At 38.8% G+C, this 72,089-nt stretch overlaps 3 protein-coding genes across 4 annotated transcripts in view; all 3 read left to right on the top strand.

Moving 5' to 3' along the window:
• Positions 1 to 22,106: 22,106 nt before the first annotated feature.
• On the top strand, positions 22,107 to 33,430 carry LOC111586172 (cytochrome P450 26C1). Of its 2 annotated transcripts, none has more exons than XM_023295863.3 (7): positions 22,107 to 22,387; positions 23,178 to 23,524; positions 25,138 to 25,362; positions 25,552 to 25,827; positions 25,941 to 26,099; positions 27,706 to 28,101; positions 31,409 to 33,430. In XM_023295863.3, exons 2-7 carry the CDS (start codon positions 23,318 to 23,320, stop codon positions 31,751 to 31,753), a joined length of 1,608 nt encoding a protein of 535 aa, XP_023151631.2. In that variant the 5' UTR covers positions 22,107 to 22,387; positions 23,178 to 23,317; the 3' UTR covers positions 31,754 to 33,430. The 2 variants fall into 2 exon arrangements, with proteins under 2 accessions (XP_023151631.2, XP_054874944.1); XM_055018969.1 differs by lacking the exon at positions 22,107 to 22,387 and adding an exon at positions 22,726 to 22,859.
• A 15,955-nt stretch (positions 33,431 to 49,385) lies between these two features.
• LOC129350848 (C-type lectin domain family 4 member M-like) lies at positions 49,386 to 50,873 on the top strand. The gene is made up of 5 exons (XM_055018792.1): positions 49,386 to 49,404; positions 49,756 to 50,127; positions 50,221 to 50,384; positions 50,557 to 50,669; positions 50,744 to 50,873. Exons 1-5 carry the CDS (start codon positions 49,386 to 49,388, stop codon positions 50,871 to 50,873), a joined length of 798 nt encoding a protein of 265 aa, XP_054874767.1.
• Positions 50,874 to 71,913: 21,040 nt separating this feature from the next.
• Positions 71,914 to 72,089, top strand: part of LOC129350792 (D(1)-like dopamine receptor) — a 5,315-nt gene continuing 5,139 nt past the window's right edge. The window contains exon 1 of the mRNA XM_055018347.1: positions 71,914 to 72,089. This exon is cut by the window's right edge and continues 5,139 nt beyond it. The gene's annotated coding sequence lies outside the window, so the exon portion shown is untranslated.

Raw genomic sequence — 72,089 nt, 5'->3', positions numbered from 1 at the left:
TCTTAGAAATTGACATTTTCATACAAAAATGTCCCTTTTTTTTAATATTCCCAATGCTAACAGTCCTTCCTAAATGTTTCTGAAAAGTGTTCCATTAATCCTCCGAACCCTAAAACCAGCTGTTATATTGCTATCTTTAAAAACCTATTAAAATGGCACCATTTATTAGAGCCAGAAAGCCTAAAATCAGAAAGAATCATCAGTTTTTATAGATCCTATTCAACTTCATTCACATGTGATGTGACATTCTGTTGGGAAAATTAGCCAAAACTAAGCTTAAAATCAGGATATACCATCAAAATCACTTGCTTGTCTCATTTATACATTTTGGACAGTGATATTTTAAAAAAACTAAAAATTCTGTGCAACTCTGCAGTTTTCAGTGACTCATATGCAGAATTTTAGCACACAATCTGCAAAATATATTCACAGAGATCTAAAATTTTAATGTTCACCTGCAGCTAGAAGATCCTCGGTTTGCGTCCCGGCCTTCCCGGGATCTTTCTGCATGGAGTTCTGCATGTTTTCCCTGTGCATGAGTGGGTTTTCTAGGGGTACTCCGGTTTCCTCCCACAGTCCAAAAACATGCTGAGGTTAATTGGTGATTCTAAACTGTCTGTAGGTGTGAATGCCTGTGTGATTGTTTGTCTCTATGTGTATCCCTGTGACAGAATGTTACCTGTCCAGGTGTCTCCTGCCTTCACCCTCAGTCAGCTGGGACAGACTCCAGCACCTCTACGACCCTAATGAGGATTAACAGGTGTGTAGATAATGGATGGATGGATGGATGGATTGTAATGAGCATCTCAGCCTCAGGGGCAGCAGAGAGTCTTTAAAAAAGTCCAGCAGTTAAAACATTCCTGCCGTGTGAGGATGATGATGTGTCTCTGAAATATGTTAAAAGCATGCGGGATGACGTGTCGACCGCTGCAGAGGTGTTGCGCTACAGTTACAGGTGTGTGATCGACAGGCAGAGCTGAACATTCACAGCGTTTAACCAGAACACAGACCAGTTTCAAAGGCAGCAAATGAGGCGGAGCTGACTAATGTGTCGCTATGCAGAGGTGTCCACTTACACAGCAGCACACTCAGGACAGGTGGTTCTGGGCCAGACGGGATAATTACAGCTCCCAGCTTTAACCTCCAGAGCAGAGCGACAGGATGGGATGGGATGGTTAGCACGCATTCACACACTTCAAAATATCAGTGCAAAAGAAATAAAGACACCGTGTGATGTTACAGGTAGATTCTAGAAGATCAAATAAAGTCTGAAGGTTTATCAGATGTAAAACGCTGCAAGACTTCAAGTAATCTGCAGAGAGCGTGGGCTTTAATTCATATAAATGGCACTTTATTCTGTACATTTGCTTGTTGCAACAAAAGTTAAGCAGATTTTTCGCAGATGACCCAAAATCCATTTCCGTCAAAAAAAAAAAAGTCTGGGTATCACTTTGAATATCCCCCCTTTCCCTTCTTAAGTGTTACGTTCCATCTTCCCCACTGTGTTGCATGAAAAACACAGGTTTTTACTGTCGTTTAATTCAATCTTGTGTCTGTCCACTGACTCATGAGTCCTCAAAGTCATATTTACTTCACATAAATATCAGCTGCAAAAGTAAAACCATCAGCCAAATACTGCCCAAGTCCACCTTCATGCTGCTGAAATGGAACGGACTGAAGACGTTGGCAGCAGAAGCTGTAAGTTCTGGAGGCTGTATGGTTGGGTTCCTAAGGCTAGATGCACAGATGTTTGATCAGATTGAAATCTGGGGAATTCAGAGGCCATTTTAACACCTCTAACACTCTCAGGTTCCTTAAACCATCCCTGATCAACGTCTGCAGTGTGGCTGGGAGCATCATCCTGCTACAAGGAGTTCAATCATATACTGTCTTACTTCCTGATACTGACGACTTCCTGTCACTCTTAAAGTGCCCTCAGTGAAATACAAAGGCATGTGTCAGATTGTTTTTGCTCAGACAGTCTGTTCTGTAGTACATAATATATCATTCTGCTATAAGGGAAAACAGGTTCTGGGTCATTCATGTGTCTTTAACCCTCATGTCGTCCTGCAGGTCAAAACTGACCTGCTTTAAAGTTTAAAAATGTGGGAAAAAAATATTTTCACAGTGAAACTTCTGATGTCCATATTTTCAACATTTTTTGGTGAAAAAAAAGAAATGTTAAAAATGTTTCATAAGAACATTCACATAAAAATCAACCAAAATCCAGCGAATTTCACTGGATTTTGGCTGATTTTTATGTGAATGTTCTTAAAGAAAATATTAGAAGTTTTACTGATATATATGGAATCACTTTAGATATTTTTAGGATTTTTTTTAGAAGATTTTTACTCATTTTTTGAAAATATTTACAAGAATTTTCTTGCCAAATTTGTTTTTTTTTTAAATTAAACTTTTAAGGGAAACTTTTAAGGAATTATTGGAATTTTCTTCATGAAGGTTTTGCAAATTTTCAGAAGTTTGGGGAATTTTTTTGCAGAATTTATGGATTTTTTTCAGACAAGGAAACAATATTTTTTGGTGCCAGTAAATGAGGACAACAGGAGGATTAAACCTCCCACAGTCATCTTAGCAAAGGCTGCAGTTCAGTGTTCCCTCTAAATAGCGATGGATGGGAAACACTTGTTTGCAGGGAAGCCAGAACTGTCATTAAAATGGGTAATTAAGGGAAAAACACTAGCAAGGCTGCCTTTCTCCTTGATCAAAGTCCTCTGCAAAAGTTGCAGTTCAAAAACAGTAACACATAAAAGATGGAGGAAAGCTGTATGAAGTGGGTGGCTAGAGGCAGGTTTATACCTGCAGCCGACATCCGGTGAGTCACACGACATCCACATGAATGCAGGACGATACGTTTTCCAGCATCACGCCGCCTCTCCCAGCTTTCTTCTTCCCATAATGCACCCTGCTGCCATCTCTTCCTCAGATTAGCTGCCAGTCATCCACATGAAAACACTGAGCTGCTTGCAGTAACCGGATTCTGTAGACAATAAAAGATTCAGTGCAAATGTCAAACTAATGGCTCAGGTGCAACCTACAAAGACGTCACAGGAATTCAGGGACTTTTTAGCTGAACTGATAGGAGAAAAGTATGGAAACAAATTAAAAGCACAAGCAGTGAAGTATCTGTAGTTTGTAGTCACCTTGTTTTCCAGTGCTGGCCACACCTGCGAGCACTTGTTGTACAGACTCATTCCAGTTTATTCAATTTTGTAGAGTAAATAAAGAAATTCAATGCTGCTTTTATGGCATTCTAACTTTGTTACAGACAACATTTTTGAGTTCTCTCTACTTCTAGCTGTAGTTGCCTTTTCCATAGAGGTTTGAGACTTTATATTGGAGTGAAAAATGAGCCCACAGATAATGAAAACATAACAGGAGCAGGAAATGCTTCGAGTTCAGAGGGTTAAACTGGATTCTTGAGGAATAACCTGATAATCAAGAGGTCGGGGTGCCACAGTAGTCCTGATACCTTTGAGCAGCGAGTCCAGTTCTGTAGGAGCTTTCAGTGGAGGATCACACACTGAATGTGATGACACAGTGTGAAACGTTCTCACCAATTTGTGCTGCAGTAGTTCTTCTGTGAAATCGAACCACTCGGGCCTCCCCTGAGCTCCAAACTTGCCCCAGTGAGTCTTTGGCAGCTCTGAAAAAACTCCCGCGTGGGTCTCAACGCCAACGCTCGGTTAAACTTGGAGAGGACATCAAGTGCCATTTTTTCTGCTCTGTCTTGACGTCCTCATCCAGAAACAGTCTCCTCATCTCAAACGTTGACAATCGCTACAACAAACCTCCATTGTCCTGTTTCATTTGTGCACGTAGAACTGAAGCTGCATCCAGTACCTTCTGGACGTCGTTGTTCTGGTGCAGTCAGAGTTGTTGGACTCTACACAAAAAGACCAGGCCGGTCAGACAGAAAACAACAAAAACAAAGCAAAATATTACAAAAATGAGGCACAAAATAACAAAATGAGACAAATGACATGAAACAGAACAAAAAGAGATAAAAAATTAGACAAAACAGTTACAGAGTGACAAAAACAAGACAAATAATTACACAAATGATACAAACGAGACCAAAAACAACAAAAGCGAGAAACAAAACAACTAAAAAATAGACAAGCAACACAAGCAAGACAAAAAAAATACAAAATGACAGAAACGATACAGAAAACAGCAAATAAAGCAAGACACAAAATGACAAAAATAAGACAAAAAACACAAGAGAGACAAAAAGGAAACACAAAACAACAAAAGTGAGAAAGAAACTGACAAAAAATGAGACACATGACACAAAACAAAAGAGATGAAAAAATAGACAAAAAAGTTACAAAGCAACAAAAAGATGGACAAACGACGAAAACGAGAAAAAATGACAAAAGGGAGAAGCAAAATGACAAAAAAGGAAAGGAGACAAACAGCACAAGTGAGACAAAAAAATACAAAACGACAAAAATGATACACACAACATGGAATAAAGCGAAACACAAAACGACAAAAAACAAACAGATGACAAAAGTCCGACAAAAAAATAACAAAAACAAGACAAAATATTACAAAAATGAGATGCAAAACAACAAAAACGAGACAAAAAATGAGACAAACGACGCAAAACAAAAAAAGACAAAATGACACAAATGATACACAAAACAATGAAAAAAGCAGAACAAAAAAGACAAAAAACACAGGCCAGACAAAAAGGAACACAAAATGACAAAAACATGAGACAAATGAGTTTATACAGTTTATAGTTTTACAAATTTACCATTTGCAGTTAATATCTTCTCTGGAATTTTTACTCTTTACAAAGTCGTCCTACGGGCCGGATTGGACCTTCTGGAGGGCCGGTATTGGCCCGCGGGCCGCATGTTTGACACCGCTGATGTAAACGTTCCAGCCATTAAACTTCCTGCTGTGGAAAACTACAACACCTGATTCTTCACCTGCTACACAAATCATCACGATGTTTTCTGAAGACACTAAGTTGTCGTCTTAACTTCACTCCGACTCAAACCCCGACCGCAGCTAGAGAGGATGTTTGGGGAGTTTTGTTCAGATGGATACAAACAGGAATCTTCTAAATGTGGCCTCTAACATGGACCTCTCAGTCGTCCCTCCCAGCAGCGAGTCCTCCTCCCTCTCCTCCCACATCCATCTATCATGTACAGTAGGAAGCAGCCTGCCAGCAGTGAGTTATCTGTGCTCCACCCCTGACCAGCTCAGACACTCAGCTCAGCTCCATCCCATCCAAACTGCACCTCAAACACCCTGTAAACGGCAAAAAGTTCCTACTTTCTGTTGTTGTTAAGAACCTTCACTTCTGCTAAAGTCACTTTAACCACAGGCTGCTGCTATGGACACTTGAAACAGAGACAATTTCTATTTCAGTTTCATTTTAACTGCATTTTATGTTCTTTTTTTATTTATTGGACGCCCTATCATTTTGCCTGCATTACAGTTAGTTGTATGTATAGCTAAATGACCATTTGATTTGATTTTTGATTGAATTCAACCCTCTAAACCCCAAAACTCACTAGCATCTTTAGACAGCTGCACAAATGACTCCAACTTTCAGCTTTTTCTCTGACCTTACTACTGATTCTAAGCTTAAAATTGTGACATTTCATTTTTAAAAAGTCCACTCCTGCAGCTCCAAATAAGAGAGAAACTGTTTCTCAAAAAACAAAAACAAGACAAAATATTATTTAAAAAAATGAGACAAACGACATGAAGCAAAACAACAGAGACAAAAAATTAGGCAAAAAAGTTACAAAGCGACAAAAAATGGACAAACGACGAAAACAAGACAAAAAATGACACAAGGGAAAAACAAAACGACAAAAAAGTAGACAAACAACAAGAGCGAAACAAAAAAGTCACAAAATGACAAACGATACACAAAACAACAAATAAAGCAAAACACAAAATGACAAAAATAAGACAAAAACACAAGCGAGACAAAAAGGAAACACAAAATGACAAAAATGAGAAATGAAACAACAAAAAGTCAGACAAAAAAACAACAAAAACAAGACAAAATATTACAAAAAGGAGATGCAAAATGACCAAAATGAGACACAAAATGACAAAAGAACAATGAACAATCTAGTATTTTACTTTATGATCTAAACAACTTGTCATGGTCTAGAAATGATTTTAAATTTATAGTTTTACTAATTTACAATCTGCAGTTAATGTCTTCTCTGGAATTTTTACACTTTACAAAGTCGTCCTGTGGGCCGGATTGGACCCTCTGGAGGGCCGGTTTTGGCCCATGGGCCACATGTTGGACACATTTTTACATCCAGATAGAAGGTGATGTTTCCAACTTTCCATCCGAACACACTGGATGCTCAGCTGTCCTACTTCCTGTGTGGTCTGTCCTTTCTGTTTTGACTCGTGTCCAACAGGAGATGGGACATTTGTGCCACTTCCAGCGTCACCGAGCCTCTCCGTGGCCTCGGGCCTGACATACCTGACGGAGGGAAATGACCACTCCACTGCCCACCTGACTGTGCTCGCAGGTCGCTGTCTTTGTTTACTCCCTCATCAGAGTAAACAAAGGAGAGAGGAAGCGTCCGTCCAGCCCTGCAGTCAAACGCAGCACGACCACCTGCTGCACCAACACACATCACCCTGACTGTCCTCGGGCTACGATTCCTCTAATCAGCGCCGAGCTGGATCAGCTAAGGTGTGTTTGTGGGGTTTACGAGCCCAGATGACGTCGGCAGGGAACCACAAGGTAAGTGTTTTCCCCTGCGGTTTGAGTTTGGGTGGGAACGTGATTGAAGTGTGTCCATGTGAAGACAGAAACACAGCGGCGCTAAAAGTAACACAACGAGTCGAGGCTGTAGTTTAGTTACAAAACAGCGATTTAATATCAAAAACACTGAACGTTTGAACAGTTTGAAGAATGATGAGGAGGTAAAAGCAGCACTAATACAGGACTGTGGAGAATGGTCTGACTACACGAGACCACCTAACATTCTCACACTGCTACCACCAAACATTTTTACAAGTTGTTCTACCATTAAGAAGAACAATCTGGGAACTAAAAGAACATTCCCTGCTGAAAACATTATCAGAACCTTCTCAGAATGTTTATGGATCTAAAAGATTCCAGCTGGGCAACCAGGGTGGGTTTTCTAATGTCTTCTGGGACATTAGAAGTTCACCGTCTTGACAAGTCAACTGTCCAAGAAGTTCTTGAAAGGACTGAAAACAATCTAAAACAGGTGTCCAACATGCGGCCCGTGGGCCAAAACCGGCCTTCCAGAGGGTCCAATCTGGCCCGACTTTGTAAAGTGTAAAAATTACAGAGGAGACATTAACTGCAGATTGTAAATTAATAAAACTCTAAATTTGAAATAATTTCTGGACAAGCTGTTTTGATCATAAAGTAAAATATGTTGCTCATTGTTCCTTTATCGCTTTGTGTCTCATTTTTGTAATATTTTGTCTTCTTTTTGTTGTTTTTTGTCTGACTTTAGTTGATTGTCTCATGTTTTTGTTTCTGGTTTTTGTCGTTTTGTGTTTCCTTTTTGTCTTCCTTGTGTTTTTTGTCTTATTTTAGTCATTTTGTGTTTCGCTTTTTTTGTGTATCGTTTTTGTCTTTTATGTCTCACTTGTGTTGTTTGTCTATTTTGTTATTGTTTTTTTTCTCACTTTGTCACTTTTGGTCTCATTTGTGTCATTTGTGTGATTTTTTGTCTTGTTTTTGTCCATTTTTTGTCACTTTGTAACTTTTTGTCAAATTTTTTCTCTTTTTGTTTTATTTTATGTCAGTTGTCTCATTTTTTTACAATTTGTTTCTCACTTTTGTGATTTTCTGTCTCATTTTTGTGATATTTTGTCTTGCTTTTGTCTTTTTTTGTCGTTTGTCTCATGTTTTTGTCATTTTGTTTCCTTTTTGTCACGCTTGTATTTTTGGTCTAATTTTTCCTCATTTTGTGTTTCGCTTTATTCATTGTTTTGTGTTTTTTTTGTCTTACTTGTGTCGTTTGTGTAATTTTTTGTCTTATTTTTGTTGTTTGTCCATTTTTTTGACGCTTTGTAACGTTTTTGCCACATTTTTCTCTCTTTTCTGTTTTATTTCGTGTCATCTGTCTCATTTTTTGTCATTTTCTTTTTGTTGTTGTAATTTTGTGTCTCATTTTTGTAATATTTTGTCTTGTTTTTTGTTGTTTTTGTCTTTTCTTGTCCAGTTGTTGCTGTTTTGATCATGACTAACTGTTGTGTTACTTTGTAGGCACACTGTGATCTGGAAGTTGTAATGTGTACATGATAAACTGAGGCATGTTGTTGCTGAAAGTGAATTTATTTTTCTGAAGAAACTTCAGGTTATTCATAATATTTTGTTCATTAAATGTGAACATTTGAAGAACTTACTTTTTTGCATGAAAACAAAGGAGAAAATTGGACTTTTATGGGTTAATAAGCTGTGATTTTACTGGTCTGGCCGACTGAATGTAAAATTGGGCTGCATGTGGCTCCTGAACTAAAATAGTTCGACACCCCTGATCTAAAAACTGATGGAATGATTTGTTTAGTGATGAGTATTTTTAGTAAATCTGTAAAGTATGATGGCGACCAGGTCATCTCTGGGTTTTCTGCTCACTTTTCTGTGTCTGATTTGCACGTTTTTATCAGGTTCTCCTTTCTGACCTCACGTTATTCCATGAAGACTTTCCCTGTGAATGAAACGTTGGACTCCTCTCTGAAAACAGGCGTCTCTTCTTAAAGCTCGAGTGGAGCAGAACAGTAGCCCTTGTTTCCCGCTGAGGTCGCGACCCCTCGCCCCGGCCCGAACCCGATACCCCGGCCTGCCGGCTCGGCGGGGCGCTCCATCTGAAAGATAAGGAAGTGGACCACCGGTAGTCCTGGTGTCGCCCCTCACCCCGATCTGCCCCGGGGGTCAAACCCAGTGCGACTCACCTTACTCACCTTCTGCCTCAAAATCTGCTTCTACCTCACATTTATTGTTCAGTCGTCCAACGTTGATGTTTATGGTTTTCTGATGTTTGCACCAATTTAAACTGCTTGGGAATTCCTTGTTCCAGTATTTTACAGCTGTTTAAATGTAGAAGCACATCAGAAACGGCTCAAAGTCATCACACTTCCACATAAAAACACTGATCAGGTGTTTTTAGTCAGCAGATTCACAGAGACTCAGGTGGAAATCGGGTCTTTGCAGATTATTTCTGAGCCCTCACGAATAAAAATCATGTTCCTGCACAACTAAACTGCATTCTCAGTTGTGTTTTGAGGGAATGGTATTTTCTCCTGGATTGCATTTGTTGTTGTGTTACTAATGAACATATCTTCCCAAACAAGACATGAGCACCGTTTGTTCTGGGTGACCATTGGACTTATGAACCACAAGAAATGTCCTTTTTTTTGAAAGAAAAACTGTTCTTTTTCAATGAAGATAACAATAAATTAATCAGAAATCCAGTCCCCAGACCCCAAACTTTTGAACAGTAGTGTGTGTGTACATAGTAACAGATATTGCACTTATGAACATGCTAACAGATGCTACAGTATAACTGCAGTTTAATTGTAAGTAAAGAACCTCAGAAGTTCCTCCAGGAAATGTGAATACATTCAGATTAAAGTGCAACACCTAAAACCTCCCAACTAAGATTCAGAGGGCTACACACACACACACACACACACACACACACACACACACACACACACACACACACACACACACACACACACACACACACACACACACACACACACACACACACACACACACACACACACACACACACACACACACTCCTTCCCTGGAGGAAGCAGCCGATGACAGGCAGCGACTCAGACGAGGAGAAAGGATGAAAAAATCAAAGAGACGAGAAGAAGAAGAAGAAGTGAACTGAGCCTGAGGGGTCGGACTAACGGTTGTGTGTTTGGAAGTGTGTGTGTGTACAGGTGAGTGTGGATTCAAAACAGTTTTATGAATAAAGCTTGAAAAGGTAGGTTACAGAAGGAAAATGTGTGTTTAACTACTTACGTACAATAATAGATAGTGTATGTGTAAAAGAGGCTGATTAAAGTGTGAAGTTACAGTGACTCAAAGTTTACTGCAAATACAGTAATTAACAAGAAAAGCACTCAGAGAGCGCAGTACTCCGCCAAGGCTGCTCAGTCGTATGATTTCTGACAAATGAAATCTTTAAAACATTTGTGGTCCGCAGACATACAGACATACAGACAGACAGACAGACAGACAGACAGACAGACAGACATACAGACATACAGACATACAGACAGACAGACAGACAGACATACAGACAGACAGACATACAGACATACAGACATACAGACAGACAGACAGACAGACAGACAGACAGACAGACATACAGACATACAGACATACAGACATACAGACATACAGACAGACAGACAGACAGACAGACAGACAGACAGACAGACAGACAGACAGACAGACAGACATACAGACAGACAGACATACAGACAGACAGACATACAGACATACAGACATACAGACATACAGACAGACAGACAGACAGACAGACAGACAGACAGACATACAGACATACAGACAGACAGACAGACAGACAGACAGACAGACAGACAGACAGTCAGTCATCATCTCAGACATATTGACAAAATACCTGAACTTTGAATGACACAGAAACAGTTTTACACGCTTTTATTTCATTATGATTGGATTATTGTGCCGGCTTTGTTTACCTGCCTGAACCAGAAAGGTGTTGATGCACTCCATGAACACAACCATACAGTTGCAAGAAAAAGTATGCGAACCCTTTGGGATTACTTGGGACACATTTTATGACCAATTTATGCAGAAGTCCAAGTAATCCCAAAGCGTTCACATACTTTTCCTTGCAACTGTATGACTCCTGTTTGGCCTCTTTATTCTGGCTCTCAGTGTGTTTCAGGATAGAGTTTAACATTTTACTGATTAGCTTTAAGGTTCTTCATGGCCTCTCTTCCAGTTACATCTCGGACCTTTTAGTACCACATGCACCAATATGAGATCTTCAGTGTTTTCCAGGAGGCCAGCTAAACGGGAACTGAGCATTTGCAGTTGGGGCCCTATGGTCCGTCTTTTCATCATCACACATTTTATTTGTTTGGTTTTCATTTTGAAAGCCTGATTTATCATCCAACTAGATGTTAATTGCAGAATTTTGTCAAATTTTTCTTTTTTGTCTTCATCTTCTTGCTTTGATTTCACAGATGTCCTCATTTGTCAGATTTTTTCTCATGCATCTTGGAAAAATGACATAAAATGACTCGTTTAAAGGCCGATACTGTAAAGTTCTTCCTCCAGATGTGTTTGATGGCTGGTTCATTTCTTTTCTAGAATCACGGCTACGTTTGCACTTCTTTAAAAAACAAACCTGTGTGATGACAGATGAATAAAATCAAACATCTTGCATCCCTTCGATGACCCACGTTACCTCGTTATCACCTCTGTCAGGCGCTTTCTTCCCTCCTCCTTCATTCATCTTCTAACGTCTCCGGGGGTCGAGGGAAAACTTTCGCTCTCCTCCCTCCTGCTGCTCGGCTGCTCGTTGGAGTTTTGGGTTTCCAGGAAGGACGGTGTAAAATATCCCACCGCGGCTTCCGTTGTAAAGTAACGGCCGCTCGCTGACTGGCAGGACAGGAAGTTGGCGTCCGCCAGGCTGCTGCTGCAGGTCACAACCAGAACGCTTTGAAATCTCAGTTCACGCTCAGAGTTTCTGGATTTCTACTGACTGGTGATCTTGTGCAAAGCATTCAGGCCAATAAAAGGAAATATTTTCACACTCCCTTCTCTGTCATAAACCTTTTCTCCATTATCCATCTTCACTAGGCTCCTGATGTTGGCTAAAGCATGATCAACAAGAAAAGCACTGAGAGAGCCCAGTACTCCACCAGTCGTTGTTCTTACTGTAGCTAAGTGTCATTTCCCTTCCTGCTTCCACAGCTAATTATGTTCCAGTATTTCATTAGATGAAACAGGGAGGGAAGCAGACGCTCATAATGTTTAGTGTTTTTGTGCCAAACCAATCAAAAGTCCTAATTAAAAGTGAAAACTGAAACTGTTGATGTCTTCGTCGCTTCACGCTGCAGGATACGTTTCTGTAACGTTTAATCCTTATTATCTCAGAGTGATTTGATGTTTAATTGCAGCATGAACACTGGATTGGAACTTATGTGTATTTAGCACACAGTAATTTATATTTAAAGTAGGTGTTACTGCATGTCTCTGACCTCCGTTTGGAAATAAAGAAGTTTAACTGGATGTTAATAACATTTTTGTGCATCTTGAGGAGTTACATAAGCCTACCGAATTTCATAGCTGTAGGTGACACATCCTGGCCATAGTTCCTGTTTGAAATTATCCAGGTGGCGCTATGGAACCATTTTACCACAAACAAACAATATTTGACACAATAAGTAAAGTTTTTCAATTCCAATACATTTTGGTTGACAGTTGAATCAATGAATAGACATACATGTTTATAATTTTCAATTTATAAAATAAATACATTTTTAAAATGGGACATATTTTTTAGGAATATAAATTTTTATTCATAAACAAAAATATTTTTTCATAAACTATAAGTTTATAATTAAGTTATTAAAAGACAGACATTATCATGGTTTAAGTTATTACTCTGCCTCCTTGGTAGAATAATAACTTTAACCAGAAAAATGTTTGTTTCATTTCTATTTATCTGCATTTTTCATCTGTCTGCTACATTCACAGATTACTGCAAAGTCAAAATGCAATTATAGCGATTTTATTCAACATTTTAAGACTTTTGTAAACTCAAGCACTTTCATGTCTTCTAAAGTGGTCTATTATGGGATGGCTACACCATTAGCTATTACCAGGACTGTTGTAGCTAATGTTAGCTCTGCTGCTAACAGCAACATGTTTTACACTGAGGTGATCAGAAAACTCTTTGTTGAACAATTTGCAGACAACCAGGCTTTAATCCAAGCTGCCATCAGAAGATTTTTAAAAGGAAACTTTCTGCCCAACAATCTCAATGCATCTCGTCTTCCTTCAATGTTCACCAAACTTTCTTGTGTGCTGACGTCACTCCTGTGCTTCTTCTTCATGGCTGGAAAACAGACTTTAAGTTCATTACCGCCACCTACTGGGCTGGAATATGCATCAGTGTCACCGGTGGGCCAGAAATTCAGAAACTGAGAAAGGTGCTATTAAATGCATGATTTTTTTAACATGTTATTTTTTCTGTGATTAATTAATCGAAATTAAGGCGTTAAAGTCCCAGCCTGAATTCATAGACCTCAAAATCAATCAGAATTGGGAAAGTTATAAACTCATATTGTATCAGACTTCTAGTCTGGGATGACCACATGCTTTTCTTTATTTACAATTATTATTTTGTGTTTGAAACTAATTTATTACACAGTTAAAGTTTGCTGAGTGTTTGTATCCATTAATTACCTGAAAAAATGAACATTTTTCCAACAAAAGTTGGATTAAATAACTTATTTTTTGTTTATTTTCATGAAGAATCATAAATTAATGCTAATTAAATGATTAAATTAATGATACAAGTGTCTCATTGAGTTGAAATTATAAAAAGATAATTCTGGTTTATTTCTGCCTGCTGGATTCCCTTTTAATGTGTCTATTGTTTCTCTATGGGTCATGCTAACTTTACACTCTCAGCCTCTGTTGTAGAGATTGAGGGAAATGCCAACATGACAGGATTTATCCTGGAAAACAGAGCAGCTTTCCAGAATCCCTGATTTTCACATGAATCATTCTATGTTTGTTTTCAGTCTGACTGAGAGGAAACACAGAAATTAGTCGCCTTGTACGGACATTTTGCTAACAGCATTCTTCTGCATGGCCCTCCAAGCCTCTTCCACTGTCACTTTCTGAATGTGCCTCTGATGAAGTTGCCTGGCAACAGGGTTCCACCCATTACAATACATTTATGAAATGAAATGTGAAAATATAGTGTGCAAAAATGTAAAAACAAAAAAAGCTAATGTAAAAATGTACAGTATGCAAGATACCGTGTGTGGGCATGAGGGTGTGTGTGTGTGTGTGTGTGTGTGTGTGTGTGTGTGTGTGTGTGTGTGTGTGTGATCCTCTCAGCTTCAGGTAGCATGAAGTGAAGCTGAAGCAGATTTTAGCACCTGTCAGACTCTGTTGGCATCAAACCTGAGGAGACACTGCTGACCCTGACAGGCACGCAGCTACGCTAATTACACACACACACACACACACACACACACACACACACACACACACACACACACACACACATGCAAGAAGCAAAAAAACTTGACATCAACTCAACACACATTTACATTCGAACGCACACGTTTGTACTTGCACATATATCTTTGTACACACACACACACACACACACACACACACACAGACACAGACACAGACACACACACACACACACACACACACGCTCTGTTCAGCAGCAGTCAGATCAAAGTGAAGCCTTCAGACTGTCAGTGCAGCGATGCCTCAGGCCGACAGCAGCCACAGTTCATCCAGTGTTTACATTACAGCACTTTCTACTCTCTGTGCTACACACACACACACACACACACACACACACACACACACACACACACACGCTACCGACTGATCTGCAGCCTGATAATATGGCCAACGTCTTCACACACTTGAACTTTTAACTTTTAAAAGACTACAAGCCTTTTTTTCTTAATGGATGTGACTTTTTACTGAGTTGAGTGTAAATGTTTTAAAAAAACAACCAAAAAAAATGAATGCATCTAAGCTACAATGAGCAGGAGGTCAAAGGTCACGAGGTTCAGACAGTAGATTTCTGTTTTTAGGAAGAGCTTCACTCGACAGTAAATTCTTCTTCTCAACATCCACCATCTTAGCTGAATATCAACCAGAATTTTTTATTTAATTTTACTGAAAACCAGCAATAAATGCAACAAATGTGAATATGTTCCTGGATTTTAAAAAATTACTGACCTTTTTTTCCGATCAGGAAGTCCCGCTGAGAGTAGAAATCTCATTTACAAGGCAGACCTGGTCAAAGTAGCAGCTATACAGAATTTAAAAGTTAAATAAATGCATGATAGACAATAAACAATAAAAGTGATCCACAGCTATTCAGGGACAGTGACATTCCTCCATTCTTTCTGAAGCTTTAAAACTCATTAATAGATATGAATGTTTCTAGTTTTTTTTGAAGATTTTTCTATCTACCTGTGTTTGCAGCATGCTACAACACGCCTCCTCTGTTTCATCCTCCGTCTGTCTGCATCGCTGTTAAAAGTAATAGCAGGAAATGAAAGAGGAACATCAACACGAGAACATCTCAACCAGAACCAGGAACCTTAGAAAAAACTATTACATAATAACACACTTTGACCTGAACCCAGATAGTTCAGACTAAAATTAAACACACATGTAGCTCAACTGACTGTACGATGAGGAAGTTATAATAAATATCGCAGTGATTTCAAAAGAAACACAACTCTATAAAAACTGGGGAAGAATTTGAAAGTTACACCGTCTTCTTCTCATTTAATTAAAAATCCAGAATCTTGCAGAAGTTAAAATGCAGCCTCACAAAATCCTGCGGGTACACTGAATTATTAAACCGAGATTTGACATTGGACCGAACTCTTCTTCAGATGTGAGCTAAACATCTGAACCTCGATGGAGGATCAGTGGAGGATCATTCTGAGGTTTAAGCTCAGGATTAACTCATCAACTCATCAGCCCTGAGGCCTGAACAAACACAAACTTCTGTCCCCAAGATCTGTTTCCAGAAAGATTAGAGCAAAAGCAGCATAATGGATGCAGAATCAGGGTGAACGCTTAATAAAATGAAAGGAACGGCCAAGTAGAACATAGAAATTGCAAGATTGACTGCAGTTTAAAAAAAAAAAAGTAAAATATATGAGAATGTTACAAAAAGAACTCTATAGATCTGTTTGTTTGGTGCAGCAAAAATCACATCTTCATTTTATACATTTCAGTGGAAAAGAAAAACAAAAACAATGATTCTAGCTGAATCCATGAGTCACATGTTGATGGAAACGTCTCTTAAAATAAGCGCAGCATGATTTATTCTGCAAATTGTTCAGCCAAAATGTTAAAGATGTTGTAAAATATGGGAAAAATACAATAATTCAGCAAGTGTGTAGAACTGGAACCTGTTGGAATGCATCTATCTATCTATCTATCTATCTATCTATCTATCTATCTATCTATCTATCTATCTATCTATCTATCTATCTATCTATCTATCTATCTATCTATCTATCTATCTATCTATCTATCTATCTATCTAATATCTATCTATCTATCTATCTATCTATCTAATATCTATCTAATATCTATCTATCTATCTATCTATCTATCTAATATCTATCTATCTATCTATCTAATATCTATCTAATATCTATCTATCTATCTATCTATCTATCTATCTATCTATCTATCTATCTATCTAATATCTATCTATCTAATATCTATCTATCTAATATCTATCTATCTATCTATCTATCTATCTATCTATCTATCTATCTATCTATCTATCTAATATCTATCTATCTATCTATCTATCTATCTATCTATCTATCTAATATCTATCTATCTATCTATCTAATATCTATCTATCTATCTATCTATCTATCTATCTATCTATCTATCTATCTATCTATCTATCTATCTATCTATCTATCTATCTAATATCTATCTATCTATCTATCTAATATCTATCTATCTATCTATCTATCTAATATCTATCTATCTATCTATCTATCTATCTATCTATCTATCTATCTATCTATCTAATATTGGAATTATGAAGGGATAAGGACCAGTTCTGTTCCCTGATGCGTCTGTCTTGAGGTAAAATGAATCCGATCAGATTTATTTGGTTGGGTATCATCGTCCTGAGGTTGAAAGTGGAGCTGTGATTTGGTGGACGAAGCTGCCCGGGGCGCCGCAGGAGGAAGATCTCCATTACAGAAGCTTTTAAAGGCTCAGGGTTGGGATTAGTGGGACGGTCCTTCAAGTGTCCGGAGCTTCTCCTCACGGTGTGACGGGACAACAGGACAGGAAATGCTTCTCAGCAAGTGTGTTGGAGTCTCCAGAGAGGAACACGATGAGGTCTTTTTTAAGCCAAACGCAACCATTTCTGAGAAGTTCAAAAGCTCCATCCATCCATTATCTATGCACCACTTCATCCTCATTAGGGTCATGGGGGGCTGGAGTCTATCCAGCTGGCTGAGGGTGAAGGCAGGAGACACCTGGACAGGTAACAGTCTATCACAGAGATACATATAGAGACAAACAATCACACTCACATTCACACCTATGGATAATTTAGAATCACCAGTTAACCTCAGCATGTTTTTGGACTGTGGGAGGAAGCTGGAGAACCTGGATCCCGGGAAGCCGGGACGTGAACCAGGAACCTTCTAGCTGCAAGGCCAAAGTGCCACCCTTTATTACCTACTATTGATGAATATGGAGCAGAAAATTTTAAAAGGTTGATTTTTCAAAAATGTTGAAGCCCAAATGTCCTCCAATTCTGGAACGACCCTCCAGACTTTGCTCTTTTATTTTGAGACAGATTTCGTGCCTGTTACTCTGTCATGTGTTGTTTTATTTCTAATATATTTTAACAGTTTTAATGCCTTAACCCTCGTGTCGTCCTGCGGGTCAAAATTGACCTGTTTTAAAGTTTGAAAATGTGGAAAAAAAAATATTTTCAAACTTTAAAACGGGTCAATTTTGAAACAACAGTGAAACTTCTGATGTCCACATTTTCGGGAAATTTTTGAACATTTTTTTGGTGGAGAAAAAGAAATGTTAAAAATGTTTCTTAAGAACATTCACAAAAAAATCAACCAAAATCCAGAAAATGTGCTGGATTTTGGTTGATTTTTAGGTGAATGTTCTTAAAGAGAATATTAGAAGTTTTACTGATATATACAGAATCACTTTAGATATTGTTAGGATTGTTTGGAAGCTTTTTACTAATTTTTTGAAAATATTTAGAAGATTTTTTTCACCAAATTTGGGGGATTTTGTTTTTTTTAAAAATAACTTTTAAGGGAAATTTTTAAGGAATTACTGGAATTTTCTTCCTGAAGGTTTTGAAAATTTTCAGAAATTTGGAGAAATTTTCTGCTGAATTTTTGGATTTTTTTCAGACAAAGAAACAATATTTTTTGTGCTCGTAAATGAGGACAACAGGAGGGTTAAGTAGACACCATTATGTTTTGAACATGCCACAGTTCATCTCCTAAAAAAAAAAAGAAGCATGATTTATCTTCACACCAAAGTTACAGCTTCAAGCCTTCCTTTTTCCTTTCTCCACACACAATACAATCAAGGCATTGGTGATTGCTAGAATATTCAACATTATGTATTTTACACACACATATTTTAACACTACTCATGAATTCAAAAGCATTTGCCAAGATTATATCAACTTTTACTTTTAGCACATCATACCCAAAAAATATTACACTACAATGGATGGATGGATGGATGGATGGATGGATGGATGGAAAAGATGACTCAAGGACAGAAGAACCAAGAATAAATTTACCTCTGTGAGTGCATTTTTTTCTCAACTTGTGATTCATTAGATGCATTATTTTGTGGGTTTTTTTGGCACATAATCGCATAATCCACAAACACTGTAGCTGCATTTAACCCTATAGGATATTTTTTCTCCTTTTATCAAATCTCCTACTGTATTAACACTTGTAAAGCAAAAGCAAGTAATATAATAAATACGTGTTTTACAATATATTTTATCCATATAAATAGTAACTGGAAAGGCCATAACTGTGCAATATAGGCAACAATAAAAAAAACTAATATTTTTGCTACAGATACATTTTCAAAATGCAGAATCTGTGGAATAACAATTAAGAGATGTACATAGAACATTACATTTTTTGTAAATAATAGTGAAAAATACCATCATTTTAAAGAGGAAATTAAATGAATTGATGCACTTAAATCAGAGGCGTCAAACTCTTCTTAGTTTAGGTTCCACATTCAGCCCAATTTGATCTCCAGTGACCAGTAAAATCACAGCATAATAACCTAAAAAAAAAAAACACAACTACAATTTTTTCCCTTTGTTTTAGTGCAAAAAAGTACATTCTGAAAATGTTCACATTGAAGGAATTATATTTTTACAAAACATCATGAACAACCTGAAATTTCTGAAGAAAAATAAATTCAATTTCAACAACATTCAGCCTCAGTTTATCATTTACACATTACAACTTCCAGATCACAGAGTTTCTACAGAGGAACACAACATTTAGTCACAGCTATCTGGAACTGAATGATGTAGGATTTTACTTTGTGATCAAAATGACAAAAGTCAGACAAAAAAGACAAAAAACAACAAGAATGACAAAATGTGACAAAAATGAGATGCAAAATGACAAAAACGAGACACAAAACAACAAAAAATTAGACAAAACTAAACTAAAAAGAGACCAAAAATTAATTACAAAGCGACAAAAACTACACAAACGCAAATGAGACAAAAAAATTACAAAAGTGAGAAAACAACAAAAAAGTAGACAAACAACACAAGTGAGACAAAAAAAACCCCACAAACGACAAAAACCATACACAAATCGACTAACAAAGCGAAACAAAATGACAAAAATGTGACAAAAAACACAAGTGAGACAAAAACGAAACACAAAACAACAAAAACATGAGACAAATGAAAAGTCAGACAAAAAACAACAAAAACAAGACAAAATATTTCTTTATTTTAAATTTGTAGGTTTACAAATTTACAATTTACAGTTAATTGTAATTTTTACACTTTGAGGGCCGGATTGGACCCTCTGAAGGGCCGGTTTTGGCCTGCAAGCCGCATGTTTGACACCCCTGACTTAAAGCTTTTAAAATAGCTGTTATAGAATTCTTATGGCACTCCAGTTTTTTTTTTTTGTTTTTTTTTTTTTAAAAAAAACGAACTAAACCAAAACACACACACACACACACACACACACACACACACACACACACACACACACACACACACACACACACACACACACACAAAACCAACAACTGCATTTATTTCAGTAGGTTTGGTTTCTTGGGTTATTGCACTTTTTCACCTTAATTTGAAACCAAAAACAAAAGGGACACATTAACTGTACTACAAAAATGGCTGCTCTGTGTAGCTTGTATGTACATGTAATTAGGTTAATATGTTTTAAACACAATCATTTCTATATCCTTATCTCTGCATGCAGCTCAACTACAAAGAAATTATAATTAAATGCAGAAAAATCTAAAACCTGACATGACTTAAGACAACCAGCTCACAAAAACAGAGACTTTCTGCCAATAATAATATTATTAATGATGATAATAATATAATTAGATGGAAAACACACTCAATCATCTTCTGAGATTCTGTTCTGACACTAATTTCCTTCCATCCTTAAAAGAGAGAATCTCTGTGAATGAAAGCTTCTTCAAACGACTGACAGCTGATATTAACAGCTTCATTTTGATGCGGTAATGTGAGATTTGTGTTTCTTTGGTGGGGAGATTCCCCAGGACACAGAGATTTGTCTTGAGATTGTGGATAAAATGTGGAGCTTTTTAAGTAGCGCACATGAAGGTACAAAGAAAAGCAGGGAAAATATGACGTCCACGTCTCGTTTTTAAAAAACAAAAACGTCCGTAAAATGGCAAAAAACGGAGAAAAAAACGTGTTGAAAGTATCCAATAATTTACAGGTGTTTTTCTGGGAGCACTACAGGGCTCTGGAGTGAGTTTAAATCATTAAAATGTGTCATTTTTAAGATTTTTCACACCTGGAAGTGGCGTAAAATGTATTTATTACGCACATAGACGCAGTGGTCCTCTCCGTAGAATACCTAAGGTGAGCAATGTTCTGGATGTTTGGATTCCAGGATCACAGCGGTTTGAATTAACGCAGAAACCGTCCCGTTAATTAAAGGTGTGAAAACCAGCAGCGCGGCCGCGTCTCCGTCAGTCCGCCCGGTCAGAGCTCTTTCACCTCTGGAGCGTCAGTTTGGACAAACCGCCCGCAGCCAAAAGCAACCAACAAACAAATCAAACAGCAGTCAAATGCAAACGGAGCGCACTGAGAAAAACAACAGCGGGGACGTGAAGAAATGTTGATTTATGTGATGGGAAAATTTTCCCAGTTTTCATTCAGATGAGGATTTACAAGAATATTAATTGACTGAGCTGCTTTGGTAGCTATTTTTGAACTGAAACGCTTCTAAATATGAGGGAAAAACACACAAAACCATATCCCCCCCGTCAGTATATATATGTATATATATATATCTATATCTATATATATATATATATATATATATATATATATATATATATATATATATATATATATATATATATATATATATATATATATATATATATATATATACTTTGTCATATGCAGCTGGATTTAAATCGAGGCCACAGAGTCTTTTTACGCATCTAATCCAAATCTGTTTTTACGCACAGACGCACATTACGCGCACACATCTTAAATCTATTTTTCCTGATATATATTTCGGTTTAACATCCATCTCGTTTAGTTCAGGCCTTTTTTTTAGAGTTGAAATATAAAGAATTTGCTCCTTGAGGTGTGTGGCTGCAAGAAGTTAATTTAAAAATAATGCAGAAACCAGGAAAAATCGTAAATATTTCTGAGTTTTTGAGGCGACAATTTACACAAATTGTTGGAAAAAGTCTCTTTTGCCACACAACATAGTTTCATTTAGGAAAAATACCTATTTTTGAATCTACATTCTATTTCCACTTTTCTCTACCGTATCCCTGCTCATGTTCCTCTGAACATAAAACCAGGCTACAGAGCTACAAATACCGAACTCGCTCTCAAACCTGCGCCAAAACTCTGAACGGATCCCAGTTGATTGGTTACCTGCGAGTTTCCTCCATTCGCTGCCATCTGATCCTCTGCGCACACACATACACACGCACACACACGCACACACACCCTCTCCTGTGCTCAGTCTCTCTCTCAGGACGCACCGCTGCGCCGCCGCTCTGATCTCCGAACGCTTTCCTTTCCTTTCCTTTTTTTTTTTTTAATTCCCACTCCTCCGCTCCGCTCCGCGCTGCGCTGTGAATGAACGAGCCTCTTAACATATCAGACCAACGTCATCAGCTGAAGGTGGATCACGCCGCGCGGCCGTTTCTATAAAGCCCCCCGCAGCCCGCTCACTGTGGAGGAAACGGACACCGGTTTGGCAGAAACGAGGCGAAAGAGAAAGAAGCAACTTTTCCTTCAACCCAAACAGATTTTCTGGAAGCCGGCTGGAGGTAAGAAACCAGTTTGAATCTTTTTACGCGGGGAATAAGAGAAGTAATTTGGGGGTTTTTTTTGTTTGTTTTTTTGCTCTTCCTCACATCTCACCTCTAGTTTACTTTAGCACGCCTGTTAATCCGCTCCACACTGTAGCCTACTGTATTCAAACCCCTCTTTCTTCTCTTGCCCCCTTTTTTATCCTGATTTATTGCCATTGCTCTATAAACCTCGGGCCGCCCGGGGGGTGACTGAGCCCCCTGAACTGTACCTATAAAGGCGCATAACCTAATAGACAAGCCGGCGCACGCAAACCTGTAAAACTATTTGGAATACTTGACAGCTACTCCTCATTTTGAAGGAGCAGCGACAGCGGAATGAAGGGGAGTTTCCTCGCTGCAGAGAAGCACGTTTCTCATGTAGTTCATCCGCAGTCAGTCTGTGCAGGCGCATCCATCCGATCTGATGACTGTTTTATTCCCTTTGGAGGTGCGTCTGATTTTTAGTAAGAATTACAGACTGAAAGTGACTAATCGTGTCTTTGTTTTTAATATAAAACTGCAAAAATGTGAGAAATTGTTTGGTTTAGAGCGTCAGGAAAAAGAAAAATGTTAGAAAGAAGAAAAATGCATCAATTAATGTTATAACATTAATTGCTGCATATTTGTGGACGAATCTGGAGGCTCTTTTAAAGCTGCAGAGAAAAGTTCAAAAAGTTTAGATTCACTCTCTCCTCCAGTTTTTTTTCTTCCCTCTGAGGGTAAGTCCACAGAATGAGCAAACACGCCTTTATTTTTATTTGGACAGATTTTACAGGGGACCCGGAGAAAAAGGAGGCGGAGAAGCAGAGAGCCGGACGGGGCAGAAGCTTTACGCACCGCCGCCGGACAGAGATTCAAACGCACAGGACGCAGGTGGATGCTGGGAAGCGGACCAGCTCGGAGGAGATGTTCCCCCTGGCCCAGTTCGGGGTGCTGTCGGCTCTGGCCACCGCGCTCACCTCGGTCCTGTCCGCGCTCCTGCTGCTGGCGCTGACCCGGCAGCTGTGGAGCCTCCGCTGGAGCGTGACCCGGGACAAAGAGAGCAGCCTGCCGCTCCCGAAGGGCTCCATGGGCTGGCCGCTGGTCGGAGAGACCTTCCACTGGCTGTTCCAGGTGAGCTCTTCTCGGTTTTTCTTGTTTTTACAAGCTTTTTAAAACAGGCCACAGGTAGTTGTCTTCTTACGCGCTGGTTGCTGCATAGATTCTAATTTACGCACATCTGTTCTGAAGTACTTTACTGCTATAAAAGAGGGAACCACTGCAACAATCAGATTATTGATAAAGTATCTGGAAACGCGGGAAGCTTCGAGAAGCTGCAGCGGATTCTTGTGCAGGCTGAGTTCTGTTGTTAATGCAACATGTGCGGACTTGATGCTCCGTGCGTAATTCCTTCTTGGGGAGCAAAAACAGACGTTTTCTGTTCAATTCTTCCACCTCTCTCTCTCTCCCTCTCCGTCTCTCCCACTGTGAGGAATGCACTCTCGTCCCTTCATCTCTCTCTCCCTCCTTCCAACCAGCTTCCATCCTTTGAGCTCAGACAGACCAGCTTTTTGCAGCACGTGCAGCTTTTTCACCTTCTTTTAACCTCCCACGTTTCCTATTTCACCTATAGGCCTACATTTCTATTAATGGATAATACTAAGAAGCTATTATTTTTCCTAAATACATCTGCTGCTGTCGAGGTACTTGAAAAGGAATCATACTAAGACTGCAGAATCCTGTAAACCAGGGGTGTAAAACTCATATAGTTCAGGTTCCACATTCCGCCTAATTTGATCTCTAGTGATCCGGATCAGTAAAATCACAGCATTATAACCTATAAATGACCACAACTCCAAATATTTCTTTTGTTTTAGTGAAAAAAAAGTACATTCTGAAAATATTGACATTTAAGGAATTATCTTTTTACAAAAGATAATGAACAAAATAAAATTTCTTAAGAAAAATAAATTTAATTTCAAAAAATATTCAGCCTCAGTTTATCATTTCCACATTACAACTTACAGATCACAGAGTTTCTACAAAGACACAAAACATTTAGTCACAGCTATCTGGAACTGAATGATGTAGGATTTTACTTTATGATCAAAATGACAAAAGTCAGACAAAAACAAGTCAAAAAAAAATCAAGAACAAGACAAAATATTACAAAAATGAGACACAAAATGACAAAAGAAAAATGAACAACCAAAAATTTTACTTTATGATCAAAACAACTTGTCATGGTCTGGAAATTATTTTAAATTTATAGTTTTACAAATTTTTAATTTGCAGTTACTGTCCCCTGTAATTTTTACAAAGTCGTCCAGCGGGCCGGATTTGACCCTGTGGAGGACCAGTTTTGGCCCACCGGCCACATGTTTGACACTCCTGCTGTAAATGATTCTTTTTTTTTTTAGATGCATTATGAAATATTTTGATTCTGCATCTAAACAATCAGAATAAACAAACAATTTTGGAAATAATTTGACATTTAAATGGATAAAACTTGCACAAGTCACTCACAATATGAAAAAATCATAAAAGTCCTAAAACATAAAAACTTTTCACCAAGTGTCACTAAAATCTATTGATTTAAAAAAAAATAAAAAATCCTTCTCGGGTGGATTTTGAACTGCAAATACATGCAAACACACTTTCAAATTTCTCTTAATTTTTGGAATAATTGATGATTTTTCTAGCAGGACCGGTTGTTAATGATTTGTGGTGACAAACCTGATCTCCAGGGTTCAAACTTCCACATCTCGAGAAGAGAGCGTCATGGCAACGTGTTCAAGACCCACCTCCTGGGGAAACCGGTCATCCGGGTGACGGGCGCCGAAAACATCCGCAAGATCCTGCTGGGGGAGCACAGCCTGGTGTGCACCCAGTGGCCCCAGAGCACCCGCATCATCCTGGGGCCCAACACCCTGGTCAACTCCATCGGAGACCTGCACAAGAGGAAGAGAAAGGTGCTTTTTGCTGATCATATTCAGCTGGTTTTAGAGCATTTTGTTCACAACTATACTCTGTACCCGTCTCCCGTCTCGCCCCGCCCTCGTCTCCTCTTTAGCGAGTATTTACTGAAAGGTGTTGACTGCCGTGTACCAGGTAATAACTTTTTATGACTCCTCGCTCTTTGTTTCCTTAACCCTTTCAAGATCCTGGCCAAAGTGTTTAGCCGGGGGGCTCTGGAGTCCTACCTGCCCCGGCTGCAGGACGTTGTCAAGTCTGAAATCGCCAAGTGGTGCTCGGAGCCGGGCGCCATCGACGTGTACGGTGCTGCCAAGTCGCTGACGTTCCGCATCGCCGTCCGGGTGCTGCTGGGACTGCAGCTGGAGGAGGAGCGCATCGTTTACCTGGCGAGGATCTTCGAGCAGCTGATGAACAACCTGTTCTCGCTGCCCATCGACGCGCCGCTCAGCGGCCTGCGAAAGGTGAGAGAACACTCGAGTTAACTCATCTTTAGAGTCACCTTGGTGTCCAGCTTTTACCTGCTGACGCTCACCTGGACGTGTTGGATGTTAAGTTAATGTTCGTTCATGTCCAGGGCATCAAAGCCAGAGAAATCCTGCACGCCAACATGGAGAAAATCATCGAGGAGAAGATGGAGCGGCAGCAGGCGGATGACGAATATCACGACGCCTTCGACTACATGCTGTCTAGCGCCAAAGAGCATGGTCAACAGCTCAGCATCCAGGAGCTCAAGGTACCGGAGCAGGAAAATCTGAGCTGGAAAGTTACGACAGGTTCAGATACAGAAATATAGGACTTCATGTTGAATCCAGACCAAATTTAACTTGTGGTTTCCATGGCTGGGCAGAAGACAGACCTCAGGAACAACCACTGTGTGCAAGACATTATAGAAAACAAACTGGTCTGACTCACTGGATGTAGATTGTGGGTAAAAGCCTTTTTCTTCCACTTTACAACACCAAACAACCACCTCCTGCCTAGCAACACACCACAACAAAAGTTTAAAGTTCTGCAGACTGGTTTGGATCATGCAGACAGGCAGCCCTGATGGTACATTTTTCAGTAAATTAGCTATTTTAATGACCTTCCTGCATGCAAATATGCCACCAAAACAATTCTCTATTTTGCAGGAATGCTGTTGCTGCATCCTTAAATTAGACTGGTTTAAAGAAACAGAAACAAACCAGTGTTGTTTCAAGCAGAATTATAATGAGGTGCAGCCACATCAATCTGTGCTGCAGAATGGTCTGACTATACAAGACAACTGTCAGCATAACCAGGATTAGTGTTTGAGTTGCCGCCTTGCGCAACGTACGATTTTATTTATAATTTTTCTTCTAAACACTGAAGTTTGTCAGATCAAGCAGTTGTTTGGCTGATTTCCTGATCTGATGTAATCATGTTAGAGATGTTTTTAGAGGGCTATGCTCAGTAAAAAGTGTTTTTATGGCTTTAATGTTTTGATGAACTACTAAGACTAGATAACAACTAGACGAACATACACTACTGTTCAAAAGTTTGGGATCTCTTAGAAATGTCCTTATTGTTGAAATGCATTTTTTTTCAATGAAGATAACATTAAATGAATGATAAATCCAGTCTAGACATTGCTAATGTGGTAAATGACTATTTTAGCTGCAAACGGCTGATTTTTAATGGAATATCTCCATAGAGGTACAGAGGAACATTTCCAGCAACCATCACTCCTGTGTTCTAAACGGAGAACCCAGAGAGAACCCACGCATGCACAGGGAGAACATGCAAACTCCATGCAGAAAGATCCCATGAACCAGGGATCTTCTAGCTGCAAGGCAACAGTGCTAACCACCTAGCCACTGTGCAGCCCCAGGTTGTTAATATGAGCAAAAACCAACACAATCCAGCCTCTTGAACCTTTAAAAGACCTGTTCTGCATGTTAGATTAGCGGTGAAGCCTTGAAACTCAACCAACCAAGCTGCTCCTTTAAAACGCAGGAAGTTCTATCCACTTATGTTTTTTACAGTTTGTAGCTTCAAGGAAGGTTAAGGACATCAAAAATCAGCATTCAATGGGAAATCAGAAGCAAACTCAACGTCAGGATAGTCTATTTATCTGCAGCAGCTTTTGAACATCTCAGAAACGCTTAGGTTTGGCTGAACGGGCTTAAAAAAAGATCTCATCTCAAAGCCCTGCATCAACACAAGGACGCTGAATTTTCACTTTTTGTGCAGAATATTCTTCACATCTGACCACAGCTCTTCAGAGGCATCTTCATCATGACTGCACTTTTCAGGCGCATTGAAACAAGCCAGTAAACTGACATGAAATTAACCCGATGCATCCACCTCCCTTGTTGCAGGAAACAGCAGTAGAGCTGATCTTTGCAGCTCACTCCACCACAGCCAGCGCCTCCACGTCTCTGGTTCTGCAGCTCCTTCGTCACCCGGCGGTGGTGGAACGAGCCAGAGCCGAGCTGGAGGCCGAAGACCTCGGCTACGAATCTCACAGCAGCCCATCCGGCGTCAACGTGGAGAAAGACGACGGTTCTGCCGACACGGAGACGACCTGCCTGCTGGACGGAGGCCGGCAGAGGGATGAAGCTGGTTTTCCACAGTCCCGGTCTCATTTACCGGATCTGAGCCTGGACAAGCTGAGTCAGCTCCGATACGTCGACTGTGTCGTCAAGGAGGTGCTTCGCTTCCTGCCGCCGGTCTCTGGAGGTTACCGGACGGCCCTGCAGACGTTCGAACTGGACGTAAGTTCAAGTCTCTGGTGGGAAGATTTCTTCTGGTAGTTTTGGAAAATCACAACATATGAAGGGTTTGGAAGCAGAGTGGTTTGACCCACTGTCTGTAGTTTCTGAGAAAAATGGGTTCAAAGTTTTGTGTTTTCAAGAGTGGTCGAACATTCCACTGTAACGCAATATTTGGTTTGTGGGTTACCACTAAAATCTAGACCATAAAATATTACAGAAATGATATAAACTCAGTTTGGATTTCTTTTGGGTTAGACCACTCTGCTTCTACTCCCCTCATGTCATTCTGCAAGTTTTCAGTCATTTCTAATCATTTTCAGCACATTCTGAATAGATTTAAGTAATTTTGGTCAATTTTTGGGAAGATTTTTGTCATTTCTGACAACTTTTATGTAATTCTGGGAATTTTCTGCAATTTTGGATCATTTTCAAGTCATTTTAGACAAATTCCAAGTCATTTTGGATGATTTTTAAAGCATCTTGGACAAATTAATTTTCAGTCATTCTAGATATTTTTAATCATTTTAGACAAATTCTGACTGATTTTGGATAATTTCCCAGTCACTTTAGATTATTTTCATGTTAGTACAAACAAATTTTCATTGTTTTAGATCATTTCTGGAAAATGTTGTGTAATTCTGGATCATTTTCTAGTCATTTTGGACACATTTTGCATCATTTTGAATAATTTTTGAAGCATCATGGACAGTAAGGGTTTGGAAGCATATTTGTGCCAAACGGTTCTAAAAAGACCAAGTTTTACATTCACAGTAACACATAATGCAATGCAGCAACAAGACATTTGTTGATTTAAAGACAAAATAACCTAATTTCTGGAAAAAAATCTCATTATAAATGTTTCTCTAAATGAAAATTCCACAGCTAGAAGCATCGATATCCAGCATCTGACCATAAAATTGCCAAAATCATTGCGAGAGATGTAGAAATGCATCAGCTAGAGCAGATGTAGAAAACAAATCTAATCAGTTAGGGCGTAGATATCACAGTATAGAGCAAAAACTAGTACAAATTTCTCATATGGCACGTGCGGTTTTCACTGTGTTGTAAACCTATGACTTACAATTAGATTAAATGTCTTTGTCATTGTAGGATTCATGTAATTAGCTTTTTTCAGGGTATTTTCCAGTTGTTTAATTAATATAAATAACCACAAACGTATTATCCATCCAGAACTTTTTGACAAATTTTCCAGTTTGATGTAAAACCTACATATGAAATTCTGCTGCTGTAACACACACCGCCTGTAGGTGGCGTATGTTTTGGAGAAGAAGCTTTTACCTTCTTTGCCTGTAGGGGGCCACTTGTGTAGAATTAATAATAACCATGCTGCTCCTCATTGTGGAGAATCAGGAGCCTGATAATCAAAAAATTCACAGAGCTCATCACTCTGGACGCGAACTAAACCTTCCTTCAGTCTAGTTTTGTTCCTAACCATCAGTCGTGGATCACGGCCGGCTGCGTTTACATACTCAAAGAATTTCACATACAGAACCAATGTGGTCTTTCCTGGGAAACTGCCCTCACATGGCCCCGTCGCCAGTCCTTAAATACCCCTTCCGTGCCCTCAGAGTGCCCCCAATTTGCCGCGTGTATAGCAAAGGGACAAGTGAAGTTTAAAGTGATTGCACAAGAATTCACAGAATACTATTGTGGCGCCTACGATGCTGTTTCTGCAGCGACTTCACACGGGGGGAACCTCTATAGCCTTGAAGTAATTGTGATCTTGCAAATGCCATTATGCCTGTCCGTTCGAGTGAATCTTCCTGGAACCAAAACAAGGAAATCCCATCTCTGTAGAAATAATTGGGATTAGGTTAGAAAGAAATCTGGATTAACGGAATGAATGAGCGAATACATGGAGCTAGGAACCTAATTTAATGACTTTTTCTCAGTAATAAGTTAATATTAAGTTTAGCGTCAGCATATTTTTGCATCTAAACTGCTGCTATTTTGTTCTCCTTGAATACTGAAATCCATACGCTATTGTAATTTATATGATATTCTGTACATTATGTGCTGAAAACAGTTCTATTTTGAGTTTGCAACCCCAGAGTTGAAGCTTCTACAGACTTTAAATGATTTATTGGCAAAAGTAAAATCTTGTTTGTGTTTCTTTTAGGGCTGGTACAGTGACGCCTTAATTTCGCTTAATTCATTACAAAAAAATAACACGTTAAATCACACCTTTCTCAGTTTTCTAATTTCTGGCAGACCAGTAACACTGATGAACACTCCAGCCCAGTAGGTGGTGGTAATGAACCTAAAGTTTGTTTTTCAGTTGTGAAGAAGATACACAGGAGTGATGTCAGCGACAAGAAAGGTGGTGAACAGTGAAGGAAGACGAGAACACATTGAGCTTGTTGGGCAGAAAGCTTTCTTTTAAAATCTTCCCGATGGCAGCTTGGATAAAAGCCTGGTTGTGTGTAAATTGTGCAACAAAGAATTTTCTGAACCCCCAATGTAAAACATGTTGCTGTTAGCACCAGAGCTAATGTTAGCTATGACAGTCCTGGTACATGCTAACGGTGTAGCCATCCCATAATAGACCACTTTTTAAGATATTGAAAGTGCTTGAGTTTACAAAAAGTCTTAAAATGATGAATATAATCACTATAATTGCACTTTGAGTTTGCAGTAATCTGTGAATGTAGCAGACAGATGAAAAATGCAGAGAAACAGAAATGAAACAAACATTTTTGTAGTTTAAGTTCACATATATGTCTGCAGGGGGTCCTTGGTTTATGATATCTTTGACCTATAGTGTTTCGTCATTACGTCATTCGTATTTATAGACGGGTACTCAGTTTACGCTGTATGCCATTACATCATTACATCGGAACTGGTTACGAGGAACTAGTTGGCGAGTGGAGCGGACGAATACATCGTCACATATAAGATGGCTTTGTTTACGTTCACCAGATGTACGGCACTTTGCATTGTGGGGTCTTCATGACTTTTCTGAAGAACTGACTGATATCGTGATGCACCTAGTGGCTTTGTTTACATTTTTGCTGGAGTTCCGACTTACGGTGAAAATCAACTTGCGTCGATCTGTAGGAACGGAACTCCGACCCAAGTCGAGGACCCCCTGTATTCAGCGATTTAGTCATCACCCAAAATTAATTTGAATTGAAAAACTGTGCTTGTGTCAAATATTACTATATGACAAAAATTAGATCAATCGCAAATAATTAATTACAAAACCTCTAATTAATTAGACAATTTTTTAAAAATCGCTTCCCACCACTAGTTTATTAATAAAAACTAATTGTTCTTCATGTTCCAGGGCTACCAGATCCCCAAAGGCTGGAGTGTGATGTACAGTATCCGGGACACCCACGAGACGGCAGCGGTCTTCCAAAGCCCGGAGCTGTTCGACCCTGATCGGTTCGGCCCGGACCGAGAGGAGAGCCGGTCGGCCCGGTTCAGCTACGTGCCATTCGGAGGTGGTGTTCGGAGCTGCGTGGGGAAAGAACTGGCGCAGATCATCCTAAAGACTCTCGCTGTGGAGCTGATCGGGACGTGCAAATGGACCTTGGCTACGGAGAACTTTCCCAAGATGCAGACGGTGCCCATCGTGCACCCGGTTAACGGGCTGCACGTGCATTTCAGCTACAACTACCCACTTTAGGTACAAAAACAGACTGACAGACTTTCCCAAAAAACACTCCCCCCCAAGAGGCAACTGAATCTTTACTGCTTCTGGAAACACCGAACTGGCCGGTCCTGATGGTGCAGTTCATTTCCATGGACTTTGAGCCGTTTACATGGTAGTTTGCAGCACTTCTTCACTCCTCCAGTGGTCTGATCCAAACCTAAGAAACCCATTCACTTGTAACAGCTTTTCAGTTTCCTTTACTTGCATTTTAAGTTATTTATATGTGAAATCAGTAAGAAATATGAGCATTCTCCCTGCTTCTTTTGCTGAAGTTCCTGCTGAATGGACTTCATGAACACTTAAGAAGTTTCTCTTCAGAGCTCCAGTGCCATTTACAAGGACAAACAGCCGCTAAGGGGCTACTTTTAATATTCTGCTGCCTCTCTGTAGTCTGTAAATCCACTTTAAGTTATTGAAATATCAGAGTGTGCATCTGTGAAACTAAACTCTACAGAGGAGAAACCCCAGTTTGACCATTTTACAGCGTGTAAGTGACTTTATTTAACATTTTTAGACTACAGGAGGTTAATGTTTCAGAGAATCCAACAATAATTTTAGCTTTTACATCAGTGGGTATCACTAAAGTCATAGCAAAATGCTACATATATTTGCTGTGCTGAATTTGCAAGTCAGGAGTATTTTTCTTTACTTTTCGAAAACTGAGCTGGTATAATTCTTTCAGTCCAGACTCAGAGACTTCACCTCCAACCACTGTGCAGAATGTAACATACAGATTTGTATACAAATACTTATGTTTTTAATCCTCCAGTTGCCTTTGTTTACTTCTGAAGACCTCGGTTTGCCTCTCTGAAGTGCCTCTGAGCAAAGCGCTGGATGTTTTCATGGGAATGCTGCATGTGCAGAAGCAAAAAAACGAGATCACCTGAGCTTAATTAAGGCTAAAACTCCAAGTGACAAGATCTACAATGAACACATATCTGAACACCTGTGGACAATATTTAATCTGGACACAACAGAGACACTTTGTGCTGAATAAAAATGGAGCCTGCACTTGATTTTGACAAGTTGGTTCCAATACAAGGATCGTCATCGAGTTCAAAATGTTCTGTTTTAAAAAAAAAAATATGAATGTTAAATTTTTTTTAATATATATATATATATATCCTTAACAGTGCTATTATGTGTGTATCAAATGAAGTAGCATAATGAATAAGCTGTATTTAAAATGCAGATGTATCATATCTGTTGTGCTTTTACTTTATCTGTAACAGTTTATAGACAGAGACACTAACCTGTAACGTAACGGACTGTCCAGAAAACCTTATTTCACTGCTAGAACTCTTTTGTTGTTTAGAGCAGCGTATACTGAGCATGTAAAAGCTATTGTTATTATTATTATTATTATTATTATTATTATTATTATTATTATTATTATTATTATTATTATTATTATTATTATTATTATTATTATTATGACTGGGCTAATTCTAGGACCATTTCTGTGTCAAATCCTAATAGATGCGCTGTGAAATCTTACATATGGATGGATTTGTGGAAGGAGATAGCACTTTCTCCACTTTTACGGAGTTTGTATATATTTGTCCTGTTTATGCATTCACTGAGTGTATCGGATGTAGCTGCTGTACAGTTGATGGAAAGAGTAAATTAGAAGATGATAAATGAAAATCAGCCTGTTGTGTTATGAGTTTCATGCTTTCGGATTGTACAAAAGGTTCAGAACTATTGGTAAAATTCATTCGAAACATGAAATATTGACATGCGATTTGTATTAATGCTAGAAATGCTCATATCTGCTTTAAAAGTTCGTCGGTTGGTTGAATTTCACTTTTATGACACCAATTAAGCATAAGAGGCTTTGTCTTCATACTGTAATTTGTGTAGAGTTAAGACACTATCTGGGTTTCTAAATATCTTTCTACCCTCTTTTTTCATTTCTTACTCAGCACTACAAATGCCTCTTAGGAGACGTCGTCTGAAAACATGAGCCTTTGTCTTTCTATAATACAGAAATCCACTCATCTGCCCTCCACGGCTCTGCTAAGATGTCCATATATGCAGATGACAACTATTTCTACAAACAAGTTAATCAAGCGTGATGTGCAGGAAAATAATCTGCGGAACAAACCATTTCAACACCCACAAGTTTGTCATCGACTTCAGATCAAACCACACTACTAATCCATCAAAGGTGTTTCATATCTGCAACACTTTAAAAGTTCTTGTCGACTGGTTGAATATCACTTTTATGACACCAATTAAGCATCTCAAGAGGCTTTGTCTTCATACTGTAATTTGTGTAGAGTTTTGACACTACCTGGGTTTGTAAACATCTCTCTAGTCCTCTTTTTTAATTTCTTACTCAACACTACAAATGCCTCTTAGGAGACGGCATCTGAAAACACGAGCCTTTATCCAGCTATAATACACAAATCCACTCATCCACCCTTCAGGGCTCTGCTAAGATGTCCAAATATGCAGATGACACAACTATGTCTACAAACAGGTTAATCAAGCCTGATGTGCAGGGAAATAATCTGCAGACCAAACCATTTAAAACCCACAAGTTTGTCATTGATTTCAGATGAAAACCACACTGCTGATCTATCAAAGATGTATTATATTTGCAACTCATGCCACTTTAAAAGTTCTTGTCAACTGGTTGAATATCACTTTTATGACACCAATTAAGCGTCACAAGCGGCTTTGTCTTCATACTGTAATTTGTGTAGAGTTTAGACACTACCTGGGTTTGTAAACATCTCTCTAGTCCTCTTTTTTCATTTCTTACTCAACACTACCAATGCTACAAATGCTTCTTAGGGGCCACTGTCTGAAAACGTGAGCCTTTATCCACTTATAATACAGAAATCCACTCATCTGCCCTCCACGGCTCTGCTAAGATCTCCAAATATGCAGATGACACAACTATTTCAACACTCTGCCGCTGTGAACAGGTTAATCAAGCTTGATGTGCAGAGAAATAATCTGCGGAACAAACCATTTAAAACCCACAAGTTTGTCATCGACTTCAGATGAAAACCGCACTACTAATCCATCAAAGGCAATCTTTTATCCGACGGAGCCTCGCCCACATCTGCAACACGCCTAAGTATTACCTCAACACAGTCCCAACAAATTAAGGTCCCAACAAAAAATATTTCTCCCGAAAGATGCCAAATGTATCAAGAGAAAATAAAATAGAATAATGCACAAGACAGAAATGGACAGCAAGAAATCAGTTGCCTCCACAATAAAAGCCCATGTTTGATGGTCTAAACATCACATATGTATATAGATTTGGCAATGATGGATAAGATCTCTTCTTCAGCTCAAGAAATTCCAATTTTGACACAACTTCCTGAACTGCAGAGCCATCCAAGATATCTTTGATAAATGCAACCCCAAAGTGAAACTGAAAAAATAGCTCACCTGTCTGTCTACCTGTTAGCACCTGGTAAGTCACTGCTGTGTCAGGGAAGTTTGCCACTTCTACAACATGGATCTTGAACTTCCTTGCTCCATCTGTCGCCTCCTAATTGACCTTTGGGTAACTGTCATGTTGCAGGAATCGGGATATTAATCTTGTATTTGCAATGATGTTGATGAAAAGACTAAAAAAAACCCAAACTTTAAAAAGGTCGTAAAATGTCTTGTTTTTGGCCGCATTTGTCATTCATGTGTTAACATATTTGCACAAGGGGTTTTTAATCATCAATTAGCCTTTAACACTATTAGCTAACACAATGCAGCACTCACTGAAAAAAGCTGCTTTTCTTTCAAAAATAAGGACGTTTCTGAGGGACTTCAAACTTTTAAACAGTAGTGTACACGGATTAAAGTTGCTCTGTATTAATTATTATATTATAATTATAACTTTCAGGAGGAAAATACATTTCTTTAGAAATCATACGCTACCATTTGGGGTCACCCAGGCAATTTCATGTTTTCCATGAAAACTCCCACTTTTATCCATGTGCTAACATAACTGCACAAGGGTTTTCTAATCATCAATTAGCCTTACAACACCATTAGCTAACACAATGTAGCATTAGAACACAGGAGTGATGGTTGCTGGAAATGTTCCTCTGTACCTCTATGGAGATATTCCATTAAAAATCAGCTGTTTCCAGCTACAATAGTCATTTACCACATTAACAATGTCTACACTGGATTTATCATTCATTTAATGTTATCTTCATTGAAAAAATGCTTTTCTTTCAAAAATTAAGACATTTCTAAGTGACCCCAAAACCTTTGAATGTTAGTGTATATTCCAAACTTTTTCTAGGAAACCGTGTTTTTCTCGGTCTTAGCAGCTACAGAAAGGAAAAGTGTGGATCAGAGCAGCAGCCAGATCAAAACATTTTGCGGAAACATGACACGTTGCCATGGTTACCGAACTGACCCAGAATCCAATTTCTTGAAAGTGTAGCTCTCCAAACCGATAACAAATCCCGCTTCATGATCCTGACCTCGTTACGAACTAAACCGGCGGTGAGGTCGCCCGCTGACGTCACCACCAGAGGTCAGCTGTGAGGTCATCGCTGAGGCCGCCGCTGAGGTCACCGGGCATTTCCAGCCTCCACCTGACCGCCCTCATTGAGAGGCAGAGAATAGGGGAGAAGTTGTGTGGCAGAAAATTAATGGGACACAAACAGCCTGGCCTATTTGTGTCCGCCGCAGGGCCCCGCAGTGCTGCCAAGGGCGTTATCTGATGGACGCTCAGTCACTGTGAACTTGGCGACGTTTTGAACCAGGGTTCACACCGATGCCATCGGTCAGGGAGCGGTCAGCTGATCGGAGGGTTCATGGGAACCAGAGAGGGGACGCAGCAACACAAAACAATGCGACACAACCCAGCCATCAGTCCTGTGCATTATACAACTGATTGTATAATGTGCAGCCTTGAAGGAGAACTTCACTGTCAGACAAACAACCAGCAGATTAGTGGGATGATTGTGGTCAAGCTTGAAGCCCCGAATCATGATTTGAAACTAGTTTTTATTACTGTGATGTCATTTATTGACCGTCCCTCTTCAACAACTTTTTCAGTCATCAGACTTTTCAATTTATTCATCGTTTAAGGCTTGAAGCTACAAACAAAATCACAAAGAAAATTTTGCTTCTATGACCTGTTTTCTTTCAGATTAATGGAAAGAAAACATCCAAAATGCACTTTTACTGTACTGAGTGCATTACACAATAGACAAATTAATTAACTGGGGAGGTTGCATTGTGATATTTTAAAGTTTTACCAATAAAAAGTGAAAAAAATAAGTTCAATTTCAGCAACATAAGGCCTCAGTTTATCATTTACACATTACAACTTCCAGATCACAGAGTTTCTACAAAGACACAAAACATTTAGTCACAGCTATCTGGAACTAAATAATATGGTATTGTACTTTATGATCAAAATGACAAAAGCCAGACAAAAAAAGACAAAAACAAGACAAAATATTACACAAATGAGACACAAAATGACCAAAAAACAATGAGCAATCTAGTATTTGATCAAAACACCTTGTCATAATCTAGAAATTATTTTACATTTCTAGTTTTACAAATTTACAATCTGCAGTTAATGTCTTGTCTGTTATTTTTACTCTTTACAAAGTCGTCCCATGGGACAGATTGGACCCTTTGGGGGGCCAGTTTTGGCCCACGGGCCACATGTTTGACACCCCTGAACTAAAGTGAATCCCGGATAAATAAGGAAAAGGCACACGTGGACTGCAGGTTTGGTTTTCAAACCAGTTAAACACAAAACACCAGATTATCTTTAAACTCTACAAATCAAAACAACAGAAACGAGTCAAATGAGTCAAAAACTCCTCATATTGGTCACATTAGCTGTTACCGTCTCTGTTAGTGTCTCTGTTAGCGTCTCTGTTAGCGTCTCTGTTAGCATCTCTGTTAGCTTCTCTGTTAGTGTCTGTTAGCGTCTCTGTTAGCGTCTCTGTTAGCTTCTCTGTTAGCTTATCATTAGGGTCAGTCTGAGGTCATTGATAAAGTGATGAATCAAAGCGTTTCCTTTCATCTTCCTGTTCAAAAAGAATATTTTCTCTCTTTGTAAATCTGTGAAAGCTTCAAAAGACAAACTCAGATCAAACTGGATGACATAACTCGCGACTGAAACTCGTTTTGAAGGACACTGATTCATGATGTGTATCAGCTGCATCTCTTTATCCGTCTCATGAAATCTATTTTTTCTCTCCCTCTGAGCTATAAAAACCTTCGGCCTCTCCGTCTCCCCACCCTTCTCCTCCTCTTATTTGTGTGTTTTCTGGTTCAAAGGCAGTTCTCGGGTGCGATAAGGGACACCCATTTGCGAAATGAGGGGGAAAACGGGGTCAGATGGTGACTTGGATAGAGCTGCCGCCGTGTGCGAGTCCAGATATTTTACCTCTGGCTCGTGTTTTCTTTAAGTTTATTTAAATCCCTGCTGCTGTCACAGGAGAAACCACAACACTGCAATCTTGGTGGTTTTGTCTTTTTCATACTTGTAATTGAAAAGTTTACGTTGCCATTTATGTGCTGAGTCAGTCTGAGGGACCTTCGAGACGCCGTCGTGTGACTTCAGGAATAAAAACGGACTCAAGTTCACGGGCGTTAAAATAGTCCATCCAGTGTAACCAACATTTAGTTTGGCAGCGCACTTCTGAATATGTTTCTGTGCAGTTCTACAGAATCTTGTGTTCAGCGTTTGACATTTTTCATCTTTTGCATCATCTGTTTGTATTTGTTTTCTCCGTGCAGCTGCAGCGCTTTGTCATTAGTGCAGCATAAAAATGGAAAACGAAATCTTGAGTGAGAAAAGTTCCTTTTTAGTTCAGAAAAAAGGACATTTCTTTTCATTTATTTGCCATATAACCTGTACCCGACCTCTTCACCTCTCTGGTTGAGAACAACAGGCACACATGAAGTACGATTTGTCTAAATGGCCGTTTCAGGTCATTGGGAGAGCGCTTAATTACAATAATGAGCTAAAAGAGCGGTCGTTAGAGGAAAAACTAACTAACAGGCCGGGTAACAGCGATCCACAAACAAACTTCGCTCAGGTTTATTTATAAAAAGGCTTGGAGAAACAAACATTGCAAGGAAAAGCTTTTAACGGAGCAGGAGAGGCTTCACATACTGCTGGAAACGGGAAGACAATGGATGTACTGAACACTGAACTACTATCTTTTTACGAATATCATTATAAGAGTCAGGTACACTTTAAAAAAAAAAAAAAGAAAGACCATAAAAATGTTTTTAAAAATGGGTTAAAAAAAGCAGTAAAAGCATTAAATTTAATGGCAAATACCTGTAAAATAATGCTTTGTTGCCTAATTTGTTATTTTTTGGTCAAACAATGTAAAACAACAACTGGCTATTTGTAAAAATAAGATTATGAAACATCACAAGATCTTCACAAGATGGTCTTCATGCTGTAATTTGAGTTAAGACACTACCTGGGTTTGCAAATAGCTCTCTAGCCCTGTTTTTGCTTTAGTTTTCTTCTCACACAGCAGTTTACTCGAACAAAATACTGGATAGTGCAATAGGGTTGATATAATAACTTTCTCTACTTTGGACTCTTTGGTTCTGGTTTTCAATCAGTGAGTTGCATAAATTTTCAGGTCACCAAAATTGAACTCTGAAGAATGAGTCCCTCTAAAAACAGTTTGTAGATTATTGTTCTTTTACCCAGAAAGTGTGTTTGGATGTTGTGATCAAACACGTGCAGCTTTATTCACATCTGTTCTAATCTGGGGGAGGCGAGAATCTAAAATCTCGGACAACCATGAGAAGGAAGCGAGAAAATGTGTTTTTTTTGGGGGGGTAATTTTGGTGAACCAGCTATTTGAGATAAAAGCCGATTCTGAGATGCAGAGATGAGCGTTTGCAGGAGCAGCAGAGTCTCAGCAGACCAGCTGGAGGAAGCGAAGATGGCGAACCAGTCTGAGGAGGCGGAGGAGGATGTGGAGAGGGAGGAGGAAGAGCGGGTACGGACATACAGCCGTACAGCAGATAATTACTGGCTTTGTCAGACAACATCTGTTATGTCAGCATTCCAGCCGTCAGCCTGGAGGAGGACGAGCTAAAAACCGCCTGCAGAGTTCAGGGTTGTTCAGAGGGATGGACAGAAACAAGGCCAGACACAGGAAGACAAAGCTCCGTTCACTTCGGACCGCTTCAGCTTCGTGTTTATGTGGAAGCCTTCAGCCGGAGGGTCACAAGTTCAAACCCCCGTCTGCCCTGCTGCGTGTCCTTGACCACGACCGACTCCCCTCAGGCTGACCATGACCTCCGACCTTCCTGTAGCCTCCTGCAGGGATCAGTTTGAGCTGCCTAACTAAACTGTCTTTGAATTTGCTTTGCTACTTTGCACTAATGATGCAAAAATCTCCTGCTAGAGAAGACAGAGCTGGTCTGAGGTAGCCTTCTGAGGTCAGTTATGCTCTTTATGGCCCAGTAGGACAAATCTGCAGCCTTCAAATTAGCAAATTAACCCTTTAATGCATAACACAGGACAAGAGATACCCATTTTCCATTAAATATGGGTCATTTTTGACCCATGTATGTGCATCAAAGGGTTAAACGTTGCAAAAACAACTTTTTAAGACCTACAAAGACTGGTTGTTGCCATTATTTTTTTGTTGCTTATGGTGTCAATTTACAGCACAGAAATGCTTGTCAGATCTTCTATGAGCATCTGAAGCATGATGGTGGCAGTATCATGATGTGAAGCGTAGTGGTGGAAGGATCATGATGTAAAGCATGGTGGTGGCAGCATCATGATGTGAAGCATGGTGGTGGCAGTATCATGATGTGAAGCATGGTGGTGGCAGTATCATGATGTGAAGCGTAGTGGTGGAAGGATCATGATGTAAAGCATGGTGGTGGCAGCATCATGATGTGAAGCACGGTGGTGGCAGCATCATGATGTGAAGCATGGTGGAGGCAGCATCATGACTTAAAGCATGGTAGTGGCAGTATCATGGTTGTTAGATTGGCCACCAGCATCTCAAATTCCCTCACTGCACCAACTCTGAGAGCTTGCCACTTCAGACTACAGAAATTGTGGCATCTTATCTGTAGTTTAAGCTTTTCACATGGACTACATTGTCTTAAAATTTGCTGTCATTTTCCCTAACGCTGACACACCTCCTTCTGCAGTAAACAGAGCTAGTCTGAGGTATCTTAAGTCAATTATGCTGCTTATGGAACAATGAATAAATGTGCAAATTAAACATACTGAGACGGTGATTTTGACATTATTATACAAGGCTGACGGTGCTTGTTGGATCATACAGCAGCATCTGAAACTACCTTACACCCCACAATCTTCTTATATTTTCTGCAGTCTAAACATGTCTATCATCATTTTGCACGCATTACAAGTGAGTGCAGCATCTCCAGCTTGTACTATGTTGACCAGGCAAACACTATTAGGAGCCTGATTCATTTGAAGCATGCTGTAACTTAAAGAAACACTGATGGCACTGAGGCATGTGACAAAATAGGCTACTGATCTTTTCCCCTGCGTCAACACACATGCACAATCTAAAAAGACAAGCAATTTAATTAAATTCTCATCCTCTGTTGACTTCTGACTGCACTGTTTGCCTATAATGTGTTACAGATGTGAAAAGCTGCAACGGTGCATGATGCAGCAGGTGTGTTGCCCTTAAGGGGTTATAAAATAGAGTCAAAGTAGGAGGGAGGAAAGAATACAGGATGGGATGTGAGCACAGGAGATATATGAATAGAGAAAGAAACAAACTGCACTGAGATGAAAAGAGAAAAGTGGAGGTGCAGAAAAGGGAAGCTAGAATTGTTTAGAGGCGCAAACAGTTGGAGAACCAAGTGACAGATTTACTCGCTGTTTTAAGGCGGCAGCAAGATGCTGCATTGGTGCTACAAAGAGCTTTGCAGGCTGCCTGTTGTAGCTGTCTGCTGCCACTAGTGGGCAGCATCACAAATATGTGAAACAGCTGCAAATGCAGGCTTCTCTTGTTCGTATTTGTGGTGTCACAGCTCCTTCTGCTTTTGCTACTGCAGCAATAAAAATAACTCACAGTGGAGTGGAGTCGACTTAAACTGAAAATAACAATGGGTCATAATTGAAGAACATGACTAGCAGGTCTGTTATACATTAAGTGTAATGTTGTAAATTGAGTTTTTTGACCATCAGATGCTATGTTTGTTGGACGCCAAACACTGCACATAATCACACACACCATCCACACTGTGAAGCACAGTGGTGGCAGCATCATGATATGAAGCATGGTGGTGGCAGTATCATGATATGAAGCATGGTGGTGGCAGCATCATGATATGAAGCATGGTGGTGGCAACATCAAGATGTGAAGCATGGTAGTGGTTGTGGTTATGCTGTTAATTATGTTATATATTTTTATTGTACTGACGACTTCCTAGGAATCTGTTTTCTGTACACTTCTAAATAAACAGAGGCAGCAGACCAACCTTTCTTGTTAATAAGACTCGTGTACCACGTCAGAAAATGTCGTACTCTACCCTCAGGTGCAATCAACAAAATATCTCGGCAGCAAATTCAAAGAACTGCCTCGGGGCGGCTTCACCCAGTCATAGGTAGTTTCCAAGTCTTTGTTGTAGCTGTATTTCCTTTACTTTGTGCTACTTTCCGTCATATTCTCCCAAAACCGGCATAACTTGTCACTTTGTGGTGACTCATAATTTTCCCGTTTGGGTGTAGCATAGGCATGGTAACAATTTAACCTGCAGTTGACCCATGTTAGTGCCGTGATCAAACAGCCCCATGATGACAGCCTTCAATGCTTCCTTCACAGCCGCTGGATAAAAGCCAGATTATAGAAAAGCAAACATCCTGTAGTGCTGACTTTTGAATTTTAATGAGGAACGTCTCAATGCGTGGGAAAAAAACTAGTCCTATTATTGCCCTTTTAGGTAAAGCCTCTCACTCGGATCTTGATGACACCTAAGACCAATTTCATAAAAACTCAGTGTATAAAATCCCCACATAAATCTGATAGAAACCTCTTGAAACATTTTGTAACTTTGCCCCAAAATAAAGTTCAATAAAAGTACTTTTCTTGCAGATTATACTTCTACCACACAGCATGTTTTTTGTGAGTGAAATAACAAATTTAGCTGAATGTCTACTGGTTACTCCACCAAGGACTGTGGCGGAGTTATGTGATGATCGGTGTTGGTTTGTCTGTCTGTCTGTTTGCAACATTACTCAAAAACGGACTAACAGATTTGGATGAAATTTTCAGGGAAGGTCAGAAATGACACAAGGACCAAGTGAGTACATTTTGGCAGTGATGCGGCTTATAGTCTGGATCCACGGACTTGTTAAACATTTCTGCATTATTGTGAGATAGCGGCATGGCGTCACTGTAACCATGACAACAAGTGAACACTACGTCAGCTGCCTGCTGATGATCACATGATTGTGATCCTACTACAAATCCACTGCTGTGGACTTATCAGGACTTATCCATCATAAATGATAAACGGAACAACTGATTAAATTGTGGGGGTGTTTCTGAGTCTCATCAATTCCCGCCACCGGCTAAATATTTAGGTCACGTGATTCGCTATCCGTACATAACGTACACATGTATAACACACACCTGTGCTCAGCGCAAGGTCATTTTGTTTGTGGGTACATCTATATTAAATGACCACAATCTATGTTGCCGTGATTTCTGGTCATCAATAACTAATAAACAAACGCTGTTTTTCTGACAATGCCATATAGGGGAATGAGCAGCCTTGGAGGAGGACTGTTTTTCTAGTTTCCTAGTCATTTGGTTTGAATAGCTGCAGACTGTGAACTTTCAAAAGCTAAATCCAATCAGCTCATTGTGCAAATGACAAAAAACATAGTTTACAAGTTAAAATTACAAATCTTAAGCTTAAAGAAAACCAACTTGTGCATGATTCAATACAGCTTTTTAAAACTCAGTTTAATGTATAAAAATCAGTGATCTAGCGTTGAGGAAAAGACTTATTTAGGTCTCAGAAGTTGATATGAAGTCAAACTCTGATGTGTGTTAAATCCACCAGATGCTCTGATATTTCTTTCCTTTATTGAAGGATTAAAAACTGTTGGCTCTCTGCAGACGGAGCTGAAAGTAGTGAAACATTCGCATATTCAGTGCAGCCTCCCACTCATTACCACAGTAAACTTCCCCTCTTCTATCAGTTCTCACGTTAGCACCGAGATCCTTCTTCGTCGTTTCCTCCGTCTTGTCGACAGGTTTCTGCAGCATGTTTTCATTTTGTCCCTTTATTAAATCAATCTGTTTCTTTATTATGTTTATTTTTACATTTTGCAGCTGGATGTGCTGTGCAATGGAGAAATCATGGGCAGAGATGTCTATGATGAGATGCTTTCTGATCATCAATAAGTAATAAACAAATGCTGCATTTCTACAAAAAATGCTGCATTTCTGACAGTGCCATATGGAGGAATGAGAAGTCTTGCCAGAGTACTGTGCTCTCTGAGTGCTTTTCTAGTTTTCTTTGTTCCTGTCACATTTTTTACTCACCGTGGACTAATTCTTCACTACAATATAAAGTCCTGCACCTCTATGAAAACAGAACTATTGTGACTAGAAGTAGAGAGAACTCAGAAATGTTTTATATGTAGTATGACACAGTGGCAATGCCATAATCATAAAAAAGAAAGGTACATTTTTAGATTTTTTTTGAAAAAAATGGAATGAAAATGTACAACTTTTTTCCCACAGATATTACCATTACTAGTAATTAAGGTCACTGCATACTATGCATGTTTGTCTGTTTATGCTTCTATTTAGTTTCCATGCTCGTCTCCTCTCTGCTCTGTGTAAACACTGCCTGCAGTTCAACATGGGTCACATTAGGGTCTTCCATGGCTTCCCAGTTGCAGCAAGGGCCGTAAATTTTCATTTTTTAAAATAATCTCTTCAGAGTTCACTTGTTATTTTAAGTGAAATTCTAAATATGACACATAGAATAATGCGATTTTGATGAGATGTCATAAGTTTAGGCTTCGATCTGGTGAATTTACTTGGTGGAACTGCATAAGTTTAGTTTGAGGGCTGTACAAAAGTTGAAAAAACTGATGACACTTTAAGTTTTTACATTTTTGGGCTCAGATAAAAGGTGCAATTCTGACAGTTTTGAAGATAATATGCTTTTTAGACCTGCGAGTTGGTTTTTGGGATTCAGAGGGTTAACCGTGATCTATCTTTGCCCATCTCAGATGTTCTCATCCAGAAATCTGTTTTGAGATCTCAGAATTTGGAGAGTTTTGGGGTTCAAAGAGTTACTGTGCAGTCCCACATAAAGTGGGATGAACGGATAAAGTAAAATGTTATTTTTATACTGTTATTAAACTGATTGGATCGCATTCTGAGAGTATAATGTTGGGTAACTTTTGCTGGAAGATCGTGACTGAGGAAAATGCTTCTTCAAAGCAGAATTCAAAGCTGTTCCTGGCCGTTTGGATGGAAGCTGCTTCTGGAAGGTGTCCAATCAGAACAGAGGGGGTTCAGTGGGATCTTAAAGTGACAGGAGCTAAAAGAAACTGACCTTAAGAGATGCATGAAGAGCCAAGATGGGATAAATAAGGAGTTTTTAAATCGCAAATCATGCAGAGATTCACCAGCAGAGCCCAGGGATACAACTGTAGACTAGAACATGTGCCTGAAATAAGCCCTTTAAGACGGAGAGCTTGTCTGACTGTCTGCCACATACCAGAGTACAGTTCAAGAGTTCAGTTAATTCATGAACTCTGTCAGGGCACCACACCCAGGCAGCGGCACATGAAAGCCTCCTGGATGTTTGTGCTGCTGCGTCCTCATGCATTAGTGACTCTACAGTATGTGTGGAAGTGTTTAAGTTTGTCCGTACATGAACGTGGGTTAAAGCCGTCTACACAGGTGTTTTCACTTATATCTGCCTGATTGAACCTCTGAGTGGGCGTCGGCTCACCGTGACTGACAGCTCTGCGACTCTCTGGCTAATTATGTCACTTGTCAAATGGAACAAATAAAACGTTTAGCGTTCTCGCCTACAGCAGCCGTGTCACGCCGAGGTTTCTACAAATGCACACTGGAGGAATGCAAGAGGTCGAAGCATCACTAAGCAGCCTGATTTCCAGCAGCTTTGGGTTTTGCTGCTTGTTGAAACCTTTTTGCACATTTGAATTATTCTAAAGACACTTGTGGGTTTGTAGTGAGGAACAAAGTCTGGAATGAAATGACTGCGGGTGCATCTGAAACTAGTGAAGTTGCCCTAGTTTAATTTATCACCACATTTATCTGTATCTACTTCTGCTTTTATCTGGGTCGCAGAGTCACACGAGAACACATGAATTCATGTATTGATAGAGAAGGTGTAACTGTGTGAAATGCCTCTACAAACTACATATCAAAGCCAAAAAGGCACTTTACAGTGTATTTAGGCCTGACATTTAGTAAGTATAGTGTAATTTTGACGTTTGCATGTATTTTTTGTGCTTAATATCCACATTCAATCTGAAAAATCGTGTTTTTATGGTGTAGGAAAGCAGGACAAAGTAAAATTTGTACAAATAAAGCAAAATATGACAGATTTTTTCTGTGTTAAAACCAAGAGCTAGAACACTTGACCCACCTGGACGGATGAGTTGGGGACATTTTTTAGGCACACCTGCACAAACTCTTCTTGCACTTTTTTTAAAGTTGGAGGTTAATGGATGGATGAAAATTGGTGGTAGATAAACTAGAGACAGTTAAGCTAACTTTGGCCAAAGGCCTTATAGAGTTTGGCTTCAGTCAGACTTAACTTGAACATATATTCAACAGTCTGCACACTTTAGACCACAAAGTGTAAATCCATCCTCTGCTTGGTTAATTTCTCTGCAAATACACTCCCATTCAAAAGTTTGGAGTCACTTAGAAATGTCCTCATTTTGAAAGTTCATTTTTTTCAATGAAGATAACATTAAATGAATGATAAATCCAGTCTAGACATTATTAATGTGGTAAATGATTATTGTAGATAAATTAGACAAACAACACGAAACAAAACAAAAACAGAGACAAAAAAGTAGGCAAAAAGTTAAAGTGACAAAAAATGGACAATGATAAAAAATGAGACAAACAATTACAAAAATGACACAAGACAAAAAATGACAGAAGCGAGAAACAAAGCAACAAAAAAGTAGGCAAACAACACAAGCGAGACAACAAAACACAAAATGACATAAACGACACACAAAACAACGAATAAAGCAGAAGACAAGATGACAAAAGTAAGACAAAAAACACAAGCGAGGCAAAAAGGAAACACAAAACGACAAGAACATGAGACAAATGTCAAAAGTCAGAGAACAAATAACAAAAACAAGACAAAATGTTTCAAAAACGGGACACAAAATGACAAAAGAACAATGAGCAATCAAGTAATTTACTTTATGTTCAAAACTTGTCATGGTCTAGAAATGATTTTAAATTAATAGTTGTATAAATTTACAATCTACAGTTAATGCCTTCTAATTTTTACACTTTCCAAAGTCGTCCCGCAGGCTGGATTGGACCCTCTGGAGGGCCGGTTTTGACACTCCTGATTTAGAGAAAAGAGGAAACTGCCCAGTTTTTAATGTACCTGATGAGTCAGAACATAATGTGTGCTGCAGCAACATAAATACAATGTGACAAACTTCTGAGAAAACCAGCCCTAACAGCAACTTTACAGCACTTACAAACTGAGAACCACCTTCACAACTTCAAAAGCAGAAGTTAAGTATAGAAACACATCAGTCCATCCCCCAAGTGAAGAATTAAACCTTTACTCCTCAGTAGCAGCCTTCATTTAAGACTTCAGGTGGACTGTCAGCTTTGTGCAAGATGAAAAGAGAATCCAGGGAGGTGGCTGTTACTTACAATCCAAATGTTTTCTCGTCTCCAGGTATGATTTGTTCTGGCTTTATCAATTACAAGCTTCCCATTGCATGAAATATTCCGTTTTTCACCTTTTGCATTCAAAAAGAGGCCGTCGAGGAGATGCTGGATGAACAAAGTTCAAAACTTTGACCTGGAGACTAAACTTTGTGTGATATGCTGAAGGTGTGGTTACGCACAAGTTTTCATTAGGATAGAAAAATGAACCGTTAAATGGTGTTCTGCTTGGCAGGAGCTGATTTAGTAGAAAATCAAACTGTTCAACACATTGTTTTATTAACTAGCTTTTATTTACAGGTTTTGTCTATGTTGGATGATGCATCTGTTGTTGCAGAAAATAGTTTATTTAAATGGACCAGTACGTAGAATTTAGTGGCATTTAGTGGTGAGGTTGCAGGTTGTAACCAACTGAAGACCTCTCCATCATCCCTCCCTTTCCAATCATGTAGGAGAACTTAAGGTGGCAACAAGTACAATGTAGAAATGCCGTCTTTCGTTTGACTTTACCATTCTGGGTTCATGCAGGAACATGAAATAGGACTTGCTGCCGATGTACACTATCATTCAAAAGTTTGGGGTCACTTAGAAATGTCCTTACTTTTTGAAAGAAAAGCAGTTTTTTTCAATGAAGATAACATTAAATGAATGATAAATCCAGTGTAGACATTGTTAATGTGGTAAATGACTATTGTAGCTGGAAACAGCTGATTTTTAATGGAATATCTCCATAGAGGTACAGAGGAACATTTCCAGCAACCATCACTCCTGTGTTCTAATGCTACATTGTGTTAGCTAATGGTGTTGAAAGGCTCATTGATGATTAGAAAACCCTTGTGCAGTTATGTTAGCACATGAATAAAAGTGGGAGTTTTCATGGAAAACATGAAATTGTCTGGGTGACCCCAAACTTTTGAGCGGCAGTGTATATATAAAGAGCTCATTCAAAGGTAAAGAATGCACGTGTCTAGACAGGTTTTTAGAGCTGCCAGAACCTGCAGAAATTCTCTTTGTAGATCCTCTTTCAGGGCTATTTTCAGGGAAGAAAAAGCACTTAATTAAGGGTAGGTACCCCTCAATATCCCTGGAAACCAATGCTGGGTTCAACATTGATTGGTTAAACATTTTTGTTAAGGTGTAATCTTCTAATCAACATCACCATCAACACTGTGAAACTCGCCATATGAGCTAACATATCCAACCTCCATTGTTTAATTTCCTACCTGCTCACAGAACTATTTCTTATGTTTAGTCACATTCAGAGTCGATGCTGTTTGATGGAAACACAAAGGTTGAAATGGTCGATTAGAGGGAATGTTGGTGCCACTTCACCACTTACTTAAATCTCACACACTGCTTCTTTAAATGTCTAAAATCAACTGTACGTAATTTATTTTAGTTGTTTAATTTAGTCTTTTGCATTCAATCTGTCCCTTTTCAGATGAACTTGAGGAAGATTCTCTGTATGAAAATGCAGCAGTTTGCGCTGTGGTCGACAAAACAGCAACTTCAGGTACATTTTGAACACAAAGCGTTAATTTAACCAGATTGGGTTTAACAGAGAAGTGTTTATCTTGCTTGTGTGTCATTATAAACAAATTTCAAATGAATTATTCTGTTCAGAGAAGAAGATTCTCTCCATCATTAAGCCTTTTGCACCAGTCGCGGTTTGTTGGGTGGTTCTGGTTATAATCATGGCGCTCCGCATCCATTGTGAGTACGAATCCAATCACAAGGAGAACTTCAAGAAGCTGTGCATTAAGTTGCAGGAGTAAACTTGGTTGTTTCTCCTGCCTTTCAGTTTTCATGCTAAGCTAGGCTAACTACATCCTGACTCCTGCTCTTAATGCACAGACGTGTGATCGATATTCATCTGAACATGTGTTTTTATATAGATACAACTGTACACATTTTCCTAGATGTTGAACCATTCCTTTAAGAAATAACAGGCCTGTTTTGCTGTTTTACAATCAGCTCATTAAGATGGCAGCACTTTTGTCATAAATTCTGATTTAATCAGTTTATGTCCAGACAAACACACCTGCCTGTTTTTTCCCTTTCTAGTTACATCTGTCATTTCTGCAAAGCTGAGCGATGAGGTGAAAACTTCAGACGACGCCTATCAAAACCTCTTAGATGCCACCAAAGAAAATGAAAACTTGACGATGCATCACAGTAATCTGGAAGTCCAGATAGACACTCTGAGATGGATCAACTCTGTCTTATGGAACAACATTACAATCCTGACTGAAGAAAACTACCAGATGATGCAAGAAAATCACACTTTATGGGCAAAAATGCAGCAGATCAAGGAACAAATAAATCAAATGAAGACAGAAATCCAAAAGCTGAGAGCAGAAAACCAGCAGCTGAGAGGATACCAGGTTACGACTCCTGGTCCAAACTGGACCTATTCTAAAGTCTACGTCAGAAAAAGTATGCAAATGTCTTTAAACTGCTCCAGATTCAATCAATATCACTGTCTCACTCCATTAATCTGGTGCAACTTTTGCTTTTTGTTTCTCTCAGAGAGGCAGACTGAACCTTGCCAGGCAGGATGGCTTCACTTCCAGTCTAAATGCTACTTGATCTGTAGCCGTGACTCTCCTGATCAGAAAACCTGGCAAGCAGCTCGAGACGACTGCAGAGAAAAGGATGCAGATTTGGTTGTTATACAAAGTCCAGAGGAGCAGGTAAGTGTGCAATGCAAAGAATGCAGCCTGTAAAAACTCACAACAGTGATTTCAGCAGCATCCATACATGAGAACTGATGATGATATGTTCTAAAGTTTGTGCAGAATTAAGCTTCAGTGAATTATAATTAATAAGCTAAATTCTGTACTGATGTTTTTCTGCCATCGTCAGGACTTCATCTGTAGCAGCAGTGCAGCTGGTTTTGGAGTCGACGGCTTCTGGATCAGCCTCAGAGTTGAAGGCGGCAGCTGGAAGTGGCTCAACGGAAACGATCTGACTGAAAAGTAAGACAAATGTTTAAAAGCTATGAATTATAAATGTAGTCAGTTGTGATCTGAACGCCCTGTTTTTCTCTCAGCTACTGGATACGACCACCTGCTGACAACCAGAACTGTGCGATCGCAGTCAAAGACACCAGAGGATGGAGAGCTGAGAGCTGTGATGTTAGAAACGAATGGGTCTGTGAGAAGGACGCTCTGCCAAACTGAGAATGTTACTGCAACCTCTGTAGCCATTACTGATGCAATGCAATGTAAATACTGTGTCTATATTTCATTTTTTTCCTCTTTAATCAGGGGTGTCAAACTCATCTTAGTCCAGGTTCCACATTCAGCCCAGTTTGATCTCCAGTGACCAATAAAATCACAGCATAATAACCTATAAATAACCACAACTCCAAATGTTTCCTTTGCTTTAGTGCAAAAAAAGTACATTCAGAAAATGCTCACATTTAGCGAATTATCTTTTTTATAAAAGTTTATGAACAACCTGAAATTTCTTAAGAAAAATAAGTTCAATTTCAGCGACATGTCGTCTCAGTTTACATTAAAACTTGTGTTTCTACAAAGGAATGAAACATTTAGTCACAGGTATCTGGAACTGAATAATATAGTATTTATGATCAATATGACAAAAATCTGACAAAAAAAGACAAAAAAACCCCCAAAAAAAGACAAAATATTACAAAAATGAGATACAAAATGATAAAAAATGAGACAAATGACATGAAACAAAACAAAAAAAGAGACAAGAAATTAGATAAAAAAGTTACAAAGCGACAAAAAAATGGACAAACAACAAAAACCAGACAAAAAATTACACAAATGACACAAACAAGACCAAAAATGACAAAAGCGAGAAGCAGGACGACAAAATAGTAGACAAACAACACAAGTGAGACAAAAAGGCAACACAAAACGACAAAAAACAGAAACAAAACAACAAAAACATGAGACAAATGACAAAAGTCAAACAAAAAACAACAAAAAACAACAAAAAAGACAAAATATTACAAAAATGAGACACAAAATAACAAAAGAACAATGAACAATCTAGTATTTTACTTTATGATCAAAACAACTTGTCATGTTCTATAAATTATTTTAATTCATAGTTTTACAAATTTACAATCTGCAGTTCATTTTTTCTCTGTAATTTTTTCACTTTACAAAGTTGGGCCGGATTGGACCCTCTGGAGGGCCGGTTTTGGCCCACAGACTGCGTGTTTGACACCCCTGTCTTAAATCAGACAGATAAGACATTATTTCTGCAATAGTTGCGTGAACAGTTTAGAACCAGCTTGTAAAAAGCTACAGTAACAGTAATGCTGCTTTTGGTTTTTCATATGTGTACATCTTGCCGCATTTCATTAAATATGACATCTATGAATGAAAACTAACAGGCACTGAGGTGGGTGTTTTTTTATTTTAAATATACTTGGTGACAGCGAGCAGAAAACAAGTGAACTTTTGAGTGGAGCCACAGCAGTGCAGTTCTGTACTATGATGATGTTTTCTCATGTAAAAATGCTCGGCCTCTTCAGGCTTGGACAAGTGCAAACTTTGCTTCTGCAGCACTGAGAAAGTATGTGTGTGTGTTTAAAAAATATCCAACAGTCAATAGGTTTAATGGCAGCAATCAGCTGTGTTTTATCCTGCACTCTACTGTGTATTTATACACACAGAGAGAAGAAGAAGAAGCAATAGACTCTTAAAGGCACGTTAAGATTCAAGATGACCTAATTTATCCACCACATAAAAATACGACAAATACCGTGCAGACATAAAACACAAAGCGTAGTGTTATGTGTGTTTAAATACTCCACTGCTGGAGGGATGAAACCCTGAAGCATCAATGTGAGGCCTGGAACACAAAGCCGAACCTGAAGCCCTGAATAGCAAAATGATAACACTGTGTTAAGAAATATTGTGTTACATGATGACAAACTAGCTGCAGGTTGAATAAGGAACCTGCATCTAAGCAACTTAAACATGATTTTTAATGAGACAGTGATGCTGATGTTAATTCCTCACATTGGTTTAGGATTATAGTTTGCTCTTTTTCATACAAATATGCAGCTTTAAACCTGTCCTAGTTACTCCACCAAGGAATGTAGCGAAGTTATGTGACGATCGGCATTGGTTTGTCTGTCTGTCTGTTAGCAACATTACTCAAAAACAGACAAACAGATCTGGATGAAATTTTCAGGGAAGGTCAGAAATGACACAAGGACCAAATGATTTTAGCAGTGATGCAGCTTATAGTCAGTTCAACATAGTCGGGTTTTCTTTAAGTCGGCTCGATAAGAACTAAAGCCCCAGTCAGGTTTAATGGTGTCACAAAGGTGGTTTTCAACTTTCTTTCTTAACTCAGACTTTCTGCTTCAGATTCGGTGCACATTCACAGAAAAGCGGGCGTTGATTTGATGCTTCTTCTGCACAAAACAGCTGCTTCAGTCAACAGGTTGTTTTCATGGAGAACAATGAGGAACATAAAATGTATGACAGTTAAAAGCTGCTACTGCAAATGATGCAAGACAGGGATGCTGGTAGAAAACTGTTAAACATGTAAAATACTAATTTTACCCATCATTGCAGCTGATTATTTCTAACAGATAAGGCTATTAAACTTTAAACTTCATATATTCAAACATGATATTGTATTGAAGTGCTTGTAGGTCTGACACTGTCCCATAATGAAGGAAATCACTTATTTGTTGCCAAATCAAAGCGAAACTAATGTACTGATTGAATATTCTGTGTAATAAATACCAGTAGAATAATCAGTGTTCTATCGGCTGCAGTAGCAACAGTTTAAACGGACCAAACATAAACATGTGCTTATGGGATTTCTGCATCACCAACTAAATACATGTTGGGTTCCCACGGCAACGCGATGCATACAGTGTGTAACTGTATGGCTTCATTCAGTGGTTTTAGTAACGTACAGCTCAAGATGTTAATAGATAAAACATTTTCCCTCAACTCAGAATCTGCATCGCTCATAAATAAACATCAGGAAACGCCTTGTTTAAAAGGAGACGAGTCTTTCAGTCCATTTAACCCTCGTGTTGTTTTAGGATCAAAAATGACCCGGCCATCTCACACAATGAGAAGACGTCATAGATCAGACTTTTTCAGACTTACAGGAGGAAAAACAAGGTCTGTAAAACAAATACTGTGCGCTGCACATGTGAGAAATACATCTGTAAAGTCCATGCACACACACTTATCATTCTGTCCCACGTGTGCTAGTTAGAGTTTAATATATTCTTCATATTTTTGTTTTGCATCTATTGTTTTACTTTATTCTTAATATTGTTGATGGTTATGCACCTTAGGGATGGGAGCAATGATTCCAAAGATGTGAGAAGACTAGTATTTTGTAGTTGAGAGTTTGTAGTTGAATTCCATTGTACAGTATACAGTGCACTATAAACGCATTTAAAGCTACTTTCTGCACATTTCTGATACTTTCCTGGGATTTACAAGTACTCTCTCTTGCTAAACAAATAAAGTATACACCTGTGCAGCACCTTTAGCAACAATAACAGTGATAAAAACCTCTACTTTAGTAAAGGAAACAGTTATAACGTGTTAAAACAGTCTTTCTGCCCTCTGAAGACTTAAAACCCAGACATTCACAAAGTGTGTGATGCATGACAGGTTGTTTCTCCATGGAACATAGACTTTGGGTGGAAAATCTAATTAAGCTGCTTTATTTTAGAGTCTCAGTGGAGGTGGCTCATTTTTGACCCTGAGGACAAGAGGAGTGTACAGGATGGTAAGACAACACGAGGGTTTAATCAGAAACTCTGAACAGAACCTGCTCCAGACCTGGTTAGCTGTGCAGCATCAGTTACCATGGAGATCTAACCAGGTAAAAACACAGCCCCCCTCCTGACACTTAAAACTCTGACTTTCGGCTCAGCATGCCTCACTAACCCACTGATCTCGCTTCGTAGTTCAGCCCTCAGGCCTCTGAATGCAGGACGTGGGATTGAAGGGTGGATTGCAAACCTTGAAAAACACACAAATGCACGTTAACCACAAAGTCACACAACAAAAATGTAGCTAATAGACCTCAAAAGACTGTGACTGCAGTTGAGTCGGTGTTGTATCTCCTGGAGGCGGTGAGAGTTGTGTGTTGTGTTGCAGAGACTGATACAATCTCCAAACACACACTCTGGGTCATGGTGGGGTCCGAGTCAAACGGGCCGCGGCTGCATTCCTGTACGGAGGTTTGTGTTGATACATGCGTCGCAGCGCTGCGCGGCTGTCTGGACTCCCGGCCTGTGAATCCAAACACGGAGGGGTCAGGACCTCGCCGTATTGGTTTAGCGCCGAGATAGGTGTCACCACGGCGGGGTTACAGCCAAGCAGTGCCAGGCATAACTGGCTCCGGAATGACAACAAACACAGCCGGAGTGTTGTTCCAGCTAATTTGCTGGTGTTTTCCCAAAGCCGGGGCTTTAGCTAACAACACAGACCGCTTAACTCGATCAGTGTTCCGCTTTTTATTGGTCTTATTTTTCACATAACATGTTGTCGTTGCCCCTCGATGTCATCTCCACCCCCCTCAGCCTCCAGAACTTAACCCGGCCTGGCCCAGCCTCGGTTCTGTTTGATTAGCTTTTCATTGGCTTTAAATTGTTATGATTGGCTGTGATGTTTCAGCAGCCGGTTCAGAAAACAGAACCAGCATGAAAACAGAAAAGGACACGAACTGACAAACACCCAGCCAACAACACTGACAAGATTTAATGGATTTTTACTCCACCGAGGAGTCATGTGACAATCGACGTTGGTTTATCTGTCTTTTAGCAACATTACTCAAAAACGGACCAACAGATTTGGATGAAATTTTCAAGGAAAGGTCAGAAATGACACAAGGACCAAGAGATTAGAGTTTGGCAGTGATGCAGCTTATAGTCTGGATCCACGGACTTGTTAAAGATTTCTGTATCAATGCCAGATAGCGGCACGGCGTCCCTGTAACCATGACAACAAGTGAAAACTACGTCAGCTGTCTGCTCATGATCACATGATTGTGATCCTACTACAAATCCACCGATGCGGACTTATCAAGACTTATCTTTCAGAAATGATACAAGGAACAACTGATTAAATTGTGGGGGTGTTTCTGAGACCCATTAATTCCCGCTGCCCGCTACATATTTAGGTCACGTGATTCGGTATCCGTACATAACATACACATGTATAACACACGCCTGTACTCAGCACAAGGTCATTTTGTTTGTGGATACATCTATATTAAATAGCCTCATTCTATGTTGCTGTGATTTCTGATCATCAATAACTACTAAACAAATGCTGCATTTCTGACAATGCCATATGGAGGAATGAGCAGCCTTGACGGAGGCCTGCACTCTCAGAGGGCTTTTCTAGTTCTGTTTGGTTTGAAGAAAAGCAAAAAGTTTTTTTTTTTGCCCCATGCAGGAGAATTCTCCAGCACTAATACAAGACTCTGGAGAATGGTCTGACTATACGAGACCACCTAACATTCAGCCAGCTATTATACCATTAAGAAAAACAACCTTGGAATGAATGAATGAATGAATGGGGGAATGAATGACTTGATGGAGTAGCTCCTCTAGTTTGACCTTTGTTGTTTTTTCTTTCTCTGACCAAATATGTGTGCAAATTGCAGTAAGTTCCAGTTAATTTTCAGGGACTTACTGTTCCACAACTGCAAGCACAGGACAGCAGAATGACATCTGAAGCCTTAATGTGAATCTAATGTGATGTGACGGCCAAAATTGAGCTTTTATTATATTTTACAGTCATAGTTTAAAAAGCATTAATTGAATTGAAGTTAAATCTAAAAAGTATCAAATCTGCACAGACAGAAAGGTTTCCTGTTGGTTATCTGTTCAGTTGTTCCCTCTGGTTTATGTGACCTTTGTTGTTTTCTCTTTTATGTCTTAATGTGTGCAAATTGCATTAAGTTAGAGTTAATTTTGTTGGACGTACAAGGACACAGCTGCAAGCAAATAACAGCACAACCAAATCTGAAGCCTTGATATAAATTTTTTGTCATCCAAAAATTGAGTTTAAGTTGGTGAAAGCATCCATCAAAGAGCGATAAACAGAATAGCATTTGATCAATTCAAGATTGATAAAAGACTACAGATCTGTGTTATGTTTTAGTATCATGCTTCAGCTACATTTATTTACTTTTGTGATGTGTTTTTACTCTGTTTTGACAAATGATTGTGCAGAAGATTTGAAGAAAGAGGTCAAATACACACAATGTTGGTTGTTTTCTGTCCAAATATGTGTGCAAATTGCAAAAAGAGTTAATTTTTATGGCTGTGCAGTTATAAAGCTGCAAGCACAGGACTGCTGAACAACATCCAATGTCTTAATATTAATCTGATTTAATCTGTTTACTAGGACTGCGCTCCCTGAGTGCTTTTCTAGTTTAAAAAGCATCCATCCTGCATGAACTAACTTTAATAAAACAGACAAAAGAAGGATCCTATCTGTCCAGACAGCATGTTTGCTTGTTGCTCCATTCAGTTGTTCTTTCTGAATCAGGCCCCGCCCACAGCAGGTGATGTAACAGCAGGTGCAGGTGTTTCAGCTTTGACAGCTGATGGGAATTACCTGCTCGCTGATTGGCTGCATGGACTAACACGCAGAATTCCTGAGAGCTTTTTTCACCGTATTTTTCCTTGAAATCTCTGCGTGTTGCTCAGAAAACACTCCTGACCTGTTGGTAACCCAGCGGCTGTATGAACAACTCACACGACCGGTTCAGACGGACGTTTTTTACAGTGTATCCGTCTGTCCCTGCTGTAAAAGCAGAGCGGGCTGTCTGTGTGTCTGTTGTTGCTGAGTGCAGTGACCTGGGGTTACACTCTCTCTGTTCCCGTTAGCGTAAATATCCCTCTATTAGCAACAAGTGGTCTGAAAGCTCTGATCCTCTCAGAGCTGCTGGAAGCTTTTAGGGACAAGAGGAAAAAGCAGCAGCAGCTCCGACTGTTTAACTCTGACGGCATCTTTTTGATCCGGTTTGCTCGATAACAGGGGAGCAAACTGCAGCTAAATGTAGTCTTTGCTTCCTGTCGTGATGTTATTTTAACCTATGGAAGCGTATCTCCAGTTTGTAGTGAACTGAGACATTTTATCACACTTTGCAATTTATTCCTTTGGACCCAAAGCAGTTTAAGGGTCACGTTTTAACGTCCGTTCTAACGTCGTTTTTAAGTCCTGCACCTCTATGGAAACAGTAGAACCGTAGCTCGAAGGATAGAGACCTAAAATGTGTCTTCTGTGCAGTATGACACAGTTAGGATAAATATAAAATGAAAGGTTTATTAAAATGTTGGATAAAGACACCACAGACGCAATATCTGAGGGGTAAATGTGACTTCTTTGGGGGATTTAGCAAATTTATTCTGCAGAAAACCCCAAATTCTAACAGTTTCTATTATATTTTGCAGTCGTGGTTGAAAAAGCAAACTTAATGCGTGAAGAAAGACAATTGAAATACTTAATGAAGAGGTCAAAAGCAAATAATTTGAGAGGTAAATGTCATCTCTTCATAGAATTTAGAATATGCATCCTGCATAAAACCTACTTTCTTTACGGTGTTTTTTATTTTATTTTATTTTATTTTATTTTGCTGTCCTGGTTGAGAAAAAACATGAATTCTCTGAAAAGTTTAGTAAAAAATTTGATGAAGACGCCACAAGCACACAAAATCTGAAAGGTAAACGTGACTTCGTCTGGGGATTTAGCAAATTTATCCTGCAGAAAACCCAAATTCTTATAGATTCTATTATATTTTGCAATTGTGGTTGAAAAAACAAACTTAATTCTTTAAAAAGGTCATTGAAATACTTAATGAAGAGGTCAAAAACTAATAATTTGAGAGGTAAATGTCACCTCTTCATGGAATTTAGCATATGTATCCTGCAGAAAACCTACTTTTTAAATATTTTGTAGTCCTGTTTCAGTCGGCATTCATTTTTCATGAAGTAATATGGTCAAAACAGACAGAAAAAGAATCATCTCTTCCCAAAAAGCATGCTTTCTTGTTGGTTTTCTCAGTCCAGTTGGTTTTTATAGGATTTAGCAAATTTATCCTGCATAAAACCCCAATTTTTTGCTGTTTTCATGACATTTTGTTAAATTAATTATAAGACTGGATAAATAGGTGACGAACACATGATATTTCAGAGGTACTTCTAACTTTTCAGTGTTGGTTTGTATGTCTGTCTGTCTGTCTCTTCGCAACATTGCTCAAATAAAAAAGCAAAAGTTGTATTTGTAAAATAGACTTTATGAAGTAAAGATTAAACTGAGTCTCCTGTGGCTGCCAACACAGTTTACTCAAGAAGTTTCTAATTAGCTATGTGACAATCGCCGTTGGTCTGTCTGTCTGTCTGTCTGTCTGTCTGTCTGTCTGTCTGTCTGTCTGTCTGTCTGTCTGTCTGTCTGTCTGTCTGTCTGTCTGTCTGTCTGTCTGTCTGTCTGTCTGTCTGTCTGTCTGTCTGTCTGTCTGTCTGTTAGAAATATTACTCAAAAATGGACTAACAGATTTGGATGAAATTTTCAGGGAAGGTCAGAAATGACACAAGGACCAAGTGATTAGATTTTGGCAGTGATGCAGCTTATAGTCTGGATGCATGAATTTGTTAAAGATTTCTGTATCATTGCCAGATAGCAGCATGATATCACTGTAACCATGACAACAAGTGAACGCTACGTCAGCTGCCTGCTGACGATCACATGATTGTGATCCTACTACAAATCCACCGCTACAGACTGCAAATTTTTATAAGATTTCATCTGTCAGGAGTCATACAACGGCTGAGCAGCCTTGGCGGAGTACTGCGCTCTCTGAGTGCTTTTCTTGTTCAGCAACCTGGTTTACACATTTACATGCACTACCGTTCAAAAGTTTGGGCTCATCCAGATAATTTCATGTCTTTCATGAAAACTCACACTTTTATTCATGTGCTAACATAACTGCACAAGGGTTTTCTAGTCATCAATGAGCCTTTCAACATCATTAGCTAACACAATGTAGCATTAGAACACAGGAGTGATGGTTCCTGGAAATGTTCCTCTGTACCTCTATGGAGATATTCCATTAAAAATCAGCTGTTTCCAGCTAGAATAGTCATTTATCACATCAACTATGTCTAGACTGGATTTATCATTCATTTAATGTCATCTTCATTGAAAAAAAACTGCTTTTCTTTCAAAAATAAGGACATTTCTAAGTGATACCAAACTTTTGAACAGTTCTGTAAACTCAGAACCTGCATATTTACTACCTCAGCCGTTCTTATTGTTGGTCTGTATATTCTGTATTAGTCCTGTTGTTTCTTCTATTCAGTCATACATTAATCCATTCATTCCACTACTTCAACTCTGAATGACACAACTGCACTTTCTCTGACCCTTGAAGACTCTTTGAGTCTGTGCAACAAAAACACAGTCACGGATCCAAAATGGCTCCTGTCTGTTCTTACTCTAAATATTTATGGCTGAGGTTTCCTCGTCTTCCTGCCGCTCAGACGTTCTGTCCCAACTAAAAGGTCTTCTCACTGCTAGAGCACCAGACAGACACTTTACTCAGATTTCTGAGATGTACAGCTCACAGCTTCCATGTTGATGGAAGTTAGACTCCACTAACTGCAGACATATCCAGCAGAACTTCAACATGATTGGAAAATATCAAGCAGTCATGACAAATTATGTCACTAAATACAACTTGAAAGGTTCTTCTGTCACTATTTTGGGCCTGTTTCTCATGTAAACATCACAGAATCATCGTTAAAGGCTTGAAAATGTAAAGAGCCTTGAACCATTGAAGATAAAGATGCAGTACATATGTAGGGTATTAACTACTTGTTTTTCCTTGAAGCAGATTTTGAGTCCACCAATGAACGCGGCAGAGTTTTGTGACAATCTGCGTTTGTCTCTCTGTCTGTCTGCAGGACCACAAGACTAAAGAACTCTTTCTTTTCCATTGCGATCAGGTTAATAAACAAGAGCATTTCCAGGTTTGAAAGACATTCAAAACACAATAATAAAAAAATAAATAAATCAACTATCACCACAATGGGATCTTTAACTCTCCTGTTGTCTTCATTTATGGGCACCAAAAAAAGTTGTTCCCTTGTCTGAAAAAAATCCAAAAACCTAGTGAACAAATTCCCCAATTTATAACAATTTGCAAAATCTTCAAGAAGAAAATTCCAAAAATTCCTTAAAAGTTTCCCTTAAAAGTTTTGTTTAAAAAAAAAAATAATAATAATAAAAAATAAACAAATTTGACAAGAAATAAAAATTTGAAAAATAAAAACAAAATTTAAATGTAAATATTTTCAAGAAATGAATAAAAATCTTCCAGCTCCTAAAAATATCTAAAGTGATTCCATATATATTATTAAAAGTTCTAATATTTTCTTTAAGAACATTCAGAAAAAAAAAATCAAATAAAATCCAGTGAAATTTGCTGGATTTTGGTTGATTTTTCCCAAATGTTCTTAAAGAAACATTTTTTTTAGCATTTCTTTTTTTTTTGCACCGAAAAATTTCTAAAATTTCCCAACAATGTTGAAAATGTGGACGTTTTCACCGTGAAATTTTTTATTTTTCTTTCCATATTTTCAAAATTTAAAACGGGTCAATTTTACCCACAGGACAACAGGAGGGTTAAAATGATACTTTTTGAGAATCAAAAATTATTGTGACTCAGTGCAATGTGAAGTTGATCTAGAGTTAGAAAGACATGTCAAACTCAAAACAGGAAGTTTGCCAAGACATGCTTTGTAGGTCAATAAAATCCATTCTCTTCCACCAAACTATCTCATATAGAAAACAACAATCGATTCTAAAGGTATGAACCTAACTGCTGAACGATGCATCAAGAGGTTTGAAAGTAGCAGCAGCGACATGCAGACAAATGACATCACTATGATCCAGAACAGATAAAAAGGTGGACTGAACAATTTGATAGCAGATTTTGAGAAATGCACACCTTCTTTCTATTGCTTTTATGAACTCAGTCAGTTCATTAATCTGTTTTTTAAAGCACAGTTTGTCATCAAGCTAGAAACCAATGTCATTGCCACTTTGTGAACACAACCTGATTCTCACCCATTTCCACAGGGTAATTTGCTTCCCCAAAGTTTAGTATAGTTTACATAGACTTTTAATCCAACATCTATGACTTATTTAGAATTATGCAGAAGAACTCGAATGTGAGCTCCACTCTGCAAGCTGCAACTCTTTGTTTATGTCAGCGACCGGCAGCAGCTCACCTTCAGATGAAGCCACACCGTCAGGTTCACGCAAGTTCAACTGCACATACAGCAAACATGCACTCACACACGCAGGTTTGTGATTTAACAACATGTAGCTGGATGCAGAAGGAACTGGAAGTATTTCTGTGGAGCTGATTGAGTCAAATTAGCTACAGAGTAGAAAGTAAATGGTTGCTTGTTTATTTTTTATCTTACTTTTATGGACGTGAGACGCTCAGAAACTATTAGTGCATGTATGAACACAAAGACAAGCACATTTACACAAACATGCCACACACACGCACACATACCGAGCAGCCGTTGCCGCCCTTCAACAGTTGAACCAAAACAGTGATTACACTTTCAACTCTTCACCTCGAAGCCGAAAAGCCGCCAGATCTGCCACCGGGCGTAATTACAGGTGATGAGGAGACGGGCGGCGGTCCAGCCTCATCGACCTGCCTGCGTCAGAGATGACACCGTCTTAACCTCGTGGCAACGTGCACGACAACACACACACTCGTGAATGTGCACAGGTACACAAACGAGCACAGGTAACAACAAAGTATACAGTAGCAACCGCAAAGAATTAGAACATATAAACATCGCAGGAGGAGTATAAAAGTTCAGGTATGTGCAGGTCTGACACACACACACACACACACACACACACACTACACACTACACACACACACTACACACACACACACTACACACACACTACACACACACACACACACACTACACACACACTACACACACACACTACACACACACACTACACACACACTACACACACACACACACACACTACACACACACTACACACACACACACTACACACACACACACACACACACTACACACACACACTACACACACACACTACACACACACACACTACACACACACTACACACACACACACACACACACACACTACACACACACTACACACACACACACTACACACACACACACTACACACACACTACACACACACACACACACACACACTACACACACACTACACACACACACACTACACACACTACACACACACTACACACACACACACTACACACACTACACACACACACACACACACACACACACTACACACACACTACACACACACACACACACACACACTACACACACACTACACACACACACACACACACACACTACACACACACTACACACACACACTACACACACTACACACACTACACACACACTACACACACACTACACACACACACTACACACACTACACACACTACACACACACTACACACACACACTACACACACTACACACACACTACACACACACTACACACACACTACACACACACTACACACTACACACACACACGCACACACTACACACACTACACACACACACACACACACACACACTACACACACACACACTACACACACACACACTACACACACACACACTACACACACACTACACACACACACTACACACACACTACACACACACACACACACACACACACTACACACACACACACACACACACTACACACACACACACACACACACACTACACACACACACACACACACACACACTACACACACACACACACATTCATTCATTCATTTTATCTTTAAAATTCTTGTGGTTTATCATAAAATGACCCAAACTTATGAGACAGACAGACAGACAGACAGACAGACAGACAGACAGACAGACAGACAGACAGACAGACAGACAGACAGACAGACAGACAGACAGACAGACAGACACAGATCGTCACAAGATAATACTGCTACTAATAATAAAAGCAAAAACAGAACAAAACTAAAAGAAAATGGTAATATTCCAGCAGCCGAGGCACTAAGAAATATTGTACAACAAACTAGAAAATACAGTAAATAAAAACACATTTTCTAGCCTTAGCTTCAACATGAGATCGTGCACATTTTTTCAGCTTTTTATTATTTAGTGAAGGATACTTACATGTGCAAAATAAATTAAACTACACAACTAACCCTGGACTTTTTCAGTATTATATTGAAATGGTTTAAATGAATGAAGTTGAAAGTTTCAGAGCTCCAGTGTGCAGCTGTCATGATAGAAAGTAGGAAAATATATATATACTAAGCATGTCTCTCTTGCATCATTAGCAGTAAGAGTGCTGCTTTTTGCTGTAAATAAAACCTGTATATTTTTAGTTTCTCTCCATTATAACAACCTGTTTCTTTTGTCCAAATTAGTCGAGCAGTCATGAGTCATTGCCGTGCAGAAGAAAAGTAAAATGATGCATCAAACATAACCTTTAATGTGAACGCGCTCAGTGTTTTATGAAGAAATCTGGTTAACAAGGAAAGCTGATAACCACCGTAGTCATTCTCAGTATCTCTGACTGGGGTTTTAGGTTTTGTTGAACTAGTTAAAGTGAATAAAGCCTGACTATGTCAAACAAACCAACAACTAAAATCTGACACTGACGTATGAACAGATATACAGATTAACACTGGCCTTACGCTCATCAGTCGGTGTGTTGCGTGTGTAAACAAGCAGTTGTTTGCTAACAGCTACATAAGGTGATAGGTGAGGAATGTGTTCCAGTCGGCTTTCTGAAAAGATCTCTCACCCCCGAGGGTTAAAAATCAATGATTCCCATCCAACAGCCACTCCTACCTACCAATTTGTTCTGACAATTTTCTCATATAAATGAAATTCACAAGCAGCCCAGACCTGTCGGACGCATCGTATACGGAGTCTGACTTTCCATAGAAGCTAAACGCTCATTTGACCTTAAAAGACTCGATGTATCTGGAGTTTAAAAGATGTAGAAATGAACAAAATTGACTTAATTTTTAAAAAGATTTTGTTTACCATCATTATGCCCTGTCAGTTTATTGAAAGTTCATTTAGATTTTGGAACTTCTATTTGCATATTTTAACTCTGTTCTCATCTTTTATTACTCATGGGCTGTTTTTGTTTTTACCAAGTGCAACTTCATGCCAAACCTTCTCATTTTATATCCAGAATTAAGAGTTTAGTCTGATCATGGACCGATACGGAAGCAGAATGTCATAGTTTAGTCACTGTGGCTAAATAGCTCAACTTCTATTCCATCAGACCACAGAACTTTCCACCAGAAGGCCTTTTTACTCCACCAAGGAAAGCGGAGGAGTTACCTGTACATGACGAATGGTGTTGGTTTGTCTGTTTATTTGTCTGTCTGTTAGCAACATCACTCAAAAACAGACAAACAGATTTGGATGAAATTTTCAGGGAAGGTCAGAAATAACACAAGGACCAAGTGATTAGATTTTGGCAGTGATGCAGCTTATAGTCTGGATCCATGGATTAGTTAAAGATTTCTGTATCATTGTGAGGTAGCAGCACGGTGTCACTGTAACCATGACAACAAGTGAACACTACATTAGCTGTCTGCTGATGATCACATGATTGTGATCCTACTACAAATCCACCACTGTGGACTTATCTGTCGGAAATGATACCAGGAATGAGCAGCCTTGGTGGAGTACTGCGCTCTGAGTGCTTTTATAGTTATTATTATTATCATACACTGCAACTACAATACAGTCAGAGTTATGGAGAAACAGATTTAATGATCTTATCAAAATAATAATAATTGTACACTACCATTCAAAAGTTTGGGGTCACTTAGAAATGTCCTTATTATTGAAAGAAAAGCAGTTTTTTTTAAAAATTAAGATAACATTAAATTAATTAGATATACAGTGTAGACATTGTTAATGTGGTAAATGACTATTGTAGCTGGAAACAGCTGATTTTTAATGGAATATCTCCATAGGGGTACAGAGGAACATTTCCAGCAACCATCACTCCTGTGTTCTAATGCTACATTGTGTTAGCTAATGGTGTTGAAAGGCTCATTGATGACTAGAAAACCCTTGTGCAGTTATGTTAGTACATGGATAAAAGTGTGAGTTTTCATGGAAAACATGGAATTGTCTGAGTGACCACAAACTTTGGGGCGGTAATGTACCAGGAGCCCCCAGGAAGTCGGGGTACAGCAGGATTTAGCCACCAGGTGTCATGAAAAGTGCTGGAAACAGACACTGAGCCACACAGTAAATGTGCAGTAAAATCAAAATTACGACCAAGAAGAGGCAAAAAAGCTCAGGGGAGCAGCAGCGTTGGTGATGAAACCAAAATACATCTAAAATCTAATCATGATGCTTTAATTATAGCCACATTTATTCCACTGTCCACTCATTGCTGGGTAAATTATGCTATGAGATGGATTTTCTTGTGCACATGGCAGCCGTTGATTTGAACTTCTCTGCAGATTAACTTACACTAAATAGGTAATTTATCACGACGTCTTCAAGTCATTTTGTTGTTTGTTGTGACTGAGACCCATTTTAAATGTCTCCTTTGTGGTGCATTCAAGGACACTTCTATGAGCTGATGAACTTATGAACTCCAACTCATTGAATTCAGCTCATTCCTGTCGTTTGTTGGAAGATAAAGACACAAAACCTGACAGGTGGCGCCATCTTCTGGCTCTAGCTGGACCTTTTCCAAGTCAAATTAATAATTCTTCTTCTTGTTATCATATCATGACGGACTTAGTGTTTAGTTTGATCTTTTATTTCATTCATTGACAAAAGAAAAACTACTTAATTTGATCCTAAGGAAGCCTTGGATTATTTCACCTGAATGTAATTTAACTTCAGCATCATAGTTAAGTCTATTCTGAACACTGAATGTGCATTTTTAATTAAATCAAGCAGCTTTCACTCAGTTTTCTTCATTAAATCTTATTGATCTCAGGAGTTGCAGTTTATCTGATGAATAAAAGAGTTTTCAGCCTTGAAACTGATCAGTCTGATGATTCTGAAAGGCACATGTTTTTAAAGTTCAGTAAACTTGGAGAATCTCAGCGATGTGTTGAAGTGAATTCATTTTCAGGTGAACAAAGAATTAAAAAGCCTTTTAAAAAGTGTAACGCTTGGAAATGAATCCCGTCATTTCTTTTCTTCCAACTCTGTCCTCGACTTCAATAAAAGAGTGGATTTTTCTTTCTGTCCTGCAGATTCAGTAAAAGTGAATAAACATCTTGATTACAATGAGCCTCTGAAGGTCTTGTTTGTTTTTTCATTCATTCATTCATTCATTCATTCATTCATTCATTCATTCACGTCACTGCGTTTTAACTAAACATCTTAACCTGGAATAAACCCTTCACCAATAACTTTCTTCTGTCAAACTACTCGAGCTGTTTGCAAAATCTCCAACTCCTCATTGTTGGCCACAAAAACAGAAAATATTCTGTCAATAAAATGATGAAACCATGAGGCAGATACAGAACGTATCTGACGAAAGACGTGACCTTCAGTTCTCTGAACTCTCAGCAGGTTTGAATAAAACCGCTCCGACCAGCAGATGGCCTCAGAGATCAGAAGAACATGACATTTAATATTCAAAAAACAGATCAATTTGATGCCTATTCTTAGTAAATAGTATTTTAAATCAATGAGTCACTCCTCCAAGGTCCCTCAGTGACAACAAACTAGAAGTCATTAATGAAAAATTTCAGTTTCTGTCCTCATAACAGTGACAGATTTAAAGTAAATCAGAGGATGAATGTGAGGGACAGTAATACTGATTTAATGTCTTTTATTTAAAAGGTCTAAGGTTCTACTTTCTCACAGAAAAGGCAAGTTGTGCTTTACAGCGATTTTGCCATTTTTAATTGTGAAATCATTTAGTTAATCTCAAACGTTCAGTCTGTGTTACCTTTATTATAATGTAAAGCACTTTGAATTGCTCAGTGCATGAACTGTGACGTACAAATAAAGCCGCCGTGTTTCACTGCATCGTCTGAGGTGCTGGAGTGTAAATTCATTTCGCTTTGTGTTTATTTTATACAGTGAACCTTTTGGAATTTCTTGGTTTTCTGCATTCTTCTGTCATAAAAGGCGATCTGATTTCATCTAACTCAAGGCTATTGACAAATAAAAGGAGCCTAAAATAATAACACAAAAAATTCTGATCTTTCATGTCTTTATTGAACATCCTCATTCAACACTTAAAATGTCAGTGGAGAAAGAAAGTGAACCTTTGGAATTAAAAACTGTTTGACCCGCCTTGGCAGCGATAACCTCAACCAGGAGCTTCCTGCAGCTGTGGATCAGAGCTGCACATCGTTCAGAAGGAGTTTTAGCCCATTCTTCCTGGCAGAACGGCTCTAGGTCCAGCCAGGTATGCTAACACCTGACTTCAGTTAGCTTTTTTGAGGTCATTAACTCAAGGGATCACATACTTTTTCCACCAGCACTATGAGGTTTTTAGGGTTGTTCTCAATAAAGACATGAAAGATCAGAATTTCTATTATTTTAGGCACATTATATTTGTCAGTATTCTTGACTTAGATGAAGATCAGATTAAATTTTATGACAAATTATTGCAGAAAACCATGAAATTCCAAAAGGTTCACATAATTTTTCTTGCCACTGTATGTGTGTGAATTCAGATCTGAACAGTTGCATTTATGTACAATAAGATGTTTTCCTTCTTGTTGTCTTGCTAAAACACAGTTTAAATTTCCTCTCTAGTCATTGATAAATCCCCTAAAAATGCATTTCTGTGAATTAAAGTTACATATTTAGGATTTTTTTTTTTTTGCATGAACATAATCCCTTCCTGATGTAAACTGTCTTATATGAAACTCTACACAGCTTTCTATAGAACATGCAGATCTTTGAAGTCCTACCAGCTCACCTATGGTTCTGTTTAAACACTGCAAAGCTGTGCAGTAACAAGTCCTAATATTGAAGTAATTTAGTCATACATGTTCAAACGTGAAGCCGATTCTGAAGAAGAATAATCACACAGAAAGCTGCAAACTGTCAGATAAGCTTTTTTTTTTTTTTTTTTTTAGTTTTGTCACTATGAAACCTTAGAAATCTGAATTTGTGATTTCAGTTCACTGCAGTAAATTCTCAGCTGCGGTGTTGGATCGTTTGTTTCATTCATATAAAAGGCTATTTTTAACAAGGCCCAAAAAATGTCTTCTGACCTTCAAATGATTGCAGTTTTATTTTTTAAACCAAACAATTTAATAACACTGACTAAAAATGATGATGATGTTGTTACAGAATGTTTTGCAGGTACAGAGATTTTCACTGCGGGATTTTGAAACATGTTGACACCAAGATAAGGACAAGTTAAAGACCAAATATCTGTTTAGATGCTGTCTGGGTTCTGAAAAGACTTCTTTTGCTCTTTTTGCTGTAACTCTACTGCTACTTGAAGCACAAACAATCCTTTGCATCTACAACTAATTCATTAGTAAAGAAGTAAAATAGTAAAGAATCCTTTTCTGGGAAAAACAGCAGACCAGTTAGTATCTTGCCCATTTTGAGTAAAATAATGGAGAAAATAGTATATGACCAAATCAACTTATACTTTTGTAAAAATGGACTGAATTCTTCGTCGCAGCATGCTTATAAGAACGGGCACTCCACAACAGCCTTGGCTCCGATGACTGATGACTGGATGAATTATATTGAGGACAAAAAATTAGTTGGAACTGTATTATTAGATATGAGTGCAGCGTTTGATTTACTGGATCATGATTTACTGTTGTAAAAATTAAGAGCTTACGGGTTCCAAAACTCTGCTATTCAATGGGTTAAAAGTTACCTTAGCAATAGAGAGTTTACTGTTTTTTTCAATGGCAACTATTCTGAGTCAAAGAGCCTTTCTTGTGGAGTGCCACAAGGGAGCTGTCTTGGTCCGCTGCTGTTTTCCATTTTTACAAATGAGTTACCTCTCATCTTGGAGAACGCCACCATTGTTTTGTATGGAGATGATTTAACTATTTATGTGTCTGATCATAACTTGGTGAACCTTAATACCACACTGAATGAGGAGTTAAAAGTAATAGAGGATTGGATCAATGAAAATAGGTTGGTAAATAATGCCGAAAAAACTAAATGTTTGTTAATAGGATCACCCCATCTGTTAAAAGATTCTCCTGTGCTGAATGTGTCTATTGGAGGCTCAGTCATTGAACAAGTTGCTGAAGCTAAGCTTTTAGGTGTTAAGGTGTATAATATGCTCTCGTGGAATAATCACATCACATATATATTGAATAAATTTGGTAAAAGTTTGGCTATGGTTCGCCGTTGCAGTAAATGTATACCATATAGTGTGAGGAAAATATTAGTTGAATCAATAGTTTTGTGCCATTTAGATTATTGTTCTATTATTTGGTCAGCCACAACAGAATCAAACTTTAATAAATTATAGGTGGCACAAAATAAAGCTGCTCGGCTTGTTCTGAGCTGTTCTTTCAGAACAAGCATTGAGGAGATGCATCATCGATTGGCATGGCTGCATGTAAAAAGAAGAGTACATTATTCCCTTATAAAATTTATCAGAAAAATTATGATCACAAAAGCACCAGAAATACTTTATAATAAACTCACTTTTTTCAGGGATGTTCACCGGTATTCAGCACGTCAAGGAGATGAGGGGCGTTTTTTGCTACCTGCCTGTAGAACCAATCAGTCACAGAGGACGGTGCGCTACAGGGCAATGGTGGCATGGAACTCACTACCACAGTTCTGGTGGAACTTACAGTTGTATGTGACCACCTTTTGCAAAAGGTTGACATTATTTCTACTGACTCAAGAATAACCAGAAAATGGGTATTCAGATTATGTAATTAAATGCTAAATTAGCTATATTTGCTTGTTATTGTTTGAATAAGCATGTCTATAAGACCTGAATTTTTAGGTGTTAAGTAGAGCTACCTGAGATTTCTCTGTTTTGTCATTTTAATGTGAATTATTTAATTTTTGTTTGTTGTTTTGTTATTGTTTTGTTATTGTCTTTGTCAAAGTATGTAATGTCTGGTTGTATGTGCATCCTGTTTTTGTCTGCCTGTCAAGGCGCAACTGTGTTTGTGTGGAGAAGTTTAGAACGCAGGAAGAATAACTTCTGTCTGTATGGTAGCTAATGGGGATCTAAGTATAAACAAATTAGTCACTAAAAAGAAAATGAATTCAGATGACTGATTGACGGTTTACATCCACTTTGAAAGGCTTACTGAGTGTTCTACTCTCTCCGGTGGTAACATTTGCAGCTTTTAGCAGAATTACATGATGATTAACTAAATATTTTTTAGTTTGTCTGTTGATTGAACAAAAAATCAACCTGTAAAATATGTGGGAAAATAAACACTCTCTGTTCAGTCTAATTGATAGATTTTGCATTTTAAGATCAAATGTTTATCGAATGCAGTTGGCATAATAAAAGTATTTTATTAAATGGGAATTTAAATACCAATTAAACTGACTGTTTGCTATTTGGGACCTATTCAGTCAAGCAGATACATAATTTAAGTCAATTTTCATAAAATATCGATTGTTCCGCTTCCTTAACAGTTATTAAATGCAGCTTTTGGCACAGTTGCATGATGGTTCACTGATTATTTGCTCATTTTAATCTCTTGATATGAGTGAAATACAACTGTAGTACAAAATAAATACTTTCTGTTCAGTTTAGTGGTTTGTTTAAGTGTGAATGTTCTTCTGTTTAATGCAGTCAGTGCAAAAACGCTTTAAGTTATCAGTCTGGTTAATTAATATTGGATTAAGTTGCACCTAATTGAAAAAAAGTAGTTTAACAGAGTAACTCCTTGCTGCTGCTGTGGTCACATCAAAAATGATTAAACTATAATCTGCTATATAATTATGTTTTCCCTATAATTAATCGCTTATTTCTCACAGGAGCAGAACTGCGTCTTTAACGCACCAAATAAAACCACGTTTCCTCCGACGAAAGTCCTGATTCTGCCCGCTTTTCCGCCGAGGAGGGGGACAGATGACAGTAATCTATTACCTGGTCTGAGGAGGTAACGAGCCCCGCATTGTTTTCCACCTGACCGGGAGTTGGAGCGTCACACGGAGCGGAGACTCCACAATGAGCCACACCGGGACGGAGACCTTTCTCAGACACGCCGCTGGATTTATCGCTCCAGCTGCTGCTTGTTTCTCATTTTTCCACCTTTATTGATTCAATTTCTGGAGATTTATCCACAGAAGCCTCCGCTGGCTGCTGATTTGCGCTCCGACAGACCGGAATAA

This window comes from Amphiprion ocellaris, chromosome 16, assembly GCF_022539595.1.
Source record: "Amphiprion ocellaris isolate individual 3 ecotype Okinawa chromosome 16, ASM2253959v1, whole genome shotgun sequence".
In the NCBI taxonomy this organism is placed as follows: domain Eukaryota; kingdom Metazoa; phylum Chordata; class Actinopteri; family Pomacentridae; genus Amphiprion; species Amphiprion ocellaris.
This window is presented reverse-complemented; position numbering and strand designations above follow the sequence as displayed.

Excerpts from the sequence above, each read along its gene's own strand:
- LOC111586172 (XM_055018969.1), top strand. The coding sequence starts at position 22,748 with ATGAAGGGGAGTTTCCTCGCTGCAGAGAAGCACGTTTCTCATGTAGTT. Across the intron at positions 23,525-25,137 it reads CCTTCCACTGGCTGTTCCAG|GGTTCAAACTTCCACATCTC; the intron begins GTGAGCTCTTCT and ends CCTGATCTCCAG. Across the intron at positions 25,828-25,940 it reads CGCTCAGCGGCCTGCGAAAG|GGCATCAAAGCCAGAGAAAT; the intron begins GTGAGAGAACAC and ends GTTCATGTCCAG.
- LOC129350848 (XM_055018792.1), top strand. Across the intron at positions 50,128-50,220 it reads TAAAGTCTACGTCAGAAAAA|AGAGGCAGACTGAACCTTGC; the intron begins GTATGCAAATGT and ends TGTTTCTCTCAG. Across the intron at positions 50,670-50,743 it reads GGAAACGATCTGACTGAAAA|CTACTGGATACGACCACCTG; the intron begins GTAAGACAAATG and ends TTTTTCTCTCAG.